At 42.4% G+C, this 72,089-nt stretch overlaps 1 protein-coding gene and 1 pseudogene across 1 annotated transcript; both read right to left on the bottom strand.

Annotated features, from left to right (window-relative positions):
- Window positions 1-12,677: 12,677 nt before the first annotated feature.
- LOC148852658 (late embryogenesis abundant domain-containing protein / LEA domain-containing protein) lies at window positions 12,678-14,778 on the bottom strand. The gene is made up of 2 exons (XM_088943034.1): window positions 13,375-14,778; window positions 12,678-13,272 (listed from the first exon to the last, which is right to left on the bottom strand). Exons 1-2 carry the CDS (start codon window positions 14,665-14,667, stop codon window positions 12,931-12,933), a joined length of 1,635 nt encoding a protein of 544 aa, XP_088799160.1. The 5' UTR covers window positions 14,668-14,778; the 3' UTR covers window positions 12,678-12,930.
- Window positions 14,779-27,244: 12,466 nt separating this feature from the next.
- On the bottom strand, window positions 27,245-71,207 carry LOC148852657 (F-box protein AUF2-like; annotated as a pseudogene).
- Window positions 71,208-72,089: the final 882 nt, after the last annotated feature.

Below are 72,089 nucleotides of genomic sequence, written 5' to 3'. Positions count from 1 at the left end.
CTTCTGCCCTTCCTTCTTGATTTAATTTGGAGATTTATAAAATGGGAAATTTAGTTGAAGAAGATGATTTTCTTGTCCAACTCATTGTTTTTGAAATATATTTCAAAAGATATTAGAATTTGCAAATTCATAAAACTTTATTAATCTTTTTTTGTAAAAAGACCTAAATTATATGTCAAAAATGAAAAAATATATATATATATATATATATATATATATATATATATATATATATATATATATATATTGATTGATTGATTTATATATAACATTTAATTTCCCAATAAACTAATAAAACTAAACATTATAATTATAAAAATTGAAATGGAGTGATTGTAATGTTTGTGTTAATATGACCTATTAAATTATATATTTCTCACATGTTTATACTTTATTCATGGACAATTCAGCTTTAGATTTAGGGTTATTAATGTATTTTTGCAATTTGTATGCATTTTCCTCATATGTCCAAACATTCCCATATTTTTCATCCATATATGTGTTTCGAAAGTGAATAGCATTCACCACCAAGGTGGAAAGTGGGGAAAGAAAAGACCAAATGAAGGAGCTAGAATAGACAGGCTTAAACTGCCAACTTGTCACAGGACTAGTCGATGAGGCTCCATGTGATGCTCGATTGGGTCACGTAAGCTTATGAAACAAAGGAACAAGCAAGAAAAGACCATAACAATGGCACTCAAATTAATAAAAGGGCTACTTTATTACATTAATATGGTAAACACAAGCAAACAATACAATGTCATGGGGCTTTGTGCTTAACCTTTACACCTTAATTCCTTTGGGACTACTCACCTTCCCTTAAAAGGACACTTAAGCTTTTGGGGTTCTCATAGAAGGATACATCGAGAGTAGTGAAAAACCATACTAATATTTACAATAATACCATTGGCATTCTTCCATACAAAATACATGTATAGCCCCACCCAAGACACACTCATAATACATTGATGGCATACTGTATGCATGGTAGATGACACTTGGTGGCACAATGAAGTTCCCCTACTCAATTTAGTCTTTGTCTTTGAAGGTCAACTTCTTCTAGCTATTGGATCTACTGTTAATGAAGGAGGATTCTTCTACTGCTTCACGAACTTTGTCTCTTCCAAGGCCCGAGCATAAGGTTTGATGGAAATCTTGTGCTTTCTCCCTAAGTTGGGGAATCCTATGGCTTGGTCTATATTAAGGTCCCTTCTAGGGCTGGCAATTTTGACCCTAACCCATTTGACCCACCCATACCCACCCATTTGAGTAGTGGGTCAATATGGGTCAAATCACCCACTGGGGTCAAGTAAAAAGGGTTGGGTCAGGGTGGGTGTCATGGGTACCCTAGAGTTGGGTTAGAGTTTGAAAATGAGAGAATCAAGTAACCATCTACCTCAAATTCTCTGCCTCCACCCTCTCTGTCTCCATATCTCTCTACCTCCATCTCTTCATCTATCTGCGGCCTCCACCTTCTTTGTCTCCACCTCTTTACCTCCATCTCTTCATCTCCTTGTTTCCACCTCTTCTTTTCCCCGACCATGTATTCATGTCCATGGTGGCTGTTGTCGTTGACTACCGCTAACGAGTTGTAGATCAAGTTTGTAGCAGCCATACCCGTCTACTACCTATAACAAGTTACAGATTTCCAAGTTGAAAATCAAGTTTGCTGCCACCATTGCCGGAGAAGCCCCATTTGATAACTAATCAGGCTATAGATCTCACTATTATGTTGCTGTCATCCTTGTCTTCCGACCATTGTTCTTTACGTTAGAGAAGAGGTGGAGCAAGAACTAAAATGTCATCATCTTCAAGCTCCAAATTTTTTCACATTCTCTGTAAACCGAGGCCTTACGATAGTAGATTTTTGACTTACACAACCGAAGAATGTCCTCCACCCAATTTTGGATTTTTACATTTTTCTATAATTTTTTGTGCAAAAAATTCTGTATTTTCATTTTTTATTGTAATTTTTTGCATTTTCTATAATTTTCTACAACATTTTGTTAATTTCTGTATTCAAGCAATTTCCACAAAATTTTCCATTTCCTTATTTTTGGCTGAAATATTTAATTTTTTAATTTTTTAATTTTATGCATTTATCATTTAATGTATTTCTACTTGTGGCTACCCAACTCGGAGGAAGGGCATGATTTTTCAAGAAAAACATTTTGTTTTCTCAATAATTCATTGCTCCATTAGAGGTTCTTAGGGTATGGAGACCAAGGTATGGTGTGGGAAGGTATTAGGCACCCCACACATGCTCAGTTGAACCAGCCTCTACTTCACCAATATTCCAAGGTATTATAATTTTGAGCTTTTCCAAGAGAAAATTACCACTCACTATATTAACAAAAGAAGAATTGAAATTAATTTTAATTATCCATTCACAACAACTATCAAAACTTGAAGCACAAAGGAGGTGATTAAACATATAAACTCTAGTTCTCAATCAAATGGTTCTAAAGAAAAGAAGAATAATGAGGCAAAATACGTTGAGGAAAGAGGAGGATTGGAAATAACGATCTTCTAGTAGAATGAACTACTCTATTAAGGCATGCTAGGTAAAAAGAAGAAGATGAAGAAAAAAAACCCTTAATGCAAGAAATAAAAAGAGTGAAGTTGTTGGAGATATGGGTAGGATTAATGTGTCCAATGAATGATGGGACTGTCAATTAAGAAATTCACGTTCAATGTAGGACCCACTTGGATGTTTGTTTAGAGAAAAAAATGCTGACTTTAATTCTCCAAGAAAAACATGAAATACATGCACTTTCAACAAAATGATACTAGTAAATAAGAAATGATTGACATGAAACTCTAACGGTTCTAATGCAAGGAATTTAGGCCTAAAAGTCAAAATAATGATCGAAAATTGAATAAAAAAAAAAAAAAAACTACAAGAAATACATGCAAGTGATTGCTGGATTAAACAAAAGAGTACTCTAAGGGTGGGACTTTTCATCTTTGAACAGCTAAGGCTCCATTAGGTTTGTGGGAAGATTTGGATGGGATAGGATGGGTTGGGATGAGAAAGTGTGAAATTTTCACATTCCATCGTTTGGTTGTGCAAGGGAAAATAGTGGGAAAATTACTTTTCCCATGTTTGTTTTGTGGAAAAATCATTAAAGTTGAACTAATTTTTTTGCATCCTTTTATATTTCCTCCTCTTAATTTTTTGCATCCCATGTTTGTTTTGTGTTTCTTCCTCTTAATTAGCAAATCAGGAAAAGTGGGAAGCCTCTTAATTAGGAGTTTTACTAGACAATCCTATCAAAATTGAACTCCAAATTCAAAGTTCTCTAAGTAATAAGAATTTGATAGACAATAGATATAGTTTTTATATGCATTAACCATGGAAAGCAAAGAACAGGGTTGGATATGGTTACTTTCAACTTAGAAGTTTGGGGCTCAATTGCTTCAAAAATACATACCAAAACCTGCTAAGAAGAGTACATAATCTTTATTAATAGAAAGGTATATATACTAATACCAAATGAGAATAATTGAATTCAAGAAATCAATGTATAGTCCACGAGTTTGTCGCAGGTTCGTTGTAGATTTCTACTACATTTGCAGCCTCCATTGCTCTCTAATGCCAAGTCTTCATGTAATATACACAAGAAATGTAGAAAACATGTAAAGAGGTTATTACATTGTCATTAACTCTCAAAATATCAAGAGGTGGTTATGCTTAGAATTCAGTTCTTAAAGTTTCTTTGAAAATCAACTACTAGTAAAATAAACCATATAATAATGTAATAATAAGACTCACCTAGCATCAATGGTATCTTTTCCCAATTGTCAGCACCCAGTTTTTGCTCGGTCCCTTCACTCTACCTCTTTGTACTGTCTTCTTAGACCCCCAAAACTTAGAAACACAACTAGATTAACTTATGACTTTTCAAAACCCAAAATACACTCATTTGACACAATTCACAGGACAAATAAGAACCTTGATCAGACATCATCCCCGGACTTGGAAAACTACAACTTACTTACATATCACTTTTCATAACTAAACTACAAAGATCCACTTCCATTCTAACGGCCCCGATTTATGCGATATTCAAATTCCTACTCCTTCAAAATCAAATCCAAAACATCCATCACCTCAGGTCACTAGGAAGCAATCAACTATCAAATCCCACTACAAATCTACGATGATTAACCGCAAAAACACTAACATTCCATTCTACCGACCCTAAACGATTACCAAGATTAACCATATCTTTCTCAAATCAGAACCATCAACTTGACTCCTCAGCTTAATCCATGCTTACTTACCAAATTGTAGCTCAAAATTCCCTTGTTTAGCCCCTTATCTAGCCTAAATCCTATTTTAGTAAATCTCATTAATTAGAGCTTATCATCCATCATTTCGACCATATTTGATGAATCAGACATCACCACTATATTCAGAGACCCAAAAAACTCAAACAGATCACATTTCATGACCAAACACCTCCATTTAACTCTTGAGAAAATAAGATTCCACTTCGAACCCTCTTGTTGATTAGAAAACCATAAGCTAAGACCATGATCTAAACTAGATCAATCAATCTACACCTCTGATCAAAGATTTATTACTTCCATTAGACTCGGAATAAAAAAATTCCCACCCACCAAATTTCATCCTAAAATTCCCCTGTTTAACCTTTAATCAAACAAAAATTCTATTTCAGCAAATCTCATTTATTCAAACTTGTCAGTCATTGATCTCCATCATTTTGACCCTATTTGTCCGATTAAACCCCACCACTATGTTTAAAGACTCAGAAAAACCCATCATGCCAAATTTCTTGACCAAATTCATCCGTTTGAACGTTAAACTAGAAAGAAGCCATTTCAACGCACTAGATTGAATCATCACATTCATCTTAGGATTTCAAGAGGGTGGGGACTGATGTCAGCTCCTTACTTGACCCCATTAGAACACTTGGACCATTGGAATGAAGCCTAATAGACCCAAAATGCCCTAAAACCCCCAAGATATTAGGGGTGCAACTTGGGTAGGCTCAACTCGAGCCCGAACTGGCCCAACCTGGAATTTTACACTTGCTAGGCTTGGATTTTTAGTCCTCGGGCTATGTTCAGGCCCAAGAAGTCATACTTTTTTCATTTTTTGGGCTGGGCTCAAGCCTAGCCCTTAGGTAGCTTGAACTTGGCTTGATCCCAACCTAATTATATATATATATATGTGTGTGTGTGTGTGTGTGTGTGTGTGTGTGTGTGTGTGTGTGTATGTAAATGTTGCATACATATTTACATACCTGCATAAATACATTTATATATGTATAATTTAGAGTGGGTTCATTGACTAACCCGAGCTTGGCCTGGGCCCGAGTGAATCAAATTACAACGCGGGCTGGGCTCGGGTTGGGAAAATCGGGCTTGACCTCAAGCTTGGCCTGAGCTCGGACCTTAAGCCCAAATTTTAGGGCTAAGCCTATGTTCACCATAAACCCAGCCCAAATCGCCCGACTTGTACCCCTACAAGATATCTCTACTTAAAACCAAGAAAAGACAAAATAACATTTACAAGTTCATCAAATTTACATTTTCTACCATTGACAGTCCCAAATATGAGACTGTCATGATAGGTACACCCCAAGCTTTCATTGGACACACAAAAACCATGAAAACCACCCCCAAATCAAAGAAAATGTTTCACCAAATAGAAAATATTGATTGGACATCTATTTCTTGGAAGAATCTTTGCCTATTTGTGTGAAAAACCTCTGTTGAATCCCAAGCACTGTAGTTGAATGAATTCAGACCTGACCCCCTCTCTTTCTCTATAAATACTTATCTAATTTGAGCTCAAAGGGGAGGAGAAAAACAAGAAGAGGGAGGAAATCCAAGGGAGGCCCCCACAAAGAGAGAGACAAAGAGAGAAGAAAGCTTTCTTCTATTCCATATACTGCCTCTTTTTCACCCGAAATTTGATCAAAACTGAAATGATGGCTCTTCTTATTAGTTCTTTATCACCAAATGGTCTTGAGTTCTTCCCTTTGGCCATCAAGGAAGTGATTTCTAGTAGTTGGTTCACTATTTGAATGAGATTGGGGAGATCTTGGCAGTCATGACTGTTCAATCTAGCTAAGTTGTGTGGATATTTTTGTTGAAAAAAAGCTCCCTTACACGAGTAGAAGATGAGTGTGGTCTTAACATTGCTTGAAAATGCCAGAAAAGTAGCCTGAGATATGACCGTTGCAACACTTTTGAAGGTAGATGTAGAAGACGAAGGAGTTTCGTTCTAACAAGGCCCAATAATTTATTTTTAGAGATATCCTCGACTTTTCCTTTCTCAGTGAGGTCGCATTGATTTGGTGCGATCCCACATTCTTATTTTTGGGATCTTGCATCCCACATTTTTTCCATCCCATCCCCCTATTTCCCTAAAAACAATTAAAGGAAAAAGTAATAGTTTTGGAATATTCCCTTTTTCTTATTCCCATCCCACAAACAAAACAATACCTAAAAGGATGATCCCACTTGAATACTTTGAAAGAAACGAAAGTTTTCTAAAACAATGGAAATAGCAGACCTATGACATAAAGAAAATAATAAAATAATAAAAATAGAGAACAACATTCACAAAGTAGGAGTCACCTCTCCCATTTTATCATTACATTGAGTAGATTCCTCCAACAACTTCGACCTTGATAGCTTCCCTTTCTATGTGCTCCATGAGGCCTTTGAAACCTTGAGAAACTCCTTGGTTTCAAGATGAATTCTCAGTCATTAGGGAGGTCAAAGACATTGGTTATATAGCCCAAGATGTGAGAAAACATTGCTAGGTTGGGAAGCTTGGATGTAGTGGATGTTTCAATTTAGGCTCAACCTAGGGGGTTTTGCGGATGTAGTGGAGGTTTCTTCATGAGTTTGGACATGGGTTAGGGAAGTGTGGAGCTTCTTGGGACGTGAAGTGGGGTATTTTCTAGGTTAATGGGGGGTAGAGATCTCTCCCTAATATAGAATATATGTCCCTTGTGTGAGAAAAAGTTTATAGATTTTTGAAAAGGGTTGTAGAAGGGAATGGAGGGCTGAGATAGGGAGACTAGGAAGATTAATTGCTAAGGTTTAAAGGTTTTTTTGGAGGGAGATTGAATGAGGGAAGGGGTTGTCAAGACAACTTTGGGAAAAATCCTCTCAATCAATCAAGACAATAAGTGGAAAGTTTCACAAATTTACCTAAATTGGACATTCCAAGTTTAGGTGATTGGCTTGATTGATTGGAGGCTCCTTGACTGGTTAAATTTTAAGTTTAAAGATGGTTTTAGAGACTGGGACAAAAATCTTGTTGTGTGGGTCCCAAGTTTTGAAGTTATAGTGAAGAGGATTCCAAGCGAAGGGCTTGAATTGAATCTAGCTTCAGGTCTCAAGATGGAAGGGTTAACGGTGTCAGAGTTGGATGATCTTGGTATCGTTGGACTCGGAATTTTGAACCCTATTCATCTACAATGTTAGATTTTTTATTTCATGTGAGATATGGTTCATGATAAAAAATGATCCCGATCGAATGGTCAAAATTGGTTCCGACTTTGGGTCTTAAGATGAAGGGAGAAATTGATAAAAAATGATCAAAGTGTTGTAGAAAGACTAAAGCGCGTAAAAATGGGGTGTCTATACTACTATTTTTACTTTTTTGGTTATACACACAGATATATAATTTTTATGGTTTTCTATATTTCTTAGCATTAGCTGAAATATATATTTTTTTAATTTTGTGTATTTTATGAATGTATTTTTTTTGTTTTTGGATGAAATATATATCTTTTTATTTTTTTAATAATCTTATGTGTTTATACAATTTTTATCATTTATTATATTTTTTAGAATTTCTATATTTTTAATGTTTTTTTATGCAATTTCCATTTTCTTTAACTTACCTACTCTATTCACCATCGCTAAGTTTAGCAATGAGAGCATTAAACTTCTTTCACTTTGGGTAGTGCTTCATCAAATGCTCCTCTCCAAAAATGTAGCAAGTGGGAGAATGAGTTAGTCTTTCTTTGTATTTGTTGTTATAAGAACTTTGATCTCCTCATGGTTGCTTTCCCTTCTAGTATTGGGGTGGCCAATTGTGGTAAGTCTGCTTTTCTTGAGGGGAGACCGGTTGCCTATCTCCCCCACTCAAATTTGAGGTATCTAGAATAGAAGGCTTGACGGATTCATCATCCGGCAATCCCATATCATTTAATTGCTTGGCCACTTCCATGGCTGTAGTAAGGTCTTGAATGCCTTGCCGTTGAAGTTCTAATTCCGCCCATGGTTGTAATCTATCTATGAAGTTGAATAACATGTGTTTTTTGGACATGTTAGTGATTTCCAAGGCAAGAGCTGAAAACTCTTTGATGTTCTCATGGATGAAATTGTTGTGCTTGAGGAACTTCATCCTACGGTGGTAAGCAAGGTACCTACGTTCTTTAGGTAAATTGTCTCTTGGACTCCCACTTGAAATCAGCCCATGTAACTACAACATACGTGCCCCATTCATTGTCGATGCACCTTTTTCACCACCACAACATAGCAACATCGGTCACATACATATATGAAATTATCAAGTTCTTGTGCATTACGTGTTCTGGAACAGGGAGTTGGCTCCCTAATCTTGACATGGGTAGTAGTATGCACAGATGAGGTGCTAGCCAGATTGGCGGTGGCTCTCATCATAATTTCACACTTTGTCTTGAGTTCATCTCGTTGAGTCTGGATATTGGCAGAAATATATGTGGGTGTCTTCATAGCAGTCCATTCTTCTCTAATTTCATTTAGTTGGGCATGGATGGCCGTTGGAGAGGACATGGTTCTATTCCATGTTGCCCACTCGTTTCTCATTTGATTAAGTTTGTCTTGGAAACTATCAAGCTTGACTTGAATGTGAGAGCGGGATGAATTTCGTTCTTATTGGCATGTGGTGCTACAAACTTCCTTGAACATATAATTGAGTGCATTACTGACCTCGTCCACAACCCCGCTTAGGCAGCTTGCCACTTCCACCACTGCACTCTCAATGGCTTCCATGTTTTGATGGAGCTTGTTCACCCCAACCACGCATCTCGCCCATTGTGGCTTTGCAATGTAGCATGAGCATGTCAATGGCCGCGTGTTTGTTGGTGGATTTCTGGTGCTTGCTTGCTTTAGATGTATGATTCTTTGGTGCTTTGTCCTTGTGGGTGTCATCCCTCCGGTGCCTCATCCGTCTAATAGGCTTGGAAGTCCATGCTTGATCTCGGTAAACACATGTGCTTTCCATGATCTGCGGAACACTATTTATGCAAGCCCACAAATGCAAGTTACATGATCTCTGTAAAGCATGTATGCTTTGCTAAAGTCTCTCATGAATATTTACAAGTGCTCATTGAACATGCTTATTATATTGTGTCTAATAGATCTTATCCCAACACTAGTCCAGATTAGATAGTTAAAAAATTATAAATAGAGCACTTAAATTTTTTTTGACACCTGTCCCTTAAAATTCCTCCAACCTAACCTTGGAAAAGATTAAAAACCAAATTTGATAGTTGGTGAAATCATAAAGAGGCCCCGCTATGTGATCTAACACATATCTGTTGAATCAGCCTAAAAATGTTCTGGAATTCTTTATTCCTATACATGTGTGCTCCCCTTTTGGCCTATAAAGACAAAACCTTTCTTCTAAGAAGGGGTCTTCCATTCTTAATCCTTTATTTCTACAACTTCAAAATCCAGATGAGCAATCATCCACAACAGAAGCAGTGGCAAAGGGTGAGCAATCATCCACCCATATTTACTATGTCAGTGGGTTACAATCCATCCTAATCCACCTATACGACCCACTTTGGGTGACATTTTTTTTTTCTCTATTTCAAATACATTAAACATAAAAAAATCAATTAAGAAAACATAAAGATGATAAAACATTCAAAAAATATTTTTCAAATAAAAATAAAAATGCACAAAATACTAAAAATAATAAATATATTTCATGCAAAACATAAACAATTATAGAAAAAATAAAAAATTTAAGTGAAAGTTATCATTTTCACATAAAACAGAAAATTGTAAAAACACAAAAATTGCAGAAAAATGAAAAAAAATTACAAAAATACAGAAACTTAAAAAAATATAAAATATGAAATATAGAAATTGTAGAAAAACGAAAGAAATTATAAAAAAAATTATAGAAGAAACACAAAAATTATAAATAAATAACAAAAAGATACAGGAAAATGTATAAACTGCAAAAATAAAAGAAATTATGAAGCATTTAGAAAAACTATAAAATTCAAAGAAAATACAAAAATTAGAAAAATATAAAAGTTTCAGGAAAAACAACAAAAATTATAATAAAACAAAAAATGCAAATAAATAACAAAAGCACAAGAAAACCATGTAGGAAAATTAGAAAAACTGATAGATTCTTTTGAATTTTTTTATTATCAGAAAAAAAAAAAGTAAAAATGTAGGATTTTTTTTTAAATTAATAGAAATTTCAAAAAATATATAAAAATATAAGAATCTCTTTTGACAAAATACATTACATGCAATGGATTTGTTTTGTAATCTGGTTCACATAGGAAGACGATGAACGCGAAACTGGATTTAAACCAGATCTGGTGTGGTGTGATCCCTCCAATCTGTGTCTACATCGATTTGGTTCTACATGGCAGAAACCTCTTTGATCTGTCTGCGAATCCAGATCTCGGTTCTACCATAATCCCATCGGCGAACAGATCATGGGTACCCTCGACCCTTATTGATGGAGTCAAAATTGTCAGAACAAACACTCCAAAACTTCCTTCCTACCTTGGCAAATTAGCAAGAGCCGATACTAAATACCAACGACTTGAAAGCCGAATCGTTCGAACCACCGGTTTTTGGATTGATGGTCCGACCGTCTGATTCGAATGAATGATTCGTTTTGACAGTAAAATAAAAAAATTAAAAAAATGATCAAAAACTGTTGAACGGATTGATGATTTGACCGCCTGAATCAATGTTTATTGATTTTTTTAACAGTTTTTAACCAGATTCTGGATTTGAAATAAAACGGAATCGGTTGCTTGAATGGTTTACGAACCAAACGAACCAAACGGTCCGAACGTCCGAGTTTATGATGGTTCGAAAACGTTGCTAAATACTTTGGTCGTTGAACATACTTAAAAGCTGGCTCAAAACATTTTTGTGAGATCGCGTTCTGTGCACCCGTGAATGAGTGATCGACACGTCGACCAGGCCAACGTTAACGCACGTTTGAGTGTTAACGTGGTCTGGTCCGGTTCATACGAAAACGAACACGAACCGGTCGAGTACCCCATTAAAAAGTCCCTTTTTCTTGTTTCTTCGATTCTTCTTTTCTCTCATCGACAGCGACGTATCCTTCTTCTCTTCTTCTTCGACTCTCCATTATTCTTTTTCTCTTCTTCTTTTCTTCTTCGTCTTCTCCGATGGTAGATCCGATCTAAAGAACGAACAGGTAGAACACGTCGACCAGATACATCTGACATCCCACAAGTATCCTGTTCTTCTACATGGTGCTTGGAATTGCTGCTGGTTATGTTGCTGGGTTTCTGTTTCATGGCGTGTTGGTTATGTTGCTGGGTTTCTGTTTCATGGAGTGTTTCCTGCTTCTTCTCTGGTATTGCTTTCCTGATACTAACCACTCTTGATTTCCTTTTGTGGGGTAGCCACAGCACAGGGGTCATTCCAATTTCAGAGTACCGCTTACTCTTGTGGGTGACTGGATGCGGGTATCTTGGAGCCAAAGCACCTTACATTGAGTACTCAGTTCAAACCAATCAGATCCCTGGAACCCTCCCATTCGGCACCCTCTTCATTCAATTCTTCTTCATAATGTTCATCGCTTTGATCCTTCTTGTTGTAGTCCGACGATGTGAAGAAGAGATGGAAGGACGTTGTTACTGTGCTCCGACAACGTCCGACGCCTACAGCGAGGACGAAGGCGACGAGATAGAGGGAGACCACCATCGCTGTCTCTCTCTGGATCGGCTTAGTGAGATGAACGGCGGGATCTGCATATGTTGATGATGCCCTTCGTTTTCACTCGCTGCTTTTCGCCTTGGCCATCGGAGGATAAAGCCTCATGGACTCGTAGAGGCAAGCTTTCAACAATAGCAAATCTTCGATTTCCGCTCGGTTCAACCAGCCAAATTATTAATAACGGAGAGTGCACAGAATGCGAGCTCCATTTTTGTCATCAGCCACTTTTATTTCTTTCTTCACAGTTCACAATGTTAAATATTTAAAATGATTGGGCCACTGCAATACATGTAACAGCAAGGCCATGGTTTTAGCCCTGTGCAGCAAAATACCGGTTTTAGCCCTATGCAGCAAAACTGAACTAATAACAGTGTGCACTGCACTGTTGCCAAAATGCGGATGTGGATAAGGGCGGAGCCAAATTATTGGATGGGGGTTACCTCCTTTCCCCTCTCCATTCTCCCATCCTGGCCTATAAGCAGGGAAGCCCAGTACCACACAAAGGATAAATTATTGCTAAGTTTGGTAATTGCAAGTAGATCCCGACCCCGTAATAGAATCCTCCAAAATACCCCATGCATTTGCTTTTGACCAAAAGGTCCAAAACAGCCTCAACATTAATGGGTATTTGTGGCAACTGTGTTAAAAAGGTAATCGCAAGTAGAAACTTCGGGGGGAGATTTCAGCAATTTACCGAAAGAAAAAAATTTAGTTTTGATTGAGTCATCTTGTTCACTATATATATACAGACACTTGAACTAAAGTCACAAAGCATTCCATATACTCGTATACAGATAAAAAAGCTGAAAACTCTACCACTAACATTCATCATGATCATCGATCGTCTATCTTCATCATTATCATCTCCATACATATATATACAGCATGGGGTATATGTATATATGCATATATATATATATATACATACACGAAATGGTCAGGTCAGCAGCTTCTGTGTAACTGTAAACGCTGTCCCAAGTAAACAAGGTGCCAAGTGAGCCCCATAAGAGTCAGAACGTTCAGGAAAGATGAGTATGCATTCAGTTGCTTTAGCCTCTGTTTTAGCTTCCCTAGCCTTGCCTTTGCTTCCTCCTGTTCGGCTAGTTTTGCTCGAGAGGAAGTAGTAGTAGTAGTAGTACCGGTGGTTCCTATCGGCTTAGCGCCACCGCTAGCGGTGGGAGTGGTGGTTGTTGTGAGGCCGGAAACCGGTGGTGGCTCGGCTACCGTGTCTACATCTCTCCCTCTCCCCTCTTCCTTCTCTGCCTTCATTCTCTCAAACATCACCTGCAAAAAGTTACAAGGAGGCAATTCAGACTCGTCCTGTCATTCAGGTTCGAGGCAAATAGAAGGAAAAAGAACATGTGTTGATGTGTGTGGGAGATGTACCTTCGTGGCTTGGGGCTCCAAGTAAAGCAAGTTAACGAGGACCATCACAAGCGATCCGAGCAGATTATAGGCCTGAAGCGTCTCAGCCGGGTCAGACACCACCCGACCTAGTCGACCCAAGAAATGCGCAACCAACGCAGTCCCAATGCTGTAAGCCATCGCCCTGAAATAAACAGGATAGATGTTGCTCTGCACCACTCCAAACTGCTGCCTCGGCAGAGCCCCGGCCAAGACGTGGCTCGACACGAATGTCACCCACACGCACATCCCATAGGCCGTTGCAAACCCGATCAATTCCAGCAGACCCATCAACGAGCTCACAGTTTCCGGCGACACTGCATACATCGCAGCGTCGTATGCCACCTCCCGGCCTCGCCGGAAAATTTCTGTTAAGTTCTGTTGCGCCCTGCGCTTGGTCAGATCGACACTGGTCTTCACTTGCTCTGCCACCTCCTCGGTCTTCTCTTCAGCTTTCATCGCCTTATCTGCAACTTCTTGGCCTGCGGACTTCATTTTGTCTGCTAAATTAGAAGCCAAGTCTTCTCCTGCCGATTTAGTTCTCTCAACAGCGGTCTCTCCGGATTGCTTCACTGTCTCTACCGTTCCTTTGGCTCCCTCTTCGACAGCATGCGCCTTGTCTGCAACCTTCTCTTTTGTTTTACCCATGGCTTCTGCAATCTTATGCTTGCACTTGCCAAAGGCATCGCAGACGAGCTCTCTGGTTCCGGAGCGGACATCATGAACAGGTGGAAATTGTTGGGACGTAGAAGGAACAGATGTGGAGGTGCCTTGGCCGAGATTGGGAAGAACAGAAGAGGCTTCTTTGAATTTCTCTTTTGCGGTCTCGAGAACCCCTTCTGCCGCCTCCGAGGCCTTAACTCCGACGGCAGAAGAGATGGAGCGAATATCATGAGTTGGTGGTGACTTAGAATGAACAGACGTGGAAATGCCTTGGCCAAGATTGGGAAGAACAGAAGAGGCTTCTTCGAATTTCTCTTTTGCAGTCTCCAGGACCCCTTCTGCCGCCGCCTCTGAGGACTTGCCTCCGGCTGTAGAAGAATAGGTTTTATCCGCCGCCTCCACAAGCTTATGGGTAGTGCCGGTTTCTTCCGGTGAAATCGAAACTCTGGTATTTCTCGGACCTTGTTTCTCATACTCGACGACTACAACTCGGTGGCCATTTTTCACTATCACCTCTTGGTCGTCCGGCTTGTGCCTCTCTATCTGTGGAGACCACAAGCCTGCCGCTACAAGAGAAGACAAAACCAAACTAAGAGCCAAAACATTCATCATCTCTCTCTGTCTCTCTTGATCTTTCTCTCTCTCTCTCTCTCTCTCTCTCTCTCCCTTCTTCTGGTATTCGAAACAATGGAGGAGGTGAAGGAGAAGTTCTCTTCCGTTAATTTGGGTACATTGGGTTGATTTTGATGAAGCTTCATGACAGACCCACGTAGGCGGATGATGTTTAGTGCACAACAAGTGTCAAACCTTGAAACAACGTGTCGTTCATGGTGTTGCTTCGTGTAAAGCGAGAATCATCTGCGTATTTACTGGAAGGTGGCGCCGTGGCGTTACCTAATGTGGTTGCAGACTCGCAGTTCTTATTTGGTGTAGACTCGGCGAGTGGATTCTTGAATCGGTAGAAGACACCAGCCGACCAGCGAGTCACCTCAAAACTCGCGCGCTTGTAACATTGCTTCCTAGTTACTAGTCAATATGTGTCATAAAACCCCGAACTTATTTCCTTCTTTTTATTTTGGGAAAATCCTTTGTAGCAGTCCTTTTTAGAGTGTGTTTGATTGCTGCCTTTGGTTTCATTCATGTTTACTTTTATTGGTCAATGCTTGACTCATGCATATTGAGACGGACTTCTACAGCTGCAACTTGGGCCGCCTTTGCCTAAACCTAATCCGAAAAAGTTGGGTTGATGTTCGGGTTAGGGCTAGCGTTGAAATTGATGAACCCTCTTTTATTTCGGGTTGGGTTAGGGTTGATCCTTAACTAATCCAATCCAACTCGAATCTGACTCTATAGAACATATAATATATAAATATATGTTATATATAATATAAACTGATTTGTTTAGATGCATGATACTTGTACAGCCCCCATCGGATAGTATCATGTATTCTTTTTAAGATAATTGATGGAGGACGATTTGACCTGACCTATGAAACGGTGACATGTGGGCATTGATTCAGTACGAGCGACCGCTCAGCATTGTAGCCTAGTATGCCCAAGTGACGGGCCCATAAAGCAGCTCACTACATTGTAGCTCACAAAAGAGGAGCTCGCCACAATGCGAGCTCCGGGTTCCCTGAGCTACCTTTGAAGGGATACTCCGAGGCAACTTTAGCTCGCGAGCTAGGGGAACTAGCTCGCCTAAACTCCCAAGCAGACAAGTCATCCCAAGGACCAATTCAATTAAGAGTAATCTTGAAGTATTCCGAGCTCGCTACAAAGTAGCTCGCGAATGAGCTGCGTGAGCACTCCTCAGGAAGCTTCTATCTGACAGGCCGTACCGATCGGACTGCGCCACGTCCCTTACTGACAGCGCAGTCCCTATCCTTTCGACAGTCTGCGTCCACGTCTCTCAGTACGCGGAGGCGTGCCTGCCACTTTGGAGACGTGTCACTCACCCGGGCGAGAAGTATGACACAACGGCCACCTGCGCAGCCCTGGCAGGTAACAACTGTGGCAGGAGCCCAGTGGCAGTTATGCCCGACCTGACATGAACGCCCCTATAAAAGCCCTCAAGGCAGAAGAGAAGCTTCTTCTTGAGACTTCTAATCTCTCGAGTATAGTGATAACGCGCTATCTGCACTCTTAGCCTTCGCCTTCTCCTTGCTTCTCCTATAGAGTACAAACTTAAGCATCGGAGTGTTCCCACTGGGTAAGCCCCTGGGGATTCTTCTACTTCTTCATCTCAAGTATCTTCCAGAAGCCACGTGAGTGCCAGATAGGAGTGACCGGATCGCGCATCATCATTTGGCGCCGTCTGTGGGAAGCGCTTTGAAAATGTCCTTCTCTAAACATTCACAACTCTTTCTTCCTTGAAAACTTGACACTCATGGCTTCCTCAAGCAACATTGGACGAAGCATGAAGATGGATAACTCTAGGGAACAGCCCCAGCTTCCTACTGTTTGCATCGGACAGTTCACCGTCCCCCTCTCAGCGGACGGGATCCCTAGTTTGAACGTGCCTCTTACAGGGGCACCTGTCGTTGCTCCACTCCCTACTACAGTCGGAGCAACCTTCACCGAACCCTCGGTTGTGCCCCTAGCAGTCAACCCGAACCAACTGGAGGACTTGGTGCAGTGCATGCGGGCCATGCAAACCCAAATGCAACAATTTCAACAGTTCCAACTCTATCAGCAACAGGTGCTACACCAGGTCTCCCAGTACCAGTATCAGCAGCAATTCCCTCAGCTGCCCCAACCTAGCTTCAGCAGCCGCAGCTCCCTCCTCGGTACCCAGCCTCACAGCAAGCTAGGTCTCGCCGTCAGGAGGAGCACCTTTCTCGCCAAGGAGAGGCCCCCTAGAACCCTCCTATGAGTCAGGCCTCCTCCCGCGGCAGACAAGAAAGACCGGCCACTCCGGTCTCACCTCGGGCAGTCAGGTTGGAAGGACCTCAACTCGCTAAGTCCACGTCGCCTCAGCCCTCCAAGCCTGATACCTCGTTCCTAGAGAACCAATTCGAGATTCTGGCCACAGGCTCCAAGCAGGATCCCTCTATCCACAGTCATCACTAGCGGCCTGAGCTACTTCCTACACACACCATCCCTGATAGCACAGAGGTGAGCAGCACAAACGTCGAGCCCACCAAGAAGCAAAGATGCCGCCGTCGAGCTCGCCGATCTGCCACCCACGACCTGCCCGAGCTCGGAGGCAAAGAAGAGGTTAAGCTCGGGCAAAGTCAAGGCTCCCCTCCTCTCAGTTCAATCCCCCTTATCTCCTGAGCTCCTAGTAGTCCCAATGCCTAAAGATTTCAAGCTCCCCCCTCTTGACAAGTACGATGGGTCGTTCGACCCAAAGGATCACGTGGATGCCTTCCAGTCGCAAATGCACCTGGTGAGAGCCAGTGAGTCGTGCATGTGCGTGGCCTTCTCCACCACTTTCAGAGGAGTAGCCCGCACATGGTACCGGAACCTGGCACCTAGATCAATAAGAAGTTGGGCGCAGTTCATGCAAGCCTTCACATCCCACTTCGTTACTAGTGCAGAGAGAGGGAGAATCCATCCGAAGCTATGTCAAGCGGTTTAATGATGCTTGCATGCAGATACCGCGCCTGGACCCCGTCGTGCACCTCGCAATAGCCAAGAAAGGCGTGGTGCACAAAGAGTTCAAATGGCACATGGTTGTCAACCAACCGATGACCATAACCGAATTTCTTAAGCTCGCGGATAGGTTTATAGCCACTGAAGAAGAGATCAGCCAGAAGGGCGAGGGCACACCCGAAAAGAGGAAAAGGGAAGGAGAGCCTTCCAGTCAAGGGGACAGCCGAACTGATTACACCCCACTGAACACGAAGTGGGCCGAAATCCTGATGGCGATCAAGGATGCCCCGTATGTGAAGTGGCCACCCTGTTTGGGGGGAAATCCCAATGAGAGAAACAAGAATCTGTACTGCAGTTTTCACAGAGATTACGGTCATAGTACCGAAAATTGTAAAAACCTCCGCAATGAGATTGAGGAGCTCATCTATCGTAGATATTTAAGGAACTTTGTACAAAATAATAATAATAATAATAAAATAGGGCGGCAAGGGGAGCACGGTAAGGATGCTCCCGAGTCCAGCAGCAGGCCAACCGAACAGTCACAAAGGCAACCTCCAGAAGAGAGGTCGGTTTGGGGCACCATCCATGTGATAGTGGAAGGTTCGATCGTCGCAGGTTGTACTTCAGCAGCAGCTCGGACGTCAGTTCGTGAGGCCACCCGAGAAGAACAGAATCCTCCGAAGCGGCTGAGGACAGAAGAGCCAATTTTCTTCACGGAAGATGATGCGTGAAGTGTCCACTACCCCTATGATGATGCACTTGTGATAAAGCTGAGGATCAACGACTTCGAGGTCAGGTGCGTACTCGTTGACTCGGGTAGTTTGGCAGATATCCTCTTCAAAGCCTTGTTTGACCAACTTCAGTTGTAGGAAAGTGACTTGAAGCCCGTGGGCACTCCTTTGGTGGGCTTCAGCGGAGAAGAAGTCCGTCCCCTTGGGAAAATAACAGTACTTGTGGAAGTCAGCACATGGCCCTGCATAGTCAGACTCAACCACGACTTCCTACTGGTCGCGACCCCCTCCCCATACAATGCCATAATAGGTCATCCGATCACCCATGTCCTACGGGCGGTGGTCTTCACCTATCATTTGGCTATGAATTTCCCTACAGACATCGGTGTGGGAGTAGCGCAGGGCGACCAGCTCGAGTCTCGCAAGTGCTATGTCGCCGCCCTAAAGGGAAAGACCAAGGTAGCCGACGACCTCGAACTGGAGCGACCTACAGAACAAGGCAAGAATGAGCCATGCCCATGGAAGAAACAATCGCAGTCCCGACCTCAGCAGCAGACCCATCTCGGACGCTTTAGATCGGTGCTTCCATCCAGGAACCTCTACGATTCGAACTGGTAAGTTTTTTACTTCAAAATTTAGATATTTTTGCATGGTCCGCGGCAGAGATGTCCGGTATAGACCTCGACCTTATAACTCACAAGCTGAATACTGATCCTATAGTTAGGCCCGTTAGACAGAAGAAACACAACCTAGCCCCGGAGCGGTGGAAAATGGTCGACGAGGAGGTCGAGAAGCTCATCGCAACTGACTTCATAAGAGAAGTCCATTACCCGAGCTAGGTAGCCAACCCCGTCCTTATAAAGAAGGCCAACGACAAGTGGCGCATGTGCGTCGATTACACCGACCTAAATCGAGCTTGCCCAAAAGACTGCTTCCTACTCCCCAGAATTGACTGCTTGGTGGACGTGACCTTAGGGCACGAGTTGCTAAGTTTCTTGGACATCTATTTTGGCTATAACCAAATCAAGATGGACCCGGCGGACGAAGAAAAGACTGCCTTCATCACGGAGTTTGGTCTATACTATTACAAGGTTATGCCCTTTGGGTTGAAAAATGCAGGGGCAACCTTTCAAAGGCTTGTAAATAAGTTGTTTGTGCCATTAATTGACAGAAAAGTAGAATGCTATGTAGACGACATGGTCGTCAAAACTTAATTTTCGCATGAATTAGTACAAAACTTGCATTTTTTTTTTGAAATTTTGCGTAAGTTTAATATGAGATTAAACCCAAACAAGTGTGTATTCGGTATGACATCGGGCAAATTCCTAGGGTACATTGTCAACTGGCACGGCATTGAGGCGAACCCGGATAAAATCAAGGCCATCTTAGATATGAGACCACCCCGGAAGTTGAAGGAGGTTCAGAGGTTGAACGGCTGCATAGCCGCCCTGAGCCGCTTCATGTCCAAGTCGGTGGACCATTTTCTGTCGTTCCTTAAGGCAATTAAGAGCAAAGGGTTCAAGTGGACCCAAGACTGCCAGCTCACGTTTGACGAGCTCAAGTAGTACCTCGCTAGCGTGCCGATCTTAACCCAGCCCGAGGAGGGTGATGTTTTATACTGTACTTCTAGGCAAGTGACGAAGTGGTCAGTTCATGCTAATAAAGGAAGTAGATCGGGTTCAACGACCCATCTATTATGTTAGTAAAGTATTGTAGGGAGCAGAGACGAGATATCCAGAGATAGAAAAAAGCTAGCATATGCACTGGTAATTGTAGCTCGGAAGCTTGCCGTACTTCCAGGCTCACACTATTATCGTCCTCACCGATAAACCTTTGAGGCAAGTCTTACTTAAGCCCGAGGTCTCTGGTCGGTTGACGAAATGGGCCGTTGAGCTCAACGAGTACGACCTCCAGTACAAGCCGCAAACTGCCATTAAGGCCCAAGCCTTAGCAGATTTGATCGCCTAGTGCACATTTAGCTCCGAAGTTCCTAGGCCGGTTGAGCATGAGGCTCCCAGCTTGGGTGAGCCCGAAGCTCCCAGGCCGGTCGAGTCTGAGCCCCGTGAGGTAGCAGCCAGTGTGGCATCTCTCCAAGTTCGGCCAAGCGCGAGCTGGGATGAGGAGCCCTGGTTCCTTCACGTAGATGGCTCCTCGAACCAACAGGGCAGTGGAACCGGAATAGTTTTGCACGACCCAAGTGGCACGAAGCTGGAGTACGCGCTACGCTTCGAGTTTGCGGCATCTAACAATGAAGCAGAGTACGAGGCGTTGATAGCTGGACTAGCTCTAGCCAGAGAAGTAAAAGTCAAGCACATTGTTATCTGCAATGACTCCCAGCTCGTGGTCAACCAGGTTACTGGTGAGTACGAAGCTTGCGAGCCAACCATGGTCGCCTAGTTTGCCAAGGTCAGAGAAGCCCTGCTCAACTTCCAGTCACACTTTATCAGGCAAATCCCTAGGTCAGAGAACGTTGAGGCCGACACCCTATCCAGATTAGCCAGCGCCAGCGACATCACCATGAGAACCGTGTACATAGAGGACCTGCCTCAGACTAGCTTTCCTAGGGGGGCAGAGGAGGTCGCTCCCATTGTTCAAGCAGAGCCGAGAAAGATGGACCCGCTCGCGAGCTTCTTGCTACACGGGATCATCTCTGCATATCGCAATATAGCCAGAAGGGTGCAACGCCAAGTAGCCAAATACGTCATAATAGACAAATGGCTATGCCGGAGATCCTACACACTCCCCTACCTGCGTTGCTTGCGACTTATCGAAGCCAAGCTCGTACTCCGTGACACTCACGAGGGGTTGTGTGGTGGGCACTTGGGGGCAGGGCCCTCGCCCAGAAGGCACTTTGACAGGGGTATTATTGGCCAACTATGAAGGAAGATGCTATTGAGCTCGTTAGAAAATGTGACAAATGCTAGAGGCACGCCAATATTCACCACCAACCCGTTGCCGACCTCAAGTATCTCACCAGCCCGTGGCCCTTCGCATAGTGGGGCATTGATCTACTCGGGCCATTCCCGCCAGCAATGGGTGGGAGGAAGTTCTTAGTAGTAGCAGTGGACTACTTCACAAAGTGGGTAGAAGTTGAGCCCCTTATAACGATTACAACCTGGAATGTCCAAAACTTCTTTTGGAAGAACATCGTGTGCCGCTTCGGGTTACCTCGAATATTGTTTTCTAACAACGACAAGCAGTTCGAGGACATCAAATTCTAAGACTAGTGCCAAGACATGGTAATCTGACAGAATTTTACTTCAGTCGCACACCCTCAAGCAAACGGTCAGGCAAAAGTCATGAACAGAGCCATCCTCCGCGGACTGAAAGCACGACTGGACCGGACTAAAGGGATGTGGGCAGATGAGCTACCTAGTGTTCTATGGGCCTACCGAACCACGAAGAAGACTGGCATGGGAGAAACACCCTTCAACCTCACCTACGGCACCGAAGCAGTTACCCCCACAGAGATCGAAGCCCCCACACTGCGACTAGAAGCATACAATGACCAGACGAATGAAGATGAACTCCGTACCAACCTCGATCTACTCGACGAAGTAAGAGACATCGCGTACATCAGGACTGCAGCTTACCAACAAAGAGTAGCTCGACACTATAACGTCAGGGTCAAGAAGCGGAACCTCCGCATCGGCGACCTGGTCCTTCACAAAGTTATGGTACCTGAGCCCGGCGCTGGAAGCTCGGGTCCAACTAGGAAGGACCTTACCGAGTGAAACGAGTGCTCGGGGAAGGAACGTACAAGCTTGAGACTCTCGAAGGGAAACAAGTACCTCAGGCATGGAATATTGTCAACTTAAGACAATACTATCTGTAAGAACTGAGTAGGCCACGAGCCACTCCCATAGCCTAAGGGCCAAAATGCCGAGCTAACATGACCTCGGTGCAATAGGACCCAGTCGCCTTTATGGCATGGGCGAACTCCAAGAGTGGACCATAAGTCACTCCCAGAGCCTAAGGGCCAAAATTATGAGCTAACATGACATCGGCGCAATAAGACCCAGTCGTCTCCAAGACATGGGCGAACTTCAAGTGCCGAGCTGACCAACACTTCAAGTGCCCATTCATCTCCATGACATGAGAAACGTAAGCAGCTCAGGCTTAAAACCCGCCAAGCATAGCTTGTTGTAGTACGATGATCGAACTAGAGAATAATCGACGAGCGTATAGTTCAGGCACATGTGGTAATCACTTTGCCGTGCACCATAGAGATGCCTTAAATGATTTAAGGGACAGTTCGAGATAACGATTATCGAGGAGTCCTAATTCGGGTTTGTAGCTCTAATATCTTGGTGTTGAGATCGCCTTAGCAAAGATAAAGAGAGCACATCATACTTGGAAGAAAAAGGGAGAACTTTCATTACCATTTCAAAAAAAAAAAAAAAAAGAAAGAGAGAGAAGAATGACAATGCAATAACCAAGCCAAACAGCTTGGGAAAGTTTGACAATCACAAGGCACAACTGCCCAATCAAAGACCTTTGAAAGACCGAGTTTATGGCACTCGGAAACCACTAGAATTCCATAAAAACATTGCCTCAAGGATCCGCCTCCTCATCCTCATCCTCTAGGGAGTCAGGCTCCTCTTCCTCCGCTTGATCCTTCATCTCAGGAGATAGGCCCTTCATAGTGATGCCGTCGAAGTTGAGCCTGGAGAACTTCTTCCGAACCAACCACTGGCAGAGCTTAAACCCAGAGCAGTACAAACTCGAGCCATATTTTACCTGGAGGTCGTGGTATGCCTGGGAATCTCTAAAATCCCAGACCGCTTTCTCTCGTTCAGTCTCCACCATTTGGTCAAAGTTTCAAGTCTGATATAGAAGAGTGGACTCCAACTCCCGCACCTGTTGCCGGAGGAGTTCCCTCTCTGTTGCCACCCTCGATGACTCCTCCTTGTAACACGAGCTCTCTTCAGAAAGTTGGGCAATTTGAGCCTCCTGGTCACGGACGAGCAGCTCTTGAGACTCACTCCCCTTGCGAGTGTGATGGAGCTCACCCCGGATCCGGTCGAGCTCGCCCTAGAGCTTCTTATTAGTAGCCTACTGGTCGAGGGCGTCTACGTGGTGGATTGCGTCTGGAGAGTCATGGCATGGATGGCGGTATTCATCTGCCAACAGAAAAGAAGATCAGAGGACAGTGAAAGGAAGAAAAATGAGAGAAGAAGAAAGGAAAGAATCACTTACCACCATGTAGTGGGAGGAGGCGAACGCGGCGAGGTCCCTGGGCTCCATATTCCCCTAGTGAGCGACCTCGTCATTGTTAATCACCTTCCGGCTCCTCCAGCGAGCCACGAGGTAGTCGTTCACCCCTTCCCAGTTCCCCACTAGGAACGAAGGGTAAGGGTATGGCTAGAGGGGGTTATAGGGAGTCGCCCCCTATTGAGGGAGCTTGTCCCCTCCGAGACTAGCCCCACTAGTTCCCTCGGGTGGAGATATCGGGATCTCAGGCGAAGGGGAGGATAGAACCAGCTCGACAGATCTAAACTCAGTGCCCCCCAAGGGGGGAGTCTGGTTGGGGCACAACCTCTTCACTTTGGGCCTCTGGTTGCTTGAGAGAAGGCAACGCGAATCGATACCAGACATGATGGCTGCCAAGAAGAAATCAATGTTAGTTCGGTAAGAATGAAATATATATGCATATGAACACAATGTCGTGACAAAAACCATGTGACCTAAAAGGACAACCTACCCGGGCTCAGGCCGGCCTACATGAGCTTCTCCTCGGCCAAGTAGTCCGAAAAGAGGAAGCCTACCGATGCCTAGGACAGCATTGTTTTCCAAGTTTCGGGGTCCAGCTTGGCCCCGGGGTCCTGGATGGCGCCCCTCCAAGAAGTTGGGAAGGGCCACCCCTCGGGGTTACAGACCACAAAGTAATCCCGCTTCCAGGCGGGAATCTTATTCGGTAACTCGTACAAGAGCTTATAGCCGTGGCAGGGAGAGAGGTAGTAAAAGCGTCTCTCCGGTGGAACCCCAGGAGTGGCATTTTTTATACAAAGAATAGGGGCAAAAATATCAAGGTTCAAGGGAAGACAATACTCATAACACAAAGATATAGTCCCAACCATGTTCCGAATGGCGTTGGGATGAAGTTAATCGATGGTAACGTTAAAATGGTTTAGCACCTCTACTATCAAGGGGTGCAGGGGGAGATGCAGGCCAGCCTCGAGCTGTTCCTAGAAGATAACCATGTCATTGGGACCATGCTCCCAAGGGAAGTTGCCGGTGGGGAGACTGTAGGCCAGGTCCCTAGGGAGGCAAAAGTAGCGGATTAGAGACCTAAGTCTCTCTGCCGTCATGGAGGAAGGGCCAAAAGTGTTAGGCTCCCTCCCCTGAGAAGAAGATGCTACATCACCGAAGGCCTCCCGAGCCTCTGGGACCTGATTCCAAGCTCCCCCCGAGCTCGACGGAGCATTGTCATCCCGGTTATCACCCCAGTGGTAGGTGTGGTATGGGTACCCAGACATGGTTGACAGTGACTGGGACTCACCAGAAGAGACGAAACGAAGTAAACTGAGGAACTTGGGTAGACTAGATGAATGTGCAACCTCGGAATCCAAAGACAACAAGATGGCATGAGAGAAAATGAGGCTCAGAGGGCCCTCCTATTTATAGTCTCCACACCTCCAAATCGATGGCCCAGGTAAAAGCAGATCCAACGGCTCGTAGGCGCATTGATGACACGCCTTCTAAAAACTGAAGGTGATTGGCGGCACGTCTTCCATGATTAAGGTAATGGCAGATGCACGGTGTCCGGAGTTAAGGGTCACTTCAGCATGTTTTCAGAATCTGAAAAGTCAGGAAAGTCAGAAAATCTCTTGATTCCCGTGAATGCATTTAATGTGAGTAGTCAATCAAGTTTGAATTCTGGTCGAATCAGTCCATCACGCTTCATGAACTCCTTGCACTAAGGCAATGATCTCAGCTCAAGGAGTGGGGGGCAATTGATGGAGGACGATTTGACCCGACCTATGAAATGGTGACACATAGACACTGACTCAACACGAGCAATAGCTCAGCATTGTAGACTAGTATGACCAAGTGACGGACCCATAAAGCAGCTTGCTACATTGTAGCTCACAAAAGAGGAGCTCACCACAACGCGAGCTCCAGGTTCCCGAGCTACCTTTGAAGGGATACTCCGAGGCAACTTTAGCTCATGAGCTAGGGGAACTAGCTCGCCCGAGCTCCCAAACAGACAAGTCATCCCAAGGACCAATTCTATTAAGGGTAATCCTAAAGTATTCCAAGCTCGATACAAAGTAGCTCACGAATGAGCCACGTGAGCACTCCTCAGGAAGCTTCTATCTGACAGGCTGTACCGATTAGACTGCACCACGTCCCTTATTGACGGCATAGTCCCTGTCCTTTCGACAGTTTATGCCCATGTCTCTTAGTAGGCGGAGGCATGCCTGCCACTTTGGAGACGTGTCACTCACCCGGGCAAGAAGTACATCACAGCGGCCACCTGCGCAGCCCTGATAGGTAACGGCTGTGGCAAGAGCCCAGTGGCGGTTATGCCCGACCTGACATGAACGCCCCTATAAAATCCCTCAAGGCAGAAGAGAAGCTTCTTCTTGAGACTTCTAATCTCTCGAGTATAGTGATAATGCACTATCTGCACTCTTAGCCTTCGTCTTCTCCTTGCTTCTCCTATAGAGTACTAACTTAAGCATCGGAGTGTTCCTGTCGGGTAAGCCCCCAGAGATTCTTCTTCTTCTTCATCTCAGGTATCTTCCAGGAGCCACGTGAGTGCCAGCTAGGAGTGACCGGACCGTGCACCATCAATAATCATTTCACTTAATCCTAATCAGAAAGACTAAAACCTTAATAACATTATTTTATGATTTTTTGAAAATTTTATTCTTCATCTCCTCTATGTTGTTTGCCGCCCAAGAAAGATTTATCGTATGTCATAACTCATAATAAACTATAATCATTTCTAACACTTGTTTTTCTGAATTTTGTACCAAAAGAACAAAAAAAAAAAAACATCAACAAACAAATACTAATGAAATATAGGATTAATATATGTAGTGAAAGTTGAGTTAAGATCTAAAATTGAGAAATTCTATGAGGTTTTAAGGGATGGGAAGAAGGTTGGATTGGGTTGGGTTAGGGTTGAAGGAATTTAGTTAGGGTTAGGGTTGGGTTGGTCGAGTTGAAGGTCGGGTTGGGTTAGGGTTAGGGTTAGGGTTGGGGTTTAGAACTTGGGGTTGGGCTAGGGTTGGCTTCAACCCAACCTAACCTGGCCCGACTTGCAGCCCAAAGCAAAACAATACTGGCCGGTTCCAGGAGGGTTAGAGAATCCAAATGAAGATGAACTGGACAAGGATCAAAATGAACAAAAGAAATTAGAAGAGAAATGCCGAAAGGCTCTATATGGGAAGGTTGTTGCAGACAAACAAATGAATGCTTTTGAGTTATCCAAAAAACCAAAAAATTTTTTGCCAAATGACACGTACGAGGTGAAATGGCTAAGAAGTGAAATACTATGAGTAGTTTTCAAAAAGGAATCAGATCTGGAGATGTTTTCAAGCCAAGAGTCCTGGCTCGTAAATGGATTCCCATTGGTGTTGAAAAGATGGGATCAAAACTCGATACCTCGAACTTTAATGGTCTAGATTTTGGGTTTGGGGAGAAAAATGGTAGTCAAAGAAGAGAGGGATTATAGCTGATAATGGCAACTTCTAGGTTTTATTATTAATAAAAATAATCTTTTTAACATAATTTCTAGAATAGGGTAACTTTTCTAAAAAATATCAAAAAAGGGTAGAGACACTATTCTTCTCCTTCCTCCTTCAGACTATTGAACAAATCTCTCCACCTCCGGTGCTGAGGAAGCGATGTCAACGGAACTCCCTCGCTTCCTCCACTATAGCTTCCCTGAACTCCCTCAACCCCTCCTTATCCATCACCTTCATCACCTCCTCTTCTCTATCCTTCAATACCATGCTTTCCATATCTTTGAGCTCTCCGATCACATCTCTCAACAAATAATGCCTCGCGTGAAGCCGCAATCAGAGCGGTAATCATCCACACCACTCTCAACTTCAGTCCTCCCCCTCCATCTTCATCGTTGAAGTCCATGTCATCCCCATCTCTGTTGCCTCCCCCATCGTCAGTCACTTCTCCGATGGTCCGGACCACAAAAATTATGAAACTCTTCAATGTTTTCCTGAACTCTACCCGGAGATCTCCAACCGGAAGTTTGATCTCAAGCCATCGGGTACTCTTGAATCCACGAACAATTTCAGTGGGAGAGTTTTTGTTTTGGGGCTGGATTGGAAGTCATCTCAGGTATATCATGTCTTGCAAGGACTAGAGGATAGACTTGGGAAGGTGTAGTAGAAAGCTCTACTCACTAGTTTTGTTGGAGATGATGCGATTAACCTTCACCACTAGGTTGTCGGCTTGCGGGAGGAGGGAGTTGAAGCGTTTCGACATGGCTCAACAGCGGATTAAGGATTTGATTTCGGATAAGTGGTTGAAGATGAGAAGAATGATGGGGTTAGGGATGCAATCGAAGACTTCGATTTCTAAGATCAGAAGATGCACCAGAGGTGAGAAGATTTGTTCAGTGGTCTGAAGGAGGAAGGAGATAAGTAGTGTTTCTACCCTTTTCTGATATTTTTTAAAAAAGTTACCCTATTCTAGAAATTATGTTAAATAGATTATTCTTTTGATAATAAGACTCAAAAGTTGCCCTTATCAGCTATAATCCCAAAAAGAGGAGGATAGCTTAGAAGAAGACGAGCCCTTGAGGAACAAAGCATACAGAATAAGGGTAATCATTGACATCACAAAACCTTTGGCCCTAGGTAACTTGGATATAGATGAAAATGGTGTGGAAAAACGGTTCGGTTTCCAATATGAAAGGTTGCTGACCTTTTGTGGATGATGTGGCATAATAGGAAACAGAGATCAAGGCTACAACAATGTATGTGAGGAATAATTTCTAGAGAAACTAGCAAAAAGGATGGAAAAACAATCTATGAATGAAGAGAGAGTTTTTGGGTATTATGGGGAGTCGCTTCGTGTAAATCCAAAAAGTAAAGATTTTAGGACAATAAACAAAGGAGGCTTAGAAAACAAGAAGTCAAGGTGAAAAGAAAGGGAGATGAGAGAGATGATGAGTTAGGAAGCCTACAACCAAAATCAGAGTCAAGGCATGGTGATAGAAACCTAATGCTGGCATCACTGGAAAGGGAAGTAGAAAGACATCAGCTTCAAGTGGTGAATGCCTCAATCCAAATAAGACCTTTTCAGGAAGGGCAAAGCCAAGAAGAAAATGTAAACACTGTTTGGATCGATGGAAGCGCCTATCATGTAATGATTTCACCAACCAAGGGTGACTGGAGGGAAGTTCTCACTGGAGAAGAAAATACAAAAGGCTATAGAGGGGGAAGGGAGTTTGACAGCATGGGGGTGTCTACTGATGGAAATAGTACAATAAGAAGCGGTGACTTGTCAAATCAAAATCAAGTTGAGATAAGGCAAACTGATGATGTGGAAAGAATGAGGGGACAACTAGAAAGTGTAGAAAAAGGAAAATATCTCATCTTGTTAGAAGAGGATCTAATTAGGAAAAGAAAGGGTAAGGTTGTATCAACTAAAGAAACTTTAATTTTACTTTTTAAACTTTCATGGAAAAGAAAAAGAAGCAATCTGGGATTGTTATACAAGAAATAAAAGAGGAAGTACCAGAGTCGAGGGAAAATCTAGTCAGTGGGACAAAATGGGCTAAAATCAACCCAAAACAAAAAATGGGTCTATCAAAATTCATTTTAGAGGAAGACAGCTTGCTAACAAGAGTAAACCTATCCCCGATCCTAGAGTTGTCCCTAAACTAGGAACCAATGAACTTAGAATTTTGATGGAAGGCTTAACTGGAGAAGAAGATGAGTTTGAAGACTCGAAGGAGGAATTGGAAGACAAGCAATCTACTAGAATGGAGTTAGATGAGCATGGAAATCAACTATTGGGCTCGAGAAACACAAATGAAAGGTACTCCTTATCATAGGAGGAAGAGGTATGGCCATAAACAACTACTAAATTCTTTAATTCAAATTATGATGATAATGCTTACTATTGGTTTAATTTGCTCATTAGCAAAACAAAAAAAGAGATGTCAAAAGTCTATAAAAAACTTGGTGGCATAAAAGAAAAAAGCAAAAAGAGGAACAAATGTTTATAAAAAAGGAAAAATGCTAATGGGAGATTTAAAACATCTCCAAATAAGATAAACAAGAAACTGCCAAGGAAAAACTAGAAAAAAATAAACTTATCAAAGTTCCAAATACTCAAAAAAAGAGGTCAAAATTTGAGTTTTGTCTGGGTTCCAATGCTAAATAATGTTGACTACAGGGAGTATCTGAGCATGATAGAAGTTACAAACATAAATTTTAGTGGCAAAAAGAGATAAGTCTGGGATAATAATCTAGTTACAAACATAAATTCCCCTACGAAAGAGAGAAGTTTTAGTGGCAAAAGAGAACATTAGTTAGAAAGAATTAGGAACAGGGGAAGCTATCTTCATAAGTCTGGGATCATCAAAACCTTGAAAGTAGATAGTCTGGAAACCATAACCAAAGATAATAAGAACAGACCCAGGGGCCAAATGAGAATTCTAAGCTGTAATTGCCAAGGTATCAGGTCTCCCCTAACAATTCACACTCTCAAAGAGACTTATCAAAGCTCCAAGCCTAATGCGATCTTTCTATGTGAAACAAAGAATTACCTCATAACTTGTAAAAGAAAGTTGGCTTTCTTAAAACTTTGGAATTATTGGGGGTGTGATTTTATTGGAATTAAAGGTGGGCTGGTCTTGTTTTGGAAGGATGGAACAATAGAAAAAGTTTTATTTGCAGATCAAAATTTTATTCATGTGAAAATGAAGGAACAAAATTCAACTTATTGGTATTGCACCTTTATATATGGTAAACCAAAGAAACATTTGAGGAAAAATTTTTGAGAGAAATGGGAATTTCTAGCTTCTTTGGTTAAGGGTTCATGGCTTTGTTGTGGGGACTTATATATGATTTTTTACCGTCAAGAAAAGGAGGGAGGAAAGAGTTGTGGTCCAAGCTATCTAGAAAGGAATAGGAATATGTTAAATAGTTGGCAACTACAAGAATTAAAGATGCCCCCTAATAAAGCCCTTGGGCTGGATGAAATTAAAGATGCCCCCTACAAGAATTCTGGATTGTCATAATCCAAAGTTAAATGTTGAAGACAAATTGTGGCTATAAAGCGAGGTAACAAAGTATGAAATTAAAGAGGCTTTGTTTCAGATGCCCCCTAATAAAGCCCTTGGACTAGATGGTTTCCGATATTGGGAAGTAGTAGGTCAAGATGTCATCAATATAATTATGGCTTTCTTCAATTAGGGGTTATGTCTAAAATATTTAAATACTACCTTTATTACCCTAATCCCAAAGGTCAAGGTGCCAACAAAAACCAATCACTTCAGACCCATTAGTTTCTATAATACAATCTAAAATATTATAGCCAAAGTCCTGGTAAATAGAGTCAAACCCTTCGTCAACAACAAAATAAGTGAAAACCAAAGTGCTTTAACTTCGAATAGATTAATCCAAGATAATATTCTAATTGCCCATGAGGTAATAGACTTAATGAAGAAAACAAAAGGTGCAAATGGGTGGCAATAAAATTGGACATGAGCAAGGCTTGTCACTGAGACTAAGAGTAAAAACTGAGAAGTATTGATGAAAAGAGGGAAGGGTTATTCGGCTAGTGTGAGCTCTGGGAAGCTCATGGTTGGCTCAAAGAGTTGGAGTCGCCACCCATTTTTAGAGGAAATGGACCCTCATTTTTGGGTCTAGAAAGGTTCGAATTGAGCCTTTGATAGTGACTCCGTCCTTGACCAAGGAAAGCACATAACCAAGAGATCTTGGGCTCAAAGGATTGGGAAAGGGAAGGTTTTAGGCAGCCCTCTCTCCAAGCTGCTATGGTAGCCCAAAATAGGAGACGTTTAGGCTCAAATTCTAGAAAAACACAAACTAACAAGACTGCTTAAAACACCTGAAATCTGGTGAAAATGTTCCCAACTTCACCCGAAATTGATTTGAGATGATGTTATCGGGTCTTAGGTATTAGTTTCCCTAAGACCCTCACCTCTTTACCTCATTTTCTCAATCCGAAGGAAGCTAGGAATGCAAATTTCCTAAGATTTCAGGGCTTTAAGCAACCTGAAACTAAACTAAAAGCAAAGAGATGGTGGAATGAGAGGCTTACCTCTCGTGTATGACCTTGAAACAAGCTTTCCAGGAGGTGAAAGGACTTCGAATGAAACTTGAACAAGGCAGAAGCTAGGCTGGGCATTTCTGGTGTTGAGTTTAAAAAACAGAGGATGAAGCTTGAGCTTGGCTTCAAGGATTTCGGGATTTCGAGCAAGTTGAGTGTGTTACAGGAGTTTAACAAATTTTCCCCTTCCTCAAGCTCGAGCTGGGACTCTATTTATAGAGAAAATGGAGAGATGGGTCTGAAACTCATCCAGTTATAGTGTCTGTGATTCAGTAGAGTTTTTTCATTGAAATAAGCAAGGATTTTGAGAGGGAATGGCTTGTAGTTGACCATTCCTTCTTTGTGCAATAGATTTCCTTGATTTTGGGGGATTTCTTATGGGTTTCGTACATCCAATGAAGTATTGGGGCGTGCCAAACGTTGCAACCCCGTATTTGGGGCTGACAGTGGCAAAAAAACAAAAATTTAATGGGCTTTTAAGAGCTATTTTGTCTTTTCTTGATTTTAAGTAGGGGCCTATTTGGCATTTTGAGCCTTTTAAGCCTATTAGGCTCAAATTCATTGGCCCAGGTGTTTTAATGGGGTTAAGTAAAGAGCGGACGATAGTCCCTAACCACTTAAGATCCTAGGTTGGACAGCTGATGTGTCGGTTTAATCGGGTGTGTCAAAAAGGTATCTCTCTAGTTTAACGGTCAAACAAATGAATTTGGTAATAAAATTTAGTGTATTGGGGTTTCTTGGGTCTCTAAACACAATGGTGAGGTCTGATCAGACAAATAGGGTTGGAAAGATTGATATCTGTGGCTGACAAGTTCGGATCAATAAGATTCGTTGAAATAGAATCTTTATTTGAGGAAGGGTCAAACAGGGGAATTTTGGGTTGAAATTTGATTGGTAGGCGCTTTTGAATATCCCAAACCTGATGGAAGTGATCGATATTTGATAAAAAATGTAGATTGACAGATTTAGTTCAGATCATGGTCTTAGCTTATGGTTTTCCAATCAACGAAAGGGCCTGAAATGGAATCTTGCTTTTTTAACGGTCAAATGGAGGTGTTTGGTCATAAAATTGGATGTGCTGGGTTTTTGGGGTCATTTAACATGGTGGCAGGGTCTGATTATTCAAATAAGGCTTGGATGGTGGAGATTTGTGATAGGTGAGCTTTTGATCAATAAGATTTGTCAAAACAGAATCAAGGTTTGATATTGGTTCAAATAAGGGGATTTTGGGATGAAATTTGGTGGGTAGATATGGATTGGGTTTATGAGGCTGTTGGAAGGGTTTGATCGTGTTAGGCATGTGCAGATCATGGGTTCCAAAATGGGATCTCTGATGGATGATTGGCTAAATCTAGGAATTTAAGGTTGAACTTTTGTGTGATTGGTTGTTTGAGGGTTTTGTTTCATGTGATGGAGTTTGATCAGGGATCAAGTATGGTGATGTGGCATAATCAAGACCTTTGAGAGGGCATCATGTAGATTTAATAGTGGGTTTATGGGTACTTAGGCTAAACTTTGGTTTCTTAGGGTTTTGGTATGTTTTAAAGTGATTGGTATGGTTCGATCGGACTTCCAAAATGTGGGAGATGGACCAAAGAAGGAACCAAGCAAAAATCGGGTGCTAACAGTTAGGGACTTAGGCTTTAGAAATTATAAAAAATAATTATATATTTTATATTATATAAAAAGTTGGGCCGGACTTTTTTGACAAATCCCAAGCCCAGCCTGAAAAATAATTGAGTCCGGCTTTTAGGCCCGAGGTCAAGCCCGTAGGCTAAAAAACTTGACCAAGTCCATCCGGGGGCTGAGCCATCGGGGTACCAAGCCCATGAACAGGTCTACCTGCATAGGACAATCCTTCTATCAACAACCGAATGAATGCTAGACAATAATGGGAGCATACCATAGGAGGAAATTCCAGGGGAATCATTTTCAATAAAAAACAATCATCTTCTTTCAATCATCAACACTTTTGTCATGAAAAAAGTCTTTCAAGAAGCACTCTTTTGATCAGGACAGTCATTCCATCGCATTTCTACACAAAAATGGGTTGTCTCCTCAATCTTTGTTGTTCGGATTATCATCCTCCAACAAAGAGGGGCAATTTGTAGACACCCCATTTTTGCACTCTTTAGTCTTTCTGTAGCACTTTGAGCTTCAAGTATGCTTCAGCTAACCTCTCAATTGAATCGGGGGTATTTTTGGAATTTTACAAAACTTGGTTCCTTAAGGATCCAATACCATAGGTATGTAGAGCCCAAAAATACAAATCCAACAACACCAAGATCACCTGAGTCCAACAATGTTTACCCCTTCATCTTTAGACCCGAAGCCGAAACCAATTATGATTGTTTGATTGGAGTCATTTTGACCATGAACTTCATTTCACATCAAATCAGAAATCCAAGACCATAGGTATGTAGAGCCTAAAAATCCAAATCCATTGACACCAAGATCACCCAAATCCGACACTATTTACCCATTTATCTCAATACTTGAAACCAGAACCAATTCCGATCGTCCGATCGGGATCATCTTTGATCATGAACCCTATGCCATGTAAAACCTGAAATCCAACCTTATGGATGGATGGAGCTTGAAATTCTGAGTCCAATGTTACCAAGATCGTCCAATTCTGACACCGTTAGCCCCTTTATCTTGAGACCTGAATCTAGATTCAATTCGGATCCTCTGTTTGGAATCTCCATCACTACAACTTCGAGACTAGGGCATCCCATGACCAAAACTTCCTCTCAGCCTCTAGAAGCATCTTAAAAAAACAAAGGTTTTACCAACTAGTAGCCTCCAATCAATGAATCCAATCACCTAAACTTGGAATGTCCAATATAATTTAGGTAAATTAGTGAAATCTTCCACTCATTGTCTTGATTGATTGAGAGATTCTCTCCCAAAGCTGTCTTGACAATCCATTCCTTCAATCAATCTCCCTCCAAAAACCCTTTAAACCTCAGCCATTGATATCTATTGTCTCCCATCTCAGCCCTCCATTCCTCTCTCAAAAAATCTATAAATACCATCATTTTCTCACATTCTAAAAACACAAGAAAACCTATAAGGATTATCCTATTCCCATTAGCCTAGAGAATACCCTCTTCACGTCCCAAACAGCTCCAAACCTCCCTAACCCATGTCCAAACTCATGAGGAAACCTCCAACACATCCAAAGAACCCCTAGGTCGATCCAACATTGAAAAAAAAAGCCTTGAAGCACTCTTGAAGCCATGAAACGATGCAATAAGCGTTCTCAGTCATACATCAGCATTCTTATTCTTTGGGCCACATGGACTGTATTTTCTCATTCTTTAGGACAATCATATCAGTTAATTAAGTAGGATCGACCTCCCAACAGTATGAACCTTGTCAAATGGAGGCCAAAGGGAAAATTTATTGGATGGGTGGATATCTAATCATTCACAAAAAGTGATAGGGTTATGTAGCTAAAATAATTGGCCCCATGTACCTATGTGATTTTTCACATTTCGAGGGACATGAACTATGTCCCCATCACTGAAATAGGAGGAAAATCTCAGAGATTAATAAATGGAAATGGAACATAGATAAAAGTCCATTCTATGAAAGATAACATGAAGCAATACTAAGGTCATGGACTAATTAATCGTGCCTTTTATCAGAAATGGCACACGGACAATTCACTAAATTGTTAGACGATAACAAACTCAAGGGACCCAACTATGCGAACTGGATACATAACCTTAAACCATTGCTCATGTCCAAGAAATTGGATAACGTGGCCGGTAACAGGTACTAGAAGAGGAACTATCCTCAATATTTAGAAACCCTTAGGAAGAAGAAAAGACGGTAATTTTGAAACATCGGTCATAGAGACTAATCTATTGATCACTTATGTATCCTAGTGTATTGATTCTAGGGATTCCACTCATGCATGTATACATTGTAGGGGTTCAAGGAAAGCAGAAGGCTATTGATGATGAGGTTGTACATTACTTGAGGATAACTTCAACTGTTGCAGTTACTACTATCGGAACATATCCTCAAAAAAAGAACACGTGATACAATTAATACCATGTGCCTATGGCATTACCAACTTGGCTATATTAATATAGAATATATCACAAGATTGGTGAATGATGGTCTTCTAAATTTTCTCACGTTGGAAGATCTACCAACTTGTGGGCCTTGCCTCCAAAGGTAAGATGGCAAAAAGGCCATTTACAGGTAAAGCTGAAAGAACTACAGGCACACTTAACCTTATACATGTTAATGTATATGGTCCCATGAATGTTAGGACATGGAACCAACACTATTATTTCTTAACTTTCACCAACGATTATTCTCAGTATGATTACATGTACGTAATGGGACATAAGTCTGAATCCTTTGAAAAGTTTAAGGAGTTTAGACAATAAGTCGAGAAACAATTGGAGAGACAAATCAAATGCTTTCAATTAGATTAAAAATGTGAATATCTCTCCGACAAATTCAGTGACTACTTAAAGGACAATGGGATTATATCACACTTGTTTCTTCTTGCTACACAACAATTAAACGATGTATCAGAGAGAAGAAGTCGTACTTTATTGGATATGGTCTGATCACTCCTCATCCATTTTGAAGACTACAATTTACATGTTGAATCGAATTCCAACCTAGTCGGTTCCTAAGACTTCTTATGGGCTATGGACTAGAAAAAACCAAGTGTAAAACACTTGAAAATATGGGGTTGTCCAACACATATAAAAAAGATAAGTATGGACAAATTGGAATCCAAAACTAGTCATTGCCTATTTGTACGCTATCCCAAGGACTCCATATTGTATCTCTTCTATGACCCATAAAAATAAAATGTATTTGTTAGTCCAAATGCCTACCTTCTTGGAGGAGGACTACATCCTAAACAATCACCATTAGGAAGTTGTTCTTGATGAAGAGAGCTTAGGAGTAGTAGGAGATAACCACAAATTCCAAATAATAATATCCAACTTAGAAGATCTATCCGGGTTTTTAGACTTCTAGGATGTTATAGTAATGATCAAGAATTTTATTTGATGGAAGCTACAAACAATGAGGAAGATCTTGTGACTTATACAAAAGCTATGTTGGACATAAACTCCCTAAAATGGGTAGATGCCATGAAAGTCAACATGGACTCAATGAAAACCAATGGGAGCCTGAACTCTCATAGACCCACACCCGGGGTGAAAGCAATTGGTTGCAAGTAGATCTACAAGAGAGAAAAGGGCCCTAATGGAAAAGTTGAGACCTATAAAGCTCAGTTTGTAGCAAAAGGGTACACTCTGTAAGGAGTCGATTATGAGGAGACCTTCTCGCAAGTTTCCATGCTTAAATCCATAAGGATACTATTAGCTATAGTTGCACACTATGACTATGATATTTGGCATATGGATGTCAAAATCGCGTTCCTAAATAGAGATCTTATTGAAGATATCTATATGCAGCAACTGCAAGCCTTTGTTGCTAAGGGTTAGAAACACAAGGTGTGTAAGCTAAATAGATCCATTTATATGTTGAAGCAAGCTTTTAAATGTTGGAACATCCGATTTTACTCAATAGTCAAATAGTTTGATTTTGAGCAGAATCCAGATGAACCCTATGTTTATAGAAAGGCAGTGGGAGATAAGGTTACATATATGATTTTGTATGTACACGGCATTCTTCTTATTGGGAATGATGTAAGAATGTTGATTATGGTGAAGGTATGACTTTTGCAGCAATTTTCCATGAAAGGTCTTGGAGAAGACTCTTATATCTTAGGACTTTGACTCTATAGAGATAGATTGAAGAGGATAATTGGATTATCCTACTCTACTTAAGTTTACATGATCGTCAACAAATATAATATGTAGAACTATAAGGGATTCGTTCCTTTCAAGCATGGAGTCACTCTCTCCAAAGGATTGCCACCTAAGACCCCTGGGGAGATTGAGGACATGAGAGAGGCTCCATATGCCTCATCCATATGGAGCATCATGTATGTTATGTTGTTTACTCGGCCAGACATTGCTCAAGCCGTTAGTGTTGTAAGTAGATGCCAATCTTACCTAGGACAAGAGCATTGAACTACTGTGAAAAACATACTAAAGTACCTACAAAGGACTAAAGACTCTTGTCTTATCTTCGGTGGTAGTTCACTATAGATGGCCAGTTATACTGATGTCGACTTCTAACCTAGCCCAAATGATAGAATTTCTGTATCTGGATACTTTGGGACCCTATGTAGTATGAAAAATAGTCCACGGTCGAGACCAAACACATTGTCATAAGTGAGGCTACCTAATAAGTAGTATGGATGAAGAAATTCATCCTAGAATTTGGAGTCCTACCATATCACCCATTCTACTATTGTGTGACAACACTGAATCTACGGGAGATTGTTAGTAGTGGGGACATTCAGATTCAAAAGGTAGCATCAGCGAAGAATGTGGCAAACCTATTGACTAAGCCACTGACACAGAAAGTGCTTGAGAAACATGTGGATAATATGGGATTGAGGCTTGTACCCGATTGGACCTAAGTGCAAGTGGGAGTTGTTGGACAATATATGCCCTTAACTCTAATTAGATTGATGTACAAAGACATTTATTGTAAATGAATAAAAGTATATTATTGTTTTATGTTGTTATTGGAATATTTCTATGTAATTACCCCTTAAACTGGACACTAATGAGAGTCGTGTTCATTTAGAATGTTCTCAATCGTTAGATAGACTTGGGGAGTTTATCCTACCAAGGCTGACACTGGTGTGCTGCCAAAGAAGTTGGGGCAGCTTGTCTTAGCTACTAGGATTTAACCCGAAGTGCAAGTAGTGTGTGGATGAAACACTGAACCCAAACAATTTTCCAGTTATGCCCTAGACCTTGGAAATTGATGGGCAAAATTGAAAATTTACACATAACCCCTAAACTTGATTATGGTACAACACTAGGTATTGGATTGGATTGTTTTTGATATGCCAATTAGTGATATCGATCAAGGGTCAAAACCTAGGTATGTTGGGGCAGTTTGAGAATTTACCTAAGTGGGTGATCATAATGATAGGATCGACCCCTTTGTCGAACAAAGTGAATGATAGGGTTTACACTCTTTTTGATAGAAACCTGAACTAATGATAGTGAATTTCAACAATGTTTTAAAATCTGATTTTGCAAATTATATTTATGATATATATATTAATGTTTTATGAAAATGTTTTAACTCCTGCGATCCATCCAAGTAGAGAGTGTGACACTGCACTTTGTATCTAGGGGAGAGGTTAAGGCTACCCGAAAAATTGGGTTGGGTTGGGTCGGATTGATGCACGGGTTAGGGTTAGGGTTAAGATTCATGAACCCGGTTTTATTTTGGATTGGGTTAGGGTTGACCCCTTGGGCAACCCAACCCAACCCGAACCCAACTCTATAGTATATGTCATATATAAATATATGTTATATATATTATATATCATACATTGATTTTTTTAGATGTATGATAGTTGTATAGCCCTCACTACATACTATCATATCTTTCTTTTAAGATAATCATTTCACTTAATCCTAAATGAAAAGACTAAAATCATTTTCACTTAATCCTTATAACTCATAGTAAAATATAGTCATTTCAAACACTTACTTTTTCGATTTTGTACTAAAAGAACCAATAAAAACATCCACAAGCAAATACTAATAAAACATAGGATTAATATATATAATGAAAAGTGAGTTTAGATTTGAGATTAAATAGTTTTATAAGAATTTAAGGGATGGGGAGAAGGTTGGGTTGGGCCCTAGAGGTGTAAATTGGGATGGGGAGAAGGTTGGGTTGGGCCCTAGAGATTAAATAGTTTTATAAGAACCTGCATGACATCCCACGGACCGTGCTAGGCCCGACACGATGGTCTGTGCCATGCTGGGCCAGGGGTTCATAGTCCATGGGGCAGCACGGCATGGCTAAGGTTGCAACTTGGGCCTGGTTGACCCGAACCCAACCCTAACCCAACCCAAAAATGTTGGGTTGGGTTTGGTTGGGTTGATGTTCGGGTTAGGGTTAAGGTTGACCCCTTAGGCAACCCAACCCAACCCGAACCCGACTCTATAGTAAATGCCATATATAAATATATGTTATATGTAATATATAACATACATTGATTTGTTTAGATGCGTGATATTTGTATAGCCCCCACGACATATTATCTTGTATTTCTTTTAAGATAATCACTTCAATTAATCCTAATCAGAAAGACTAAAACCTTAATAATATTAATTTATGTTTTTCGAAAATTTTATTCTTCATCTCCTCTATGTTGTTTTCTTCCCAAGAAAGATCTACCATAAGTCATAACACTTGTTTTTCAGAAATTTGTACCAAAAGAACAAAAAGAAAAACATCAACAAACAAGTACTAATGAAACTTAGGATTAATATATGTAATGAAAGTTGAGTTGAGATCTAAAATCAAGTAATTCTATGAGGTTTTAAGGGATGGAAAGAAGGTTGGGATGGGCCCAACCCGAGCCCAACCCATCTTGAAATTAACTTTGGGTTTGGTCGAGTTGGGTTAGGGTTGAAGGAATTTAGTTAGGGTTGGGTTGGTCGGGTTGGATTAGTGTTAGGGTTGGGGGTTTAGAACTTAGGGTTGGGCTAGGGTTGGCCTCAATCCGACCTAACCTGGTCCGACTTGCAGCCCTAGGCATGGCACAACTTTTCGTGTCATGCTGCCCCCAGAGCGGATCGTGCTTAGCCCGTCCAAAAATGGCTAGTTCCAATTTTTTGGGGGGCTTTTTACATAAATACCCCTCTAACAGCTATAAACAACTATATAGGGGGGATTTATGTATTTTGCTTATTGAGGGGATAAAAATGATACAAATGCCCTCCAACAACTATATAACAACTAGTTTAGGGGGGCTTTTGGGGTAAAGTTATAAATAACTTTACAATAACCAAAATACCCCTCCCAACAACTAAAAAATAGTAAGTTTTTAGGGTATTTTGGGCAATTGAATTATTTTCAATTCCTATAAATAGTCTTATCATCCACCATTCTTCTCATCACACCAATTCAACAATAAACATTCAACAATTCTCTTAATCTCTTCCCTTTCTCTCATACATTATCTGCAATCTAAGTGAACTCTAAATCAACAATTTGGGAGGCTTGGAGCCTTGGACGTTGAAAGTCTTTACTCATTGAAATCAAGTTGGGATTCTAAATCAACAATCCAGGGTAAGTCCAATTAGATTAATTTTATTTTTTTAGAATTAAAAAAAATGGCTAGCTCTTCCCAAAACCCCAAGTTTAGTAGCCCGATTTGGAAAATATTTAAAATAGAGGATGTTGAGGGGAGGGGGAATAGAGCAGTTTGCCAAAAATATAGAAAAGACTTTAGCAATTATAGCAAGGGCGGTACTGACCCTTTGAGCAGACATTTTCTCACACATGAGAAGGAAGAAGAAATAACCCACAATTTAAATAAATTATTGAAATAATGCAAAATAAATTTTAAAAATATTGGGAGAACATTTCTCCCCTTTATTGCTTAGCTACAATATTAGATCCTAAGATTAGGAAAGATGGTTTTGATATTTCACTTGAAACATATTGTGAAAATATGAATGTTGAGATTGAAAAAAAAAAAAAGAATAAATTAATAATTTATTATTTGAAATGTATAGTTTATATGAATCCGATTATCCGAAGCAGTACGAAATAATAAGTAGAAGGCAGAAATTTTCTACTTCTACAACAAGTTCATTTACTGAACTTAATTTATTTACAAGCAAAATTTTCTAGTTTAGGTGAGGGAACAAATAATTTTGATATTTCAGCTTGGTGGAGTGATTGAGTGAACATTCAAAAAATTGTCTAGTTCTCGCCACCATGGCACGTGATCTGTGATCTACTAACCCCTTCGGTGTCTACAGGCTACAATTCCATCGGAGTCTTGTTTAGTTGTTTTAGTGCAGGTACCACTATACCAGGTTTGGCTAGATGTAGTCATGCAGAAAATAGATTACAACTTTACAATTACAAGACAAAGGAGGGCATGATACTACTACATACATCGGATATTTCACCTAAAGCAGATGATGAAAGTCATGATTCATGAACAATAGTTGACTAGTTGTATAGAATTTTTTATTTTTTTCAAATTATTATAAAATTTGTTTTAATTTTATTTAATTTATTTTCTATTAATGTAATTTTGATTTTCAATTTGTAGCTATATTGTAAATTTTATATTTTATTAATTTATTCCATTTTCATATTTCATTCATCCAAGTATGTAGTATCCAACCATTGTATATTTCAATATTTGTATGCTTTGTAATTTGTATCATTCAAATTTAAATGAAATAAAATTCCTATTTGAATTGTTTTATTTATTTATTTTTTGGGTAATCATAATCCATTCAGTCTAGCCCGGTTCAACCCAGGCCCAAGGCCCACCCTATAGCCCAACCTGGCATGGCTTGCAACCCAGCTCGGCCCAAGCCCGCAGCATGGCAAGGCATGGCTTGGGCCCACACGGGCCTGGGCGGTGCTGGGCCGACCCCTTAAATTTTCACCAAGGAGGGCAGCACAGCCCGTGAGCCAACACGACACAACCCACACTTTGCACGGGCCACCTCGGCACAGCCTACCTTTATTGGGCCCAACCCAAGCCCAGGCCAACCTCAAGTCAGCTTCAGGTTGGGTTGGGTAAATCGGGTTGAAGGTTGGGTTGGGTTAGGGTTAGGGTTAGGGTTTAGGGTTTAAATCTTAGGGTTGGCCTCAACCTGACCTAACCCGGCCCGACTTGTAGCCCTAGGAGAGGTCCTTCTCTATGGGTTGAGAGGTTAAATGTAAGAGACCATTACAAGGCTAATTACTTGATGGGCTCTATCTTACTTAAAAGTTCATTATCCTTGGATTTTCTAGGATGGCCAAATTCAATGATCATTTAAGTGTAAATGTTGGGCCTATATTGATCCCATAATGATAAGCTCAAGGGTTCACTGTGTTTAGCAATGAATTTGGCCAAGCCTTTCCACAAAGGCTGGGTCAAAACCATGTGGACTTATGTGAGGTCATTGTGGGGTCTCACACCATACAAATCTGGCCTAAGTTGGCCATGCAACACCCATGGGTCGTGAGCCTTATAGCTAATGGGCCTAAAGCCCATAATTAATATGACTAATTAAACTAGCACATGACAACCATGGGGCGAATTTGGGTATGAAGCACCTAATCTTATAAGAAGATACGGTATATTTCTAATTGGAGTTTAGTTCTGATTTAGATTTGGATTATCTCCTAATTAGATTAAGAGATAGCTCCATAAGAGATTATAAAAGAGGAGGGGGTGGATTAGTCCAAGATAACTTCATATTTTTGCAATTTCTGGTCCTCTTTACACCCTTTTGTCTCTTAGTTTTTTCATAGTTCGACATCAACTATCTAAGATTGATTTAGATTAGTTTTCTTCTTATTTTCTAAAGAAAAATTTAGGGGATATCAGGCTCATCATCCTCAGTTCAATTCAAGTAGTTGGATCTCAGTTTTGCAGAAAATTGTGTTGCGGAATTGGCTTCAAGAATACACCATGCCATTTTCAGTGGAGTCTGGTTTTAGAACTGATTTAGGCATAAACTTCCACCTTGGGATCTGCATTTGTGGTATCCATATCAGTTACACATCTCCTTCTTTCTTTGGTTTCAAATCTAGTTCGATTCAGTGCAAGACCGATTTAGAAAAATGCAGTTTTTCACCCAGCCATCTTGCATGGTTCGGCCATCCATATGATGGATCCTAACCCCTCAAACAGAAGGAAATATCAATCATTTCTTGTGATATCAAATATTTGGTGTTGGATGAGGTGGACACCATGTCCAATTGTGAAATGAAATACAATGACCTAGGCTTTTCAAACTATTTTTATTACTACAACAATGCCTAAGGCAATGTGCAAAGGTTAGCTGATGAAGAGCTTAATAAGAGGTTTCTTTTTTTTTTTTGTTTTGATAAACCTCTAAGAGGGGCTATGCGGGGGGGGGGGGGGTCGCCTTCTTAAGATTGTCGATGACAAGCTTTTCCATTGGAGAAGTTGAGAGTAAGTATGCATGTGCTTTTCTCATGGTACATTTTATGTTTCCAAAATAGTGTACAGTTTTTTTTATATTTCTGTATGCCTATAAAAATTATTCTTCTATGTCACACTTATTTTTGTTTAATATGATGAATATATGATAAAAATGATACCCAATTTTTCTATAAAAGTTTTGTATTCTTTATACTTTTGTATGTTTTCGTAATTTTTTAATTTTTATTATTATTTAATTATGACATCTAGGGTTGACACATTTGATCCAAAAGGATGGATTGTCGACTTACCACCAAACAGGAAAACAACTTCATTTTTTGTATTTGTTTTAAATTTGTATTTTATTTCTATCATCAATAAAAGTAACAATTCTTTGTCACATTAATTTTTCTATAAGCTCAGTTTGGAAGGAGTACAAATATAAATATGTAGAGATCAAAACCTCATATTGTGTATTATTTTGTATGCATTTGCATTGTACATATTTATATTTGTACTCTTTCCAAATTGAGCATCTCAGTTTGGAAGGAGTACTAATACAAATATGTAGAGTGCAAAACCTTGCATTTTGCATGTATTTGCATTGTACATATTTGTATTCGCTTTAGGGTAAATTGTTGAAACTTGCCCTAAAGTTTGGTATATATAATCACCTCCCCTAAATTTCTAACATAGTTGTGAATATAGACCCCCAAAATGCCCATACAGTTACTATTGAGGCTGATTTCTATAGAAAATAAAAATAATACAAACTTTGAACAACAAAAAAGGAGTTTAAAATTGCAACTTTATCTTTGAGCATCTGATATGATGAGTAAATTTGGAAAATAAATAAATTTCAGAAAAGAGATTGGAAGGGCTTGGGTAGAGGATTCTAACAAGGGGATGCTTGCAATTGTGTTAGAAAGTATAGGGGAGGTGATTGCCATTATCAAACTTTGGAGGAGGTTTCAGCAATAGGATTCAATGAAAGAATGCAAGTTAATTCCCTAAACATAAGACTTAATGAGAGAGAATTGAGTGGGGAGAAAAGTGGTTGCTCAAATTACATTTTTGTCTTTACAATTAGAGAGAGACCAAATTTAAAAATTGAGATATTTTAGTCAAGCAAAAATTTCACAGTATCATTAACACTTTTGATTTAACTAGCTAGAGAACCTACCAATTGATCCACTATTAGTTGCTTCTCATACTATGCAGTTAACTTTTGTACTTCTCATAAAATATAAGCTATATAAAAAGGAAAAAAATTGAACTCAATAACTAATAAGAAAAAAGAAAAAAAAATCTAATATTTCATCTGTAAAAAAACTAAAATTATATAAAAATTTTGGTGAATCATTGCTACTTCATTTTTTCCCGTAAAATATACATTTTTAAACACTAGCTTATGCATCACGCAGGTCACAGATAGTATAAAGATGTGCCCAATCTTTCTATATTTGTTATTTATTTATATTTTAAAATTTTTTATTTAATTATGATATCATGGATTAGCCCACTTGACTCTAATGGTTCAATTTCTTACTCGCCACCATGATGGAAAAATAATTCCATTTTTTGTAAATTTTAAAAAACAAGTATTTTATATTGTTAAAAGTATTGGATGTAGATCTAATTGATAGAATTTATTTGTTTTTATTTTGTGAAAATAACATCTTAAATATGTGATTTAATAAAAGAATGGGAGTTAATACTTTATGAAAGACTAAATGAGAGGGAATTGAATAAGGAGAAATGTATTAGATCAAATTACATTGTGTGCCCTCACAATTAGAGAAGGACCAAATTCAAAAAAAGGGGTATTCTAGTCAAGAAAAGGATTCAGTGAATGTTAATGGGAATAAATAGTTTAAATATGAGACTTAATGAGAAAGATTTGAATAAGGAGAAAAGTGGTTTTTTAAATTACATTTCCATCCTTAAAATTAGACAAAGACCAATTTAAAAAATTGAGGTAATTTAGTCAAACAAAAGTTTCACACCATTATTCACACTTTTAATAATAAATATAGACAACAGTATAGATTATCTCATGGAATGGCCAAGATGTTCATGTCAATTGAGAGGGATGTTTACTGATCTAATGACCCTCCCAGTTTTTTGTGCCGTTTTGTAAACCCTTTTTTCTTTGTGATATAAGCTTTTCTTTTATAAAAAGGCCAGCTATTGTCTCCAAAAATTATTATTATTATTATTATTATTATTATTATTATTATTATTATTATTATTATTATTATTGTTGTTGTTGTTATTATTATTTCTATAGGTGTAAAAATATGGGGAATGTAATTGATTTTGATTGAAATTTTGAAGTAAAACAAAAATGAATTAGTGCATTCTTTTCATTTATACTTAAAATGTGTTTGTGTAAATACGATACAATTGCACTGCAAACAAGATCTTTAACATTTAACATAGGCAACTCTTTTCCCAATTAATCATGGGTTGTTAAGTGTGTGTGTGTGTGTGTGTTTTTTTTTTTTTAATTTAACATAACTATACTAAAGCAAAATAGATACAACGAATCCAGTCAGCTTGATGGAGAGCCCCACCAATATGAGCAAGTTCCAAAAGATTTTGCTTTACAAGCCATCACATGAGCACAAACAGTCTTTAACATATGTCTATACAAAAAAATATCCAATTAAAAAAGTTTGGAACAAAGTTCTAATTTTATCTCTCCAAAACAGGAACTGCCAACAAACTTCCCCTATCATCATCTCCATTACAACTGTTCATCAGATGTTGAGAGTCTCAAACTGTGGTAACTTTTTCTCCAGCTCTGGGCTTTTGCAATTACCAAACCGCCATGCATGATTAAAGGAAATTTACTATTTTCAATTGGTTAATTGAAGGTAATTTATTAGGACCTTAAATTCTTGTTTATTGAAAATGCTGCATTACATCAAACATATGGGTGATTATGACTGTAGTTTGATATATGATGAAAAAGAAACTATGACTGTAATTACATGATTCTTGATTTGAAAAGATCTTTCTTATTAAAGGTGCTAAACCAATTTTTCGCACATGCTTTATTGATCTACTTCATTTCCACTTGTCATAAGGACATTGCCATTTCTTTCCAATTTCCATTACACAAGTGAGCTATTTTGACTGGGATGTTTCATTAGTCAGTAGCAATTCTGTCCTTAAAGACCTTATATATGTAGGTTGTGGTGTTTGGTTGCAGCTATAAGTATATTACTAATATTTATTAGATTACCCCTTTATCGAAGAATGTACAGAACTACAGATCTTTTGGAAATACAGATCTGTATTGAACTACAGATTATTAGACTACCCCAAGACAAGATGGATCCAAGCTTCCTTGCGTTAGGGCCTTGGGTTTTTGGTTATTAGACTACATATCTTTTGGCATGATTGCTTTAGGTAGGCCAAAGGGCCTAAGTACTACAGTTGGAATTTTTTGGATTTTTTTCAATATTTTTGGAAATTTTTCTGTACTTTTTTGGAAATTTTTCTATACTTTTTTGCATTTTATTATTTTTATATTTAGATATCTTTATTTTTTCATATATTGTTCTTTTCCCTGTATTTTTTTGTATTTTATTTAAATTTCTATGGTATTTTTTATTATATATAAGTATTTTTTTATTTTTTTTATGACGCCACGGGTCGAACCGTTTGACTTGGATGGTTGAACCGCCGAATTGGAAAATAGTGCCCTGACCGGTTCGATCACTGGTTCGGTTCTAAAAACCATGCAACAAATTGTAGGGAGGCTCTTCTTGAGAGGTGTGATCTTGAGTCAGGGAACAGAGGGTTATATTGACTGAGTTATTAATCTAGCGTCTGTTCGGCATCGATGTCGCTGCTATAGAAAATGGCGATACATCAGTGCTATGTCAGAACGATGCTCTAGGAAACATCTCTTTGTTTGTAACCATTTTTTCATAAAAAAATAGTGCTTCAAGCCACGCCTTGGAATTATGAAGGCATGGCTTGGAGCAACGCCGAATTTGACATTTCCTAAAGCTGTAGCTTGTTGCTGTCAATAGGGACATGAAGTGGCAGTGACAGGGACATGACATAGCATTGGATAATAGGTACCAGTACTACTAAAAACGTTTCCTGGAATATTGGTACCAAACAAAAAAAGTTGTTGCCCCAAGAAACATCCTACCCAGGGGCGGAGCCAGGATTCTTTATTGAGGGGGGCCAAAGGGTAATATGCATGCATAGAGGGGCAAAAAAGATAAGAAACATGGATAAGAGGGGCAAAATATATGTGGGATTTAAACAATTGCTATGAGGATTTTCAAGGCATAAGGGGGGACATGGCTCCCCTCTGCCACCCCCTGACTCTACCCCTAATCCTACCTAACAGCAATGTTTCCAAACAAAAAAACACTATTTTTTTAAAAAATGGTGCTTCCAACCCACACATCAACAACATAATATATCTACAACATCGATGCCAAATATAAACTCAGAGACAAGTTATAGAAAAATTTTTCATTTCTTGCTTGTCAAACAAAATACCAAGTGATGGAGCACAATCCAGCCGGTCTTAGCTATCAACGAACTTGCCTCTGAGCTGGAGCGTCGGGGATCCTGAAACGGTAAAGATGAGAGAACTCCGGGGGGAACCCGGTGTGATAACTCCAAATCTCAAGTCAGTAATCTCTCAAAGGCAAAGTGTAGACCAGATAGCGCAAAGTTCACATACCTTGTTCGTTGGGGGTAGGGGGGCTTTTATAATCACTTCGCGCACTCGCTCCGACGCCCTTGTCAGGTCGGGTATGATTACCCTTGCATCTGTCAACTCGGGCGTCGTCCTTTCTCATGGGACAGAACCGTCACTGCCTTTTGTCGGAGCCGCCTCTCTAACTGGAGATGGCGGTGTCAAGAGGCGGTGGCAGGTGGCCGTTCGGAGAGCGGCCGTCAAGCGTCAGATCCCAAGTTAGTCAGGTGCACGACCCTTGGGTACGGACTTCCTTGGTGCCAGGCCTAGTACGGTTTATTTGGTTTTGGTGCCCTGAGGGCAATGTGGAGTGGTGAGCGAGACGAAGTCTTGAGTTCGGAGGTATGTATAGGGCAGGTCAGTTTGGCGAGGTGTATCCCGAGCTGTTACAAGGCAGGCAGTTTGGCGAGGTGTATCCCGAACTGTTATAAGGCAGGCCAGTTCGGTGAAGTATGTCCCGAACTGTTACAAGGCAGGCCAGTTCGGCGAAGTATGTCCCGAACTGTTGCAAGGCAGGCCAGTTCGACGAAGTATGTCCTGAACGATACAAGGCAGGCCAGTTCGGATTACTTGTTTGGGGCAAGGGTGAGTTTGGGCCCCTAGTAGGGAGTTCTGACCGCTGGTTTCTCCCCTTGGTGCTTGCGCCTTAGGCTTACTTTTGTGTCGAGCTGTTGTCTTTGCCCCGTGTCGCATAACTGTGAGGTCGGGCCAAATCTTCCTTCATCAATTGCCCCCCACTCCTCACGCCAAGGGTCTTGCCCTGGTGCAGGGAGTTTTGCAAGGTGGTAGGTGGATTTGTCCAGTTCTTCGAATCTTGACTGCGCGAGTTGCTTTTGCTAGGGTTCTTCGGTTTCGAGAAGGCGGGAAACATGCCTACTGCTCATAAATGTTGACGGACGTGACAGCGCGCGTTTAAATTCCAAAATTTGCACCGCTGGGACATGACAGCGGGTCATTTAAATTTGAAAAAAGTGCGCCACTGCCGTTCTGAAGAGACGTGCGCTGGCGGTTTTGTCAGTTGCAGGGAGACGTGCGGCGCGTTGTCAGTTTCAGAAAGGTGTGCATCGACGCGATGTCGGTTTCAAAAAGACGTGCGCTGATGTTTCACTCTTTTTGAAAAGATGTGCGGCAATCACGTCTCGACCTCAGGGGACGTGTGGTTAGCGCGAATGTGGGCCGTCGGATCGTCTTTGATCTGCACTGCTGGTTCTTGGTTACTGTAGCTATAAATAGTGGGGGACCCCAGTCGATTTGTCACTTCTGCGGTTTGCCTATTGAGCTCGCGTCCAAGTTTTTTCAGCTGGCGTCTAGGCTGGTTACTTAGCCTCCAAGGTTTTTTGGCTTGTTCTTGTCTCCGGAGCCTTCAAAACTTTCTTCCGATGAGTACCTTCCTGAATCCTCCTATTTTCCTCGATGTCTAGCTTTGATAGCTCAGACGACTCTTCAAGTAGGACTGTCGTAGGTTCTACAAACCGAGCCGTATCTCCCGACTGCCTTAGTGATCCTGAGGCGGAACTTGAGGATGACTATGAACCCGTAGGCCGAGCCGCTTCAGGCAGTTTGGCGTCTACCTCTCGCCAAGGTCGGATGCTAGACAGGTTTGGTCCCTCGACCATGACGCCCGAGGGGCTTCAATCTATACTTATGTCTTACAATCTTCCTGGGGGGTATACATATTTCATTCCTTCGGGTAGCTTTCCTTGGGAACACGGTCCTGATGAGATCATGATTTTTTGAGAGCAACTCGCTGCGGGGTTGCGACTGCCTTTCCACCCCCTTCTCGTCGAAGTCATAAACCACTTTGGTGTCACCATTGGCCAACTTCATCCGATCTCTATTCAGAACCTGGTGGGGACAGTCTCCCTTTTTTGCGAGCAGAATTTCCCTTTAGACTTAGAGATATTCTCCTCCATCTTGATGCTCAAGAGACAAGCGGGTTCTCTTCTTGGGGGAAGATGGGCGTATTACCTTTCTCCTCGCCCGAGCTTTAAGCTTCTGCACGATCTTCCTAATAAGGTCCCAACGTGGAAGCGGGACTACTTAGATGTGCGAAGTGCACAAGGATGGCCCTTTCAGACCGGGTGGGGTGAGGCCGCTCCTAATTTAGGTGTCACTCTTGACAAAGAGATGGTGAAGGGCCTCCGGCAATGGGCACGACAAGGTTTAAGGTGCCATCAGTACTTAACGGAGGCCAAGCTTATTGCGGCCGGCCTGAGTTCGGGTAGGATTCTAGTTCTGTGGTTTCTTGCTGGCTTTGTTCCTTCATTTTTCCTGATGTCGAACTCGTTTCTGCAGGTGTGATGAATGCGGAGAGAACTCGTGGGGGCATCTGTTCCAAGGCATAAAGAGGAGGAAGCGGGTCGCCAAGCGAACTCGTACTGAGCTGCCCCCAGATGAGGAGCCTCAAGTTCCAGACCAAATGCCGAAGGATCTGCTCAGGGAGCCCGAGGTGACTCCACCGATGCATGAAGCTGCCGGGGTGCCTTACGCTGAGACCACTTATATGGGCGCTCCTGCATACTCCAGTGCTCCTGCTCACTCTGGGTCTGCTCATATGCGGGCTGGGCCCTCGGGTTTGGGAGCTCAAGGGGAGTTTAGGAGCGTGTTGACGCCAAACTACACTCTTCAGAAGAGTAGGGAGGCTACTTTCCCCGAGGAGATCGCGGCGTGGACCGATCTTCCTTTGAACCAGGTCGCCTACCGTGCCATAACACATGCTATGGTGGTAAGTCAGATTTCGTCTGCCTTCTTCATTTTCTATCGCTTTTGCTGTTATTGCTCACTTGTTTCTTTTGGTAGGTGAATTCTTCAATTCACGCCTTAGCAGGCCAAGTGGAGAGGAGCTCGCGACAGGCGCGAGCTGCTGAGGTTGCCACCTATGCTGCTGAAGAGGCTTTTCGTGCCGCAGAGGCGAATACCCAAGCTGCTGAGGCGGCCGCTTATGCTGCCGAAGAGGCTGCTCGCGTCGCCATGGCCAGGCAGGCGAGGTCTCACCGTGATGCCGAGGCCATGGGGATAGTCGTCAAGCACATGGCGGACTTGAAGTTGGACTTGCAACATCAAGTCGAATATCTTCAAGAGGACATCAGGGAGAAAACGCAGATTTTTTCCCAAGGCGTTGAAGACGCCAAGAAGAAGGCCGTTGAAGACTATATTGCCTCTCCGCGTTTTGATGATCTGATGGTGGATTCTTACAGAAGGGGGTTCAAGCTGAGCCAGTGGATGATCCGGAACACGTACCCCGACCTCGATGTTAGTGTCATATCCACTTCGCATATAACTTAGGAGATGGCCAATGCTGCCGATGGCGAGCCAGACTCTGAAGGAGAGGCAAGGCCTTTGGGTGTTGTTGAAGTGCCTTCTGATGGCAAAGAAGTAGCTCCAGGCATGTAAAGATAATCTTTTTTTTTTTTTGAAATGCCTTCTGATGGCCAATGTACTCCTGTTTCTTGCAATGGAATAGATAATCTCTTTGCCTAAGTGTTCCTTTTCCCGAACTGATTCTTTGTCGAATTGATAATATGCCACTGTTTCTTGTCCGGGTTATTGTACTTCCGCAACCTGTTTTGCCGCTAAGGCTTTTGCATTGAACTGATTTTTTGCCGAGCTGATAATATGCCCGACTTTTCTTTGCTTGTTTACGTCGAGGTTCCTCTTGGCTCTGTATCATGACCCTTAGGACCTTATAGTGATTTCGTCCACTTCGCTTGGCGGTTTATAGGTAGTATCGCCTTAAGTTCACGATGTTCCACGCTCGAGGTACTTGTTTGCCTTCTAAGGTTTCGAGCTCGTATGCCCCCCCGAGCGCTCTCTTCACTTTATAGGGCCCTTCCCAGTTTGGTCCAAGTATGCCCACGCCGGGTTTGGGCACCATAATCTTACGAAGGACCAGGTCGCCGACTCGGAAGCTTCTTTGCTTTACTCTGGCATTGTAGTACCGAGCTACCTACTGCTGGTAGGCCGCTGTCCGGATGTGCGCGAGGTCCCTTACCTCGTCCAGTAGGTCAAGGTTGGTACGTAACTCATCTCCGTTTGTCCGATCGTCGTATGTTTCTAGTCGCAATGTTGGTACTTCGATTTCCGCCGGGATCAGTGCTTCAGTGTCGTAGGTGAGGTTGAAGGGGGTTTCTCCCGTGGCGGTGCTTTTTGTAGTTCGGTGAGCCCACAAGACACTTGGTAGCTCTTCGGCCCACAATCCCTTAGCTCGATCTAGACGTGCTTTCAGTCCGTGCAGGATGGCTCTGTTCATTACTTCCGTCTGACCATTTGCCTGCGGGTGCGCGACTGGTGTGAAATTTTTTCGAATCCCCATGTTATGGCACCACTCTTGGAACTTGATATCCTCAAAATGCTTGCCGTTGTCGGAAATTAGTACCCGAGGTAACCCGAAACGACATACTATGTTCTTCCAAAAGAAGTTCTGTATGTTTCGGGCCATAACAGTTGCCAGAGGTTCGGCTTCTATCCACTTCGTGAAGTAATCTACTGCAACAACTAGGAATTTTCTTCCACCTGTTGCTGGCGGGAATGGCCCCAGGAGGTCGATGCCCCATTGTGCAAAGGGCCACGGGCTGGCAAGGTATTTGAGGTCGAAAGCAGGCTGATGGTGGATATTGGCGTGCTTCTGACACTTTTCGCATTTTCTGACGAGCTCGACAGCTTCTCCCTTCATCGTTGGCCAGTAGTATCCTTGTCGAAGTGCTTTTTGGGCGAGTGCTTTGCCCCCCAAGTGTCCGCCGCATAGGCCTTCATGAGTATCGCGGAGTATGAACTCGGCTTCGGCATGTCACAGGCAACGCAAGTAGGGGAGCGTGTAGGACCGTCGGTATAACCGTTCGTCTATTATGACGTATTTGGCTGCCTGGCGCTGCACACTCTTGGCTGCATTGCATTCTGCAGGGAGGGTTCCGTCTATCAAGAAGCTCGCGAGTGGGTCGATCCAACTCGACTCTACTTCGAGGATGGGAGCGACCTCCTCTGCCCCCCCGAGAATACTAGGCCGAGGTAAATCCTCTATGTACACGGTTCTCATGTTGTTGTGACTTGTGCTGGCTAACCGGGATAGAGCGTCGGCCTCAGTGTTCTTTGACCTCGGGATTTACCTGATGAAGTGTGACTAGAAGTTGAGCAAGACCTCTTTTACTTTCGCCAAGTATGCGATCATGGAGAGCTCGCATGCTTCATACTCGTCCGTAACTTGGTTGACCACGAGCTGGGAATCGCTGCAGATGACTAAGTGCTTTGCCTTTACCTTTTGCGCTAGGTTCAGCCCGGCTATCAGTGCTTCGTACTCTGCCTCATTGTTGGATGCCGTGAACTCAAAGCGTAGTGCGTATTCTAATTTTGTGCCGCCCGGGCCACATAAGACTATTTCAGCCCCGCTGCCTTGCTGGTTCGAGGAACCATCCACATGAAGGATCTAGGGCTCCTCATCCCAGTTCGCGTTTCGCCTGACCAGGAGAGATGCCACACTGGCTGCTACTTCACGGGGTTCAGACTCTATTGGCTCGGGAGCTCCGGGTTTGCCCAAACTGGGACCTCGGGCTCAACCTGTTGGGCTTCGTGGCTAAAAGTGCACTCGGCGATAAAATCTGCCAAAGCTTGGGCTTTAATTGCGGTCCATGGTTTGTACTGGAGATCGTACTCGCTGAGTTCGATGGCCCACTTTGTCAGCCTACCGGAGACCTCAGGCGGAGTGAGCTTAAGACGACGACGGTGTGAGCTTGGAAGTAAGGGTGGAGTTTCCGAGCTGATATCACCAGTGCGTAGGCAATTTTTTCTATCTGCGGGTACCTTGTTTTTGCTCCCTGCAGAATTTTACTAACATAATAGACGGGCCGCTGGACCCGATCTACTTGTTTTACTAATACCGAACTGACCACCTCGTCGCTTGCCGAGAGATACAGTTCTAAGACCTCGCCCTCCTCGGGTCTGGCTAAGGTTGGTATAGTGGCGAGGTAAGTCTTTAGCTCATCGAACGCGAGCTGGCAATCTCGGGTCCATTCGAACCCTTTGCCTTTGATTGCCTTAAAGAAAGGCAGGCAGCGGTCTGCCGACTTGGACGTGAAGCGGCTCAGAGCGGCTATGCGGCTGTTTAGCCTTTGAACTTCTTTTACTTTTCGAGGTGGTCATATCAAGGATGGCCTCTTTTTTGTCCGGGTTGGCCTCAATACCGCGCCGGTTGACAATGTACCCTAAAAACTTACCTGATGTGACACCGAAGACACACTTGTTTGGGTTTAGTCTCATGTTATATTGACGCAGAATTTGGAAGGCAGAATCCAAGTCTTTTATTAATTCTCATGAAAACTGTGTTTTGATGACCATGTCGTCTACATAACATTCAATTTTTGTGCCAATTAAAGGCCGAAAAAGTTTATTTACAAGTCTTTGAAAAGTCGCGCCAGCGTTCTTTAGCCCGAAGGGCATAACCTTGTAACAGTACAGGCCGAACTCGGTAATGAAGCTGGTTTTTTCTTGGTCGGACTGGTCCATCTTGATCTGGTTGTAGCCTGAGTAGGCGTCCAGGAAACTTAGCAGCTCATGTCCCGAGGTCGTGTCCACTAGGCGGTCAATTTGGGGCAAGGGGAAGCAGTCTTTTGGGCAAGCTCGGTTTAGGTTGGTGTAGTCGACGCACATGCGCCACTTGCCGTTGGCTTTTTTCACCAGCATTGGGTTGGCTACCCAGCTCGGGTAATGAGCTTTCCTTATGAAGTCCACTACGAGGAGCTTTTCAACTTCTTCATCGACCGCCCTCCAGCGCTTCGGGGCTAAGTTGCGCTTCTTCTGTCTAATGGGTCTGACTACATGGTCAGTGTTAAGCTTGTGAGTTATAAGGCCAGGGTCAATACCGGGCATATCTGTCGCGGACCATGCAAAAATATCTAAATTTTGGAGTAAGAAACTCACCAGTTTAGATTGCAAAGGCTCCATGACGGAGGCACCGATCTGTAGTGTTCGCGCCGGATCTGTAGCCGAGGTTGGAACTGCGACTGTTTCCTCAGTGGGCAAAGCTCGTTCCTCGCCCTGCTCCGCAGGTCGCTCTAGTTCGAGGTCGCCGGCTACCTTGGTTTTTCCCTTTAGGGCGGCAACATAGCATTTGCGGGACTCAAGTTGGTCGCCCCGCACTACCCCCACACCGAAGTCCATGGGGAACTTCATTGCCAAATAATAGGTGGAGACCACCGCATGCATAATATGCGTAATTGGTCTCCCTATTATGGCGTTGTATGGGGAGGGGGTCGCGACCACCAGGAAATCGTGGTTGAGTCTTACCGTGCACGGCCATGTGCCGACTTCCACAGGTACCATTATTTTTCCCAAGGGCCTGACTTCCTCTCCACTGAAGCCTACCAGAGGAGTGTGAGCGGGTTTCAAATCGCTTTTCTGCAACTGCAATTGGTCGAACGCCAATTTGAATAGGATGTCTGCCGAACTGCTTGAGTCTACCAGTATGTGCCAGACTTCGAAGTCGCTGATCCTTAGCTTTATGACGAGCGCGTCATCGTGGGGGTAGTGAACACCTCGCGCATTGTCTTCTGTAAAAAAGATCGGTTCTTCCTTCTTTGGCCTCTTGGGGGGGTTCTGCTCCTCTCGGGCTGCTTCGCGAACTGACGTCCTCGCTGCCGCCGAAGTGCATCCTACCACCACCGAACCGTCCACTATCATGTGTATGGTTCCCCGGACTGGCCTTTCTTTTGGGGGAGGTTGCTGCAAGGCTTTGGCCGGTCTGTTGCTCGGCTCGGGGACATCCTTCCCGTGCTCCCCTTGCCGACCTGCTTTATTACTATTGTCATAATGTACAAAATTTCTTAAGTACCCGTGACGGATGAGTCCTTCTATCTCGTCGCGGAGATTATTACATTGCTCGGTGCTATGATCGTGATCTTTATGAAAACTACAATATAAATTTTTGTTCCTCTCGTTGGGGTTGCTCTTCAGGAAAGGTGGCCACTTTACGTAAGGGGCGTCCTTGATCGTCATCAGGATCTTGGTCCGCCTTGTGTTCAATGGCGTGTAATCCGTCCGAACTACTAAGGGAGCTCAGGACGGCTGGCTTGGCTTCGCCTCTCGGTTCTGGCCTCTTCTGTCGCTGGGGTTGGAGGGCTCGCCTTCTCTTTTTATTTTTTCAACCTCACCTTCGTTTCTCTAGTTGATCTCTTCCTCTGTTCTCCTAAACTTGTCTGCGAGCTTGAGGAAGTCGGCCACGGTTGCTGGCTGTCTAGCCACCATGTGCCATTTGAACTCTTTGTGTGTCACCCCTCTTTTGACCGCGGTGAGTTGTACTGCAGGGTCTAACCGAGGGATCTGCAAACATGCTTCATTGAACCGTTTGATGTAGCTCCGGATGGGTTCTCCCTCTCTTGGGATTACCCCGAAGATACTTTTCTTGGTTCTAGGACACCTTTTGCTGGTAACGAAGTGCGCAGTGAAGATCTGCACGAACTGGGGCTAGCTTCTTATTGACCCAGAAGCTAGGTTCTGATACCAGGTGTAGACCACCCCTTTGAAGGTGGTGGTGAAGGGCATGCACATGCATGACTCGCTTGCCCTAGCGAGGTGCATTTGCGACTAGAACGCATCGACGTGGTCGTTGGGGTCGAAGGACCCATCATACTTGTCTAGAGAAGGGAGTTTGAAATCTCTAGGCAAGGGGACTGCCAAAAGTTCTGCTGAAAAGGGGGAAGGAACTGAGAGAATGGGGATGGTTTTTACCTCGCCCGAGCTCGTTTCTTCCTTGCCTCTGAGCTCGGGTAGCACACGGGTAGCAGTTCGGCGACTTCGCCGGCACCTTCTTTGAGTGGGCCTGATGCTAGCGCTACTGGCCTCTGTGTTGCCGAGCTCGATGGGCTCGGAATGTTGGCCTGCTGCTAAGGCGCTGAAGCGGTTCTCCGTGAGTGGGAACTCGGGCTTGGAGCACCGGGGTGACTTCGTGGGCGAGGTTCCTGACCCACCCACGAGCTGCGAGGTGGGGGTGATCTTTCTTTGCTTGTGGCCCGGGGATGAGGCCTGACTATTAGGTGGGTTCTGTGGTCGGGAAGCCTCTCCTTGGTGAGGTCGTCCACCTTGATGGAAGGCCTTGACTGGCTTTGAAACAGGGTGCCGGCGGGGAGCAGTGGCTAGTTCAAGGATAGCTGAGGGAATTGTTGTTGATAATGGTGTTGGGAGAGGTGGTGCAACACCTGGTGTTGCTGGAGTTGGTGCTGCTGGAATTGCTGCATTTGGGTCTGCATTGCCCGCATGCATTGCATCAGATCATCTATCTGGTTTTGGCGGGGTGCCAGTGGGACAGCAGTTGGTTCCGCGAAGTTCGTTTTGATGGGGAGTGGAAGAGGAATGTTCAACTTGGGAGTGTTCAGAGGTGCCACTACCTGTGGCACATTCAGACTTGGGATCCCATCCACTGAAAGGGGGATGGTGAACTGCCCAATGCACACCGCCGGAATTTGGTGTTGCTCTCCGGTAGTGGTTGTTTCGGTTCCATGTTCGGCACTGCTAGAGGAGGCCATTTCGGTGTTGGAGTTTTTGAAAGAAGGGTAGGTAAAAGAGATTTAGAGGGAGGCTTTTAGAAGCGATTCCCACAGACGACGCCAATTGATGGAGCGCAATCCGGCTAGTCTTAGCTTTCAACGAACTCGCCTCTGAGCTGGAGCGTCGGGGAGCCTGAAACGGGAAAGATGAGAGAACTCCGGGGGGAACCCGGTGTGATAACTCCGAAGCTCAAGTCAGTAATCTCTCAAAGGCAAAGTGTAGACCAGATAGCGCAAAGTTCACATACCTTGTTCATTGGGGGTAGGGGGCCTTTTATAATCACTTCGTGCACTCGCTCTGACGCCCTTGTCAGGTTGGGTATGATTACCCTTGCATCTGTCAACTCGGGTGTCATCCTTTCTGCTGGGACAGACTGCCTTTTGTCGGAGCCGTCTCTCTAACTGGAGATGGCGGTGTCAGGAGGCGGTGGCAGGTGGCCGTTCGGAGAGCGGCCGTCAAGCGTCAGGTGCGCGGTCCTCGGGTACGGACTTCCTCGGTGCCAGGCCTAGTACGGTTTATTTGGTTTTGGTGCCTTGAGGGCAGTGTGGAGTGGTGAGCGAGGCGAAGTCTTGAGTTCAGAGATCTGTATAGGACAGGTCAGTTTGGCGAGGTGTATCCCGAGCTGTTACAAGGTAGGCAGTTTGGCGAGGTGTATCCCGAACTGTTATAAGGCAGGCCAGTTCGGCGAAGTATGTCCCGAACTGTTGCAAGGCAGGCCAGTTCGGCGAAGTATGTCCCGAACGATACAAGGCAGGCCAGTTCGGATTACTTGTTTGGGGCAAGGGTGAGTTTGGCCCCTAGTAGGGAGTTCTGACCGCTGGTTTCTCCCCTTGATGCTCGCGCCTTAGACTTGCTTTTGTGCCGATCTGTTGCCTTTGCCACGTATTGCATAACTGTAAGGTCGGGCCAAATCTTCCTTCATCACCAAGTAATAACAGCTCCCACAACAAATTATTTTGGTGGGATTTTAAAATATCCAACGTCATAATGTTGTCCAAAACAGTAGGGATATCTTAGAAAACATTTGGATTGACAATAAGAGCCGAATGGCTACAAAAGAAAATAGCCATAACAAGAGTACTGTCAAGAAAGAGATGGTTAAGTGTTAATTCTAAGATACCAACAGCTGTTCCACTGGCCCACCACCTTGTGTGTGAGTGTTATCTTTCAGCCTGACAAGTGATAACAGCTGCAACCAATATTACTGGGAAGAGGCCAAAACGTGGTGGAGCAGTGCTGAGTCACATACGCCATTGTCGCCAAGTCTTGACACATATCTTCTCGTGAGTGGTGGTGATGAGTAACATATTATCTGTCTTTGGAGGTGTATCCCACGTGTGTACACACAATGTTCCATTCCATATACAAAGGTATGGGTCCAACGTGTGTATACACCAATGTTATAAAACAGGTCATTTGTTTGAACCGGACAGTCTAATTGCTGACCTGGAAATCGTCAGTAGCCAAAGCTGTTGTAGTTCTGGGTCGCTTTTAAAAGATTGACCCGGCCCACTATGCATGAATTTATTATCTCCAGCCCAATCAGCAATCAGCATGCTCTAGAAAAACCTCTAATTTTATGATTGGTTTTATGCAGAAAACAAGAAGTAAATGGAAAATATGGCCTTGGGTGATAGATTCAAGTGGCGTTTGATAAATCTAAAAAGTTAAAAAGATATTAAAAGTGTTTGAAGTTTGAAAAGAGGTATAGATGTTTTTTTACTTTTTAGAGACTCTGAATTCATAAGTTTATTTGTCTTGGGTCAACCTTTTACCATCTGAAATTTACTGATTTTACTATTTTACTCCTAAAACATACTATTTGTAAATGTTGAGTTTAATTTGCATTATCTTGTAAAAAATAATTTTCAACTTCAAAATAACATTGGAACAATATAAATAAAAATAATTAATTAATAATTAATAATTAACAACTACTAATTAATAAATAAAATTATTAAAATAAAAAATAATTAATGACTATAAAAATAATTAACATCCTCTCAGGAATAATTTTCAAGAAGTAGACCAGAAATGGACTAACCAATTCTCAATGAAGGAGTTGTTTTTAGAGCATGGATTAATTCATTTTAGATGCTCAATTGAGTCAGATCTTTAACATAGGGAAGGATCGAAGCTTGGTATTTCAATGACATTATTGAAAAAATTAGTAGTAGAGTAGCTGGTTGGAAAGGAATGTTGCTTTCGGCTGGAGGAAGAATATTGTTCTCATTAGGCAGTGAGATGGAGAGGAAGCATTGGGTAGCACAGAATAAGGTGACATGTCCAACTAAGGAGAGGGAGGCCTCCAAATTAGAAAGTTGGATGATCTGAACAAGGCCATTCATCTGGAAGTTGCTTCAAGGAATGGTAGGTATGGATGTTGACCTCCAGGATATTCGTATCGAGATCAAATCAGCCCCCCACAACATCCCATCACATCCCTACCGTGTATTGGGAATATTTCCCGATGATAATACCAAAAATGGTAATATCATCATTGTGAGATGTTCTCAATACATGGCAGAAATGTGCTGTGGGACGTTGTGGGTTTGTATTTGTTGTAAGGACCGAACTTGTGAAGAGATCAAATAGTTCGGGTATGCTGGATATGAGCCAAAATATGGCCTTAGCGAGTTTGGGTTTACAGCCCAGTACAAAAGAAAATAAGAAAGTTAAGGTTATGTTTGGTTTGAAAAAAAAGGTAGAGAAAAGAAGGAAAAGGTAAGAAAACCTTTACAAACCTTGTATAGATTTCTTTGTCTTTCTTTTCCTTTCCCTACCTTTTCATTCAAACCAAGCATAGCTTAAAAGTAATTCATCTCAACCCAGCTCAGAGAAGCTATGTCAAGCTTAACATAGATGGTTCTTCTACTGGAAATCTAGGTCATATGGTGGTGGAGGTGTGATTAGAGATGCTAAGAATGGATTTATCAGTGCTTTCCACAACTACTACTGTGTTGCTATAAACCTTTATTCAGAATGGAATGGCTCTTTTAGATGGTTTGAATTTGGTAAAAGCGCTAGGCTTTGGTAAGGTCTTTGTTGAGACCGATTCAAAAGTTTTATGTGATATTGTGAGTGATTCTAGGTCTTTGCCTTGGAAACTGTGGTTTTGGTTGGAAGAGATTAATTCAGCTAACAGATTGCTGATGCTCTTTCTAAGAGAGGATCCTCCCATAGGGATCATAGATTTTTTTAACATAGAGACTTGTCTCGACACAAGGTTCTGGTTTGGTAGGGTGCCTGCAATACTCGTATAGGAGGGAATCATAGGCCATTATAGGCCTAATGGCCTAGACCACTTGGTCAAAGTAGATCTGGTACCATCTTAAAGAACTATTCAACATGAAAGTTTAAGCTGTTAAGTGAAGTCCTTGAATAGGTTTTATTCTCTAAAACTAACATTGAGTTTTGGTTTAGAGTTCAAGCAGGGAATTGCTCTGGTAGCCGAGTGCTAATGTGGCTACAAGAATAATTCAATTGAACCTCTAGTACAACAAGTGGGCTCACCAGACTGATCAGGTCTTAGCCAAAATAGTTGGTGTGAACATTTATTTTCAGCAAAGTTTTCGAAACGCCGTTGACTCGGACAGTCGGACCGTTCGGCTGGCCTGAGAACTGTCCAGGCAACCAGTTTCGTTTTAACTCAAACCTGGTCTTTGACCAAAAACCGTTGAAAAAGTCAACAACCCATTGACACAAGCGGTCGAACTGTCGATCCGTTCAATGATTTTTTACCATTTTTTTATTTTTTTAATTTTTTTTTTGTTAGAACAGACCATCCATTCGAACCGAACAATCAGACCATCAACCCGGAAATCAGTGGCCAGAATGGAACCATTTCTAGATCATTTTTTAAAACGTTAATTTTTAGTAACAATTAAATGACTCCTTTCAGTTCATTGTCCGTTTAAAGTATTGCTTTGGGATGGATAATTGAAATTTGATTTTTCACAAGTAGGAATAGAAATACTTCATGATACTTCTAATCAATAGTAATGCAATATTTCATGATTGTATTCACCTATCATGTGTATGATAAACATGTTTTTGGGCATGGATCTTGAATTTGTAAGATTACCATTCATGCTTACTTTTACTTTTATGATTTTGAGTTATCTCTTGTGGTGATTGTCATATAAATGCTAAAATCCTATTGTACTTAGGAGAGTGACCGGTACACTAGGGCCATCGGGACAAGAAACCCAGTGAGGCTGATTGAAAGATTTCAGCTAATCACCAATTTGAGAGACCTATATGGGTAGAGGATGAAGACTGGTAGCCTTGCAGCCATGGAGAAATAACCTCTCTTGTTAGATCATGTCAACAATTCCCGGTCATTTGGCCCACACCATGGAACAATAACCTCTACAACAGAATCTAAGATGTCAGCCTCATTCCCCTGCAGTGATTATCTTAAACTTTAGATCAAACGTTAGCTTAATTGACCACTCATTGCATTGAACAATCTCAGTCCGTTCCACCACCACCAACCATAACAATGTCTACCCCATCCTTGGCCAACACCTTACATCTATACCCATCACAGTCCTGCCTTTCCCTTTTGTCTTCACCAAATCAGTTCCTCAACCTACTCCACAAGCCACATTCAACCCTTCTCTACAATCTAAGTGGCAACCTATCACCACCATTTTCGATGATAATGAACCCAAAGTTCCTATGCCCCTTATCTTCCAAACCTCACTCAAGGATGATATAGAAAAGTTGGAGAATATGCAAAAGGTGAAAGGAGTGCTTGACCTAAGAACACTAATTTGAAGGAGTTTTGTCTCTACTCCAATGCCAAGTTACCTAAAATGTTCAATATGTCTAATTTTGAAAATTAAGTATAATGGTAAAGGGTACAGTCTGAATCATTTAAAGATCATTTCTAGAGATATGCGGAGAATAAGAAGACTTAGAAGGATGTATCCGAAACACTTTTGGAACATTTCTCTTATAACATGGAGTTAATGCTTAACTTAGCAGACCTCGAGGCCATGACACAGAAATCTAGAAAAAGCTTCTTAGATTATTCCTATAGGAGATGACAAATGGCAGTCATAGGTACATAGTGCTCACTCAATCATTCGGAGCACATAAAACACTAAATAGATACCATACAGACGCTTGTGATTGGCCTGCAGTTCATTGGTTGCCTACGATGAACTTATAATGTATCGCATGCTCGCGATGAACACTTGGCTCTTCGCATGGTCACAACGGATTCGTGCTTGGTACGAGCCTAAAACAAGTTTTAATTAAACCTACGATGAATGTTATACACGCACAATCATGCGATGAACCTTGGTCGTGTGTGACCCTACGATAAACCTCAGATACATGCGGTTTTGCGATGAACCCTGGAGAAATGCGGTCTTATGATAAGCCCTGAACCATTGCGGAACCGCAGTTAACCAAAACTGAGCCCAAATACCGGTTACACACATGATCGGGTGCCACATAGGTTTAATAAAAGGCTACCTGCTAAATAATGACGTCACGAACGCCACGTCTATTAAGTGAGATGAAAAAGGCAGTAGAACATGTGGATTATGAGGATCCTCGGGTGAAAGGAAAGTCAACCTTCAAGAGATCCCATAAGAACACATGGTGAAACCCTAGCAACACTCCTTAATGGCCGACAACAAATCTAATATTCTCTTTTCGAGTAGAAAACAAATGCTTTTGGATCCTTCCTTTCAGGATCTTGGGATCCTTCCCTATAAATAGGGATCATCCTCATAACGAAATTCATCCATTCAATCATTGATTAACCCCATCATAGGATTCCCTTCTCAAGCCGTCTCATCACTCCCTCTACTCTAACCCTTCGGTTGATTCCCTACTCCTAGTCTTCCTTTATCCTTCAAGGAGACCATCCCCCTAGCCTAGCTAACCACCTTTTACTTACATTAGAATCTATAGTTTCGTACTTGATCATAGAGGATGGATGCCTGTAGAATCAACCTTCATGGTGCACGATCTGGAAGCTCCTAACTGGAAGATGACCTAGAAGCTGGTTGCGTAGTGAGCTAGTTCAAACTATAAGAAAATAGATCAGAGACCCCAGGGTGACTAACCTGGTGAGGTCACTCCGATGCTTAAGTCAGTATTGTGCTATCTTGGTTGCGAGCTAAAAACTTGAGTGTAGAGAGAGCTAGTAAGCAAATAATCACGTGTACCTGGGTCCTGGGGGTTGATGCCTTTAGATAGATGGATTGTCATAGGCTTTGCGAAACATTCCCAAGACCTTCACCCTGTGACGTCTAGATCCGTTCCGCTTTAGTAGGAGAGTAATACACCAATCAATGAAGTTTATCGTTTCCCTCTGATCTGGGTGGGATGAGGATAAGGCTTACCCTAGGTAACCCTAAAATGATGTCGTTAAGGCATCAAAATACAAAATTATCAATGAGGTGACTAGGTCTTAGCTCAATCTCGAGGCACTTGTTTTCCTTCAATAGTCTCGAGCTCATATGTGCCTTCTCCGAAAACTCATCTCACCTGGTATGGACCCTCCCAGTTCGGTCCATGCTTACCCACGCCAGGCTCAGGTACCATGACCATGCGAAGCACCAAGTCACCGACTTGAAACTCATTTCCTAACCTGGGCATTGTAGTACCGAGCTACTTGCTACTAGTAACTTGTAGTCCGGATATAAGCCAGGCCATGTACTTCTTCAATCAAATCCAAGTTAGTTTGGAGCTTGTTTCCATTTGCACCTTGGTCGTATGCCTCGAGCCACAATGTTGGTACTTCGATTTCCGCTGGAATCATGGCCTCTATTCCATATGTGAGGTTGAAGGGTGTTTCACTAGTCACAATCTCGATAGTCATCCTATAGGCCCAAAGGACATTGGGCAACTCATCCACCAATAACCCTTTAGCTTACACAAAGCGAGCTTTCAGTCCACGGAGAATAGCCTTGTTCGTCACTTCGGCCTATCTATTCGCTTACGGGTGTGCTATCGAAGTGAAATTTTGCTGAATCCCCATCTTGGCACACCGATTTTGGAATTTGATATCTTCAAACTGCTTCCTATTGTCCAATATTAGCACCTTGGGCAATCCAAAATGGCACACAATGTTCTTCCAAAAGAAGTTATGCACATTCCGATCTATAATGCTTACCAACAATTCAGCCTCCACCTACTTTGTGAAGTAGTCCACAGCTACGACTAAGAATTTTCTCTGCCCGGTTACCAGAGGAAATGGACCAAGGATGCCGATGCCCCATTGCTCGAAGGTTCATAGGTTGGTTATGTACTTTAGATCAGCAGCAGGTCGATGGAGGATGTTGGCATGCCTCTAACATTTATCACATTTCTTGACGAGTTCAAGTGCATTTGCCTTCATGGTAGGCCAGTAATAACCCTATCTTAGTGCTTTTTCGGTGAGCGTTCTACCCCCCAAGTGTCCTCTGCACAGTCCTTCATGGATGTCGCGAAGTACTAGTTTGACTTCTAAAGGTCGCAAGCAATGTAGGTAGGGGAGCGTGAAGGACCTCCCTCCTATATAGTCGTCCGTCAATAAGGACGTATCGAGCTAATTGATGCTCTACCCTCTGAGCTGCATTACATTCTGCCGGTAGGGTCCCATGGAGCAGATAATCAATGAGCGGGTTGACCCAGCTCGGTTTTACTTTCAACACGGGAGTGACCTCTTCTGCCCCTCGGAGAATGCTGGGCCGAGGTAGGTCTTCTATGTACACAATTCGCATCGTGTTGTCGCTAGTGCTTGCCAATTGTGACAAGGCGTCGAGCTTAGCATTTTCAGACCTCGATATCTACCTGATGAAGCAAGAATGAAAGTGTGGTAGGACTTCTCTGACCTTATTCAGGTAAGCTACCATGGTTGAATCGCGAGCTTCGTAGTTGTTGTTGACTTGGTTCACTACCAGTTGAGAGTCTCTACAAACTATGAGGTGTTTCACACCCATTTCCTTCGCTAAGTTGAGCCCAATAATTAGTGCCCCGTATTCTGTCTCATTGTTCGATGCCTCGAATCTGAACCGGAAAGCGTACTCCAACTTCACCTTGCTCAGGCCGTACAGTATCAGTCCAACACCACTTCCTCACTGGTTAAACGAGCTGTCTATGTGGAGGATCCAGGGCTCCTGATCCCAGGTCAGTCCTATCCTGCCCGGGACCAGTGCTGCACTAGTCGATGCCTCCAATGTGTTAGTAGGATCAGTCAGTTCAGGGGCTAGCGTGCTGAACGTGCACTCTGCTATGAAGTTCACCAAGACTTGGGCTTTGATCGTCAGACATGACTCGAACCAAATGTCATATTCACTTAGCTCGATTGACCACTTCATCAACCTCCCTGATACCTCGGGCTTAAGCAAAATGTGCCTTAGAGGTCTGTTGTTGAGGACGACAATGGTAAGGGTTTGGAAGTATGGACGTAGTTTTTGAGCTTCTACTACTAGTGCATAAGCGAGCTTCTTGATGTTGAGATATCTAGTTTATGCATCTTACAAAACTTTGCTTACATAGTAGACTGGTCGTTGGACCCGGTCTACTTCTCTAATTAGTATCAAGCTGACCACCTCGTCACTCACCGAAAGGAAAAGTTTCAACTCGTCTCATTCCTCAAGTTAGGTCAAAACTGGGGCAGAACTTAGAAACCTTTTTAGCTCATCAAACGCGAGCTAACACTCTTCAGTCCATGCAAAATCTTCGTTTTTTTTTATTGCCTTTAAGAAAGGTAGGCACTAACCCGCCGATTTAGACACACCCCGGCTAAAAGCGACTACTCAGCCAGTGAGTCTTTGAACCTCCTTTATTTTTTGGGGTGACCTCATCTCTAAAATGGCCTCAATTTTATTTGGGTTGGCTTCGATGCCATGTTGGTTCACTATGTAACCGAGGAACTTGACTGATGTGACCCCGAAGACACACTTGTTCGGGTTAAGTTTCATATTAAATTTCCTTAGAATTTGAAAAACTACATTTAAACCATCAATTAAAGAATTGGAAAATTGGGTCTTCACGACCATGTCGTCAACATAACACTATTTTACTGCCAATCAAATGTTCAAAAATTTTATTTACAAGTCGTTGGAAAGTTGCTCCAACGTTCTTCAAACCAAAGGGCATGAATTTATAACAGTACAGCCCGAGCTCAATTACAAAGGCAATCTTATCCTGATCAGCTATGTCCATCCTAATCTGATTATAGCCGGAGTAGGCGTCCATGAAACTCAACAACTCATGTCCCGAGGCTGTGTCTACCAGGCGGTCTATTCCGGGAAGGGGGAAGTAGTCCTTTGGGCAAGCTCTGTTTAGGTCGGTGTAGTCAATGCACATGCGCCATTTTCCATTGGCCTTCTTCACCAGCATGGGGTTGGCCACCCAGCTCGGGTAATGGACCTCATTAATGAAGTCTGTGGCGACAAGCTTTCCGACCTCCTCATCGACTATCCTCCACCGCTATGGGGGAGGTTGTGTTTTCTTTGTCTAATTAGCCCGACCAAAAGGTCCACATTTAACTTGTGAGTAATCACACTAGGGTCTATCCCAGGCATTTCTGCCATGAACCAAACGAAAATATCCAAATTATTAAGTAGGAAACTTACTAGTTGAGTTCGGAGCAATTCGCTTATTAGGGTACCATTTTGGAGAGTCTTCACCAGATCAATCTCAAAAACCGGTATGTGGATTGTCTCCTCCATCCGGGCAGCTCGCTCCTCGGTGTAGTTTGCTGGTTGTTCTATAGAAACCCTACTCTAATAGTCGTTCTCAGGAATTGGTACTAGAGAGCCACAACCGGGCCAAAGACTCAGTCATCCTATAGAAACCCTACTCTAACAGGATTCTATACAAACCCTACCCTACTAGCTACACTCCTCTGTAATAGTGGCTGCAATATGATGGACAAAGGGGAAGCCTACAGGAATACATCAGTAAGTTTGAGGATGCTCTGGGGTCCTTCGCCCTCGACGATGACCTGAAAGTTCGTGAGTTGTCAAAGTCTTTGATGGGGCCGACATACACATGGTTTGTCAATCTTATTACCGAGAGCATAGATTCGTGGGCCAAAATGGCCAAAAGGTTTCTGTCTAAATGGTTCACCCTGGAGAGGACGCTGATGATAGCCAACCTAAGGAACATAGAGTAATGTTTGGGAGAAGACCTCTTGGCTTGTATCATGAGGTTTCAAAAGTTGACCCATTCAGTCTTCGATGAACATGCCACGGAAAAGGGGTTTGTCGAATAGTGTATCCAAGGAATGCAAGCTGCCTATTGGATAGGCATCGAGAACATCGAAGTGGATACATTCATCCAGTTGTGGTGGTGTGCAAAGAGAACAGTGTACACAATCAAGAGCACCACAACCCAGTCTGCACTGATACTGGGACAATTTGGTAGGAACGAGGCCTATGCAGTTGACCGCAAGCCCCGCAATAACTCAAGGCCCAGACTAGGGCCTTATTACCGAAACGATAATCAGGGTAGAAGGAATGATTTGCCAATCCCTCCTCCTTTTCCTTGCACTAAGGAGGAAGTAATAATAATAATGAACAAGCTGGTCCCTACACCATGACCTAGAGAAGGATAGACGCAGGGGGAGGTGGTGCAATTCCCACCAATCCCTACACCATGACCTAATGGATTGCTTCTACTTGAGAAGGTTATTCGTGCAAAAAGTAAAGTTGGATGAGTTCGTGAAGTGCGACCCTACACAAATAGAGACCGACCCCCTCCCGGGTCACGCCCAAGGAGGGAGTATTAACGTAGTAGGGTCACCAAGCCAATACCAACCAGACATGCTAGTAGCAAAACTAGAGCAAAGCCTAAAGCTCTAGCACTTCTTCAGCAAGCAAGGAGCAAGCATGTCAATGAGGAAGCTAGCCATCAGGGCACTAGCGAAAGTCTTCAAGAGGCCCTTGGAACCCTACCGGCCCGATAATACCAGAATAGAATTTACGCCGAAGAACATGTTGGTCATAGACCCCCACCATAATCGACCCTTATACGTTACGACAAGGGTGGGAGTTTTGAGATGAGAAGGTTCATGGTGGACCTCAGGAGTTTTGTCAGCCTAATCTCCATCCATACGCTGAAGTTGATGAATATACTATAGGAGACAATCAAAGGCTTACCTATGGAGGTGACCGACTTTAACAGAAATGCATCTGTCACGAAGGGATCCATCTAGTTACAAGTAGCAAACAGACCATTTTCCATTGCGCAAGAGTTCTAGGTCATCTCGAGAAGGACTGTGTATCATACTCTGCTAGGGCGGTCGTTGATACATGGCCTGGTCCTTGTCCCATTGACATACCACTAATGCATCAAGGCCAAACACAAGGGATGCGTGATTAGGATTCTAGTGACTAGAGTTCCCTTCGACAAGTCAGAAGCTCACCTGCAAGACATGATTTACTAAACAGAGCTAGCTGACGAAGGTAAGACAAGGATAGCCAAGGTGGAGGGAGTACAATTGTCAAACCCTACGAGCGATCCCCTGACTATGTTGGAGAAGAAGAAAAGGACGAGATGCATACGAGTGACTGGCGACGATGGAAAAATCTACTACACTATTATCGCGGACTACGAGGATGGTGAGTCACCGGCAGCCAAAAAGGCCATCCCAAAGGTATAACTTTGTGTTTAATCACAAGATATGATATGGCTTCTATAAGTGTGATGTGTTATTCTAAATCAATAGAATTAGTGTTTGTTATCATCAATAGGCTTTGCTGTCAAAACATCTACCATGTGTAATTGTGCATCTGAAACCATGCTCAAGTTGTGTGTATTGTGCCCACACTAATTTGAAATCATGCACCCTAAATGGGATAATTGTGACATTTTTCTTTTAATAAAAACGTGCCTACAAACAATGTTTCAACCATAACTATTTCACTGAGACATCTCTATGAAAGGACATCGCGATGATTTCATCGCAAGAGGACACCTTACAAGTTGAACGGACATTGCCAACACCAAAGGTACAACATTAAAAAAAAGGGTGTTAGTACATAGTCATCGGCAAAATTAAAAGATACTAAAATTCACCTACGATAATAGGAAAAAAAAGAAGAGATTGTAGAATATTGTGATGAGATTCAAACACCTCCTAAACATATGAGAGATTCCATGGACATAGTAGAGGAACCCTTTGAAGAAGTCAACATGGCTGCAGAGGGAGCGGAGAAAAGGCCATTGTACATATCGTCCAAATTAGGAGCCGAGGATAGAGAAAAGTTAATCGCACTATTGAAAGGTAAGAACCTTTCTTTATTGCAAAACGCTAAAGACCATTTAAAAGAGACTATTCCATGTGCACTCTCACAAAAATCCAAGATGTTTTCACTTGGTCATACAACCAGATGCCCAGACTGGACTTGGCCCTCGCCAGACACACCTTGTGTAAGACCCTAAGGTTAAGCCTGTAAAGCAACCCCAACGGGTTTTTAAGCTAGAGGTAGCTTTGAAGATCAAAGAAGAAATTGAGCGGCTTCTAAAAGTAGCGTTCATCAAACCCATAGCACACCCTCGGTGGCTAGCCAATATAGTGATAGTAAAGAAGAAGAACGGGCAACTTAGGTTAGTACCTCAAGCTTAGTTAATTGACCTTAGCACACCACTCAAAGCTAACCCATCCTAACCTTATAGTAGGTGTTGTGTTGATTTTAGGGACCTAAATAAAGCCTGCCCCAAGGATGAACTTCTCCTACCAAATATAGAGGTTTTGATAGATTTGATGGTGGGGAACCAACTCTTCTACTTCCTAGATTCCTATAGTGGGTACAACCAAATCTCCATGGACCCTGCAGATGCACCTCATACAGCCTTTTGAACACCTATTGGAAACTTCTATTACAAGATGATGCCCTTCGGCCTGAAGAATGCTGGGGCCACATACTAGAGGGCAATGACGAATGTCTTCCATGATATGCTGCACAAAGAGATTGAGTGTTATGTCAACGACATAGTGGTTAAGGTAAGGAAGTAGGAAGATCATCCTGGTATGTTAAGAAAGGTGTTTAGTCAGTGCAAAACTTTCAATAGAGTGGATCAAGCCAGGATTTGGAGTACAGTCTAGGAAGTTTTTGGGATACAGAGTGGACTAGGCCAGGATTCACCTAGACAAGAGCGAAGTAAAAGCAGTCCTAGATCTCCCACCACTAACCAATGAGTCCCATTTAAAGACCTTTCTAGGAAAAGTTTCTTACCTTAGAAGGTTCATCCCTGAACTTGCACGCATGACCACATCACTAATGAAATTGGTGAAAAAGTCTGTGGAGTTCAAATGGACAGAAGAGCATCAGAAAGCTTTTGAGTAGTTGAAAAGTACCTTATCTAAATCCCTAACCATGTCACCACCCAAAAATGGCCGTGAGTTTAAGGTATACATCACATCAAACTCAGAAGCAATAGGGTGCCTACTGATGCAAGAAGATGATGAAGGAGTCGAGTGCCCAATATATTATGCCAGTAGGACTCTAAAGTTGGCTGAAAAAAATTATTCCCACATGGAACAACAATGCTTGGCGCTAGTGTTTGCCGTGCAGAAGTTCAGGCATTATATCTTGGGTCAGAAGGTCAGGTTAACCATATGCAATGATCCAATAAGGTTCTTCATGGATAGACTCCCTCTTTCTAGGAGATTAGTCAAGTGGATGAAGCAGCTAAACAAATATACAATCGAGTACACTCAACCACGGGCCATTAAGTGTCAAGCGGAAGCGGACCTCTTAGCCGCCTTCCCCACCAACAATAACTTTCCTATATCAGAAGAAGTTCTGAGGGAACTCTCCATGATCGTAGTAGTTGAAGAAGGTGAATGGACCCTAACTTTTGATGGAAGCAACATTAGCACTTCAATCGATGTTGGAGTAATACTAACATCACCTACAGGTAACACCTCTGCCTACTCATTCAAACTACAGTTCCCCTGCTCCTATAACATAGCCAAATACAAAGCCCTGGTCCTAGGGTTGACTATAGCGAGAGGTTCCGAAGCTAAGAAAGTCAAAGTGACAAGAGACTCTAAATTGGTGATAGGTCAGCTGGATGGAAGATCCACTGTTAAAGAACTGACGATCCTATTGTATAGAACCTTGATACCGAGACTAACCCGTGACCT

The sequence above is a fragment of the Nelumbo lutea genome, chromosome 5 (genome assembly GCF_056320005.1).
Source record: "Nelumbo lutea isolate HS-2025 chromosome 5, American lotus-T2T, whole genome shotgun sequence".
Lineage (NCBI taxonomy): Eukaryota > Viridiplantae > Streptophyta > Magnoliopsida > Proteales > Nelumbonaceae > Nelumbo > Nelumbo lutea.
Note: the sequence above shows the minus strand (reverse complement) of the source record. Positions and strands in the feature narration are given on the sequence as shown.

Excerpts from the sequence above, each read along its gene's own strand:
- LOC148852658 (XM_088943034.1), bottom strand. The coding sequence starts at position 14,667 with ATGATGAATGTTTTGGCTCTTAGTTTGGTTTTGTCTTCTCTTGTAGCG. Across the intron at positions 13,273-13,374 it reads TGGAGCCCCAAGCCACGAAG|GTGATGTTTGAGAGAATGAA; the intron begins GTACATCTCCCA and ends AACTTTTTGCAG.